Source organism: Chenopodium album, chromosome 19 (genome assembly GCF_948465745.1).
Source record: "Chenopodium album chromosome 19, dcCheAlbu1.1, whole genome shotgun sequence".
NCBI classification, from domain to species: Eukaryota; Viridiplantae; Streptophyta; class Magnoliopsida; order Caryophyllales; family Amaranthaceae; genus Chenopodium; species Chenopodium album.
In genome coordinates this window covers 39,020,614-39,092,702 of record NC_137852.1, presented here as the reverse complement: position 1 = coordinate 39,092,702, position 72,089 = coordinate 39,020,614, and the positions used below count along the sequence as shown (strand labels likewise).

The 72,089-nt window shown below is 34.9% G+C and overlaps 5 protein-coding genes and 1 pseudogene across 6 annotated transcripts; 4 read left to right on the top strand and 2 right to left on the bottom strand.

The window, feature by feature from the left end:
* Positions 1-25,064: 25,064 nt before the first annotated feature.
* LOC145593645 (glycosyltransferase-like At2g41451) lies at positions 25,065-32,816 on the bottom strand. The gene is made up of 11 exons (XM_081649938.1): positions 32,373-32,816; positions 31,427-31,576; positions 31,257-31,309; positions 30,607-30,715; positions 30,383-30,517; positions 30,227-30,271; positions 29,018-29,205; positions 28,087-28,228; positions 26,155-26,201; positions 25,952-26,039; positions 25,065-25,745 (listed from the first exon to the last, which is right to left on the bottom strand). Exons 1-11 carry the CDS (start codon positions 32,709-32,711, stop codon positions 25,461-25,463), a joined length of 1,581 nt encoding a protein of 526 aa, XP_081506064.1. The 5' UTR covers positions 32,712-32,816; the 3' UTR covers positions 25,065-25,460.
* Positions 32,817-34,110: 1,294 nt separating this feature from the next.
* Positions 34,111-37,337, top strand: LOC145593646 (uncharacterized). The gene is made up of 2 exons (XM_081649939.1): positions 34,111-34,468; positions 36,780-37,337. The coding sequence occupies exons 1-2, from the start codon at positions 34,193-34,195 to the stop codon at positions 36,903-36,905; spliced, it is 402 nt and encodes a 133-aa protein (XP_081506065.1). The 5' UTR covers positions 34,111-34,192; the 3' UTR covers positions 36,906-37,337.
* Positions 37,338-38,993: 1,656 nt separating this feature from the next.
* On the bottom strand, positions 38,994-42,772 carry LOC145595484 (pentatricopeptide repeat-containing protein At4g20740 pseudogene; annotated as a pseudogene). The gene is made up of 2 exons (XR_014102962.1): positions 40,443-42,772; positions 38,994-39,212 (listed from the first exon to the last, which is right to left on the bottom strand). The product of XR_014102962.1 is annotated as a pentatricopeptide repeat-containing protein At4g20740 pseudogene (transcript).
* Positions 42,773-45,024: 2,252 nt separating this feature from the next.
* LOC145595483 (uncharacterized) lies at positions 45,025-49,278 on the top strand. The gene is made up of 2 exons (XM_081651901.1): positions 45,025-45,340; positions 47,800-49,278. Exons 1-2 carry the CDS (start codon positions 45,235-45,237, stop codon positions 48,930-48,932), a joined length of 1,239 nt encoding a protein of 412 aa, XP_081508027.1. The 5' UTR covers positions 45,025-45,234; the 3' UTR covers positions 48,933-49,278.
* Positions 49,279-57,311: 8,033 nt separating this feature from the next.
* On the top strand, positions 57,312-60,870 carry LOC145595482 (protein IQ-DOMAIN 11-like). The gene is made up of 5 exons (XM_081651900.1): positions 57,312-57,507; positions 57,675-57,968; positions 58,327-58,539; positions 60,054-60,185; positions 60,270-60,870. Exons 1-5 carry the CDS (start codon positions 57,436-57,438, stop codon positions 60,777-60,779), a joined length of 1,221 nt encoding a protein of 406 aa, XP_081508026.1. The 5' UTR covers positions 57,312-57,435; the 3' UTR covers positions 60,780-60,870.
* Positions 60,871-63,744: 2,874 nt separating this feature from the next.
* LOC145594337 (uncharacterized) lies at positions 63,745-70,130 on the top strand. The gene is made up of 6 exons (XM_081650666.1): positions 63,745-63,856; positions 63,944-64,719; positions 64,946-65,839; positions 65,940-66,655; positions 67,451-69,344; positions 69,576-70,130. Exons 1-6 carry the CDS (start codon positions 63,745-63,747, stop codon positions 70,128-70,130), a joined length of 4,947 nt encoding a protein of 1,648 aa, XP_081506792.1.
* The last annotated feature ends 1,959 nt before the right edge of the window (positions 70,131-72,089 follow it).

Below are 72,089 nucleotides of genomic sequence, written 5' to 3'. Positions count from 1 at the left end.
GTGAAAGGGGTGAGATCTTTCTTGGGACATGCCGGTTTCTATCGGCGTTTCATCAAGGACTTCTCTAAAATAGCCAAACCTCTTACTACACTTCTTCAAAAGGAGTGTGATTTTGTATTTGAAGATGCTTGTCTAGATGCATTTTGTAGGTTGAAGAATGCATTGATCTCGGCACCAATAGTGCAAGCTCCGGACTGGAGCCTCCCCTTTGAACTAATGTGTGATGCAAGTGACACGGCGGTTGGTGCCACGTGATCCACTATGCAAGCAAGACATTGAATGATGCACAAAAGAACTACACCACGACCGAAAAGGAGCTTCTTGCGGTAATCTATGCTTTTGACAAGTTCCGTTCCTACCTTTTGGGTTCAAAAACCATTGTCTACACCGACCATTCGGCAATCAAATATCTAATGTCCAAGAAGCATTCAAAGCCTAGGTTGATGAGATGGGTGCTTGCTTTGCAAGATTTTGATATAGAGGTGAAAGACAAAAAGGGGACGGAAAATTCGGTAGCGGATCATTTGTCAAGGTTGGAAATCCGAGATGAAGATGTTGATCAACTTCCAATCAATGATGAGCTCAAAGATGATGTTTTGTATGCTATCCAAGCAAAGTCATTGCCTTGGTATGCCGATATAGTGAACTACTTGTCTTGTGAGGCGATTCCACCGGAGTTCACCCCTCAACAAAGAAGGAAATTGAAGCATGAGTCGAAAAGGTACATATGGGATGATCCTATTTTGTACAAGATAGGGGTGGATGATCTTTTGAGAAGATGTGTTCCCGACGATGAAATTCAAAGTGTGCTTCATATGTGCCACTCATCGCAATGTGGTGGTCATATGGGAGCAAACAAAACGGCGGCAAAAGTGTTGCAATGTTTGTTATTTTGGCCTACTCTATTCAAGGATGCATGGGTCTTTGTGAAGACTTGTGACAAATGCCAAAGAACCGGGAACATATCAAAAAGAAATGAGATGCCTCAAAATCCGATCTTGGAATTGGAGGTATTTGATGTTTGGGGGATCGACTTCATGGGTCCCTTTCCTTCATCTTACGGTAATCTCTACATTCTAGTAGCGGTGGATTATGTGTCCAAATGGGTGGAAGCTCTTGCATCACCAAAGAATGACTCCAAGGTGGTGATGAAGATGTTTAGAAAGATCATATTCCCAAGATTTGGCGTTCCACGGGCTGTGATAAGTGATGGAGGGTCTCATTTTGCTCATCGAACATTCAAAGCTTTATTGGCTAAGTACGGAGTACACCATAAGGTGGGTTTGTCCTATCATCCTCAGACAAGCGGCCAAACGGAGGTTTCAAATAGAGAAATCAAGCTCATTTTGGAGAAGACCGTGGCCAGAAGTAAGAAGGATTGGGCGGCAAAGCTTGATGATGCCTTATGAGCATACCGTACGGCTTTTAAGACACCCATAGGGACCACTCCTTACAAGTTGGTCTATTGGAAGTCTTGCCATTTGCCCGTGGAATTGGAGCACAAGGCTCAATGGGCAATTAAAGCCTTGAATTTTGACCTCAAAAGTGCCGGAGAGAAAAGAATGCTAGACTTGCATGAGCTGGAGGAATTGAGAATGAATGCATACGATAATGCAAGCTCTTACAAGGCAAAGTCTAAGGAGTTTCATGACAAGTACATTATCAAGAGGGACTTCAAGGAAGGTGATAAGGTTCTTCTCTACAACTCAAGGTTAAAGCTTTTTCCCGGAAAGCTTAAATCAAGGTGGAGTGGTCCTTTTCAAGTTGTAAAGGTATTTCCCTATGGCTCAATTGAAGTTTGGAGTGAGAGCACCGGAGCATTCAAAGTGAATGGTCAACGCCTCAAGATTTATTATGAGGGTGACAAGAAAGGTGTGGTTCACTCCATCAAGGTCAAAGAATTCAATGTCTCCGGTTAATGTGATCGGAAGGGCGTCAAGCTAGTGACGTTAAAGAAGCGCTCCCGGGAGGCAACCCGAGTATTTTTGCTTTTACTATAAAAAAAAAAAAAACGAGAGAGAGAGATGAAAGAGCTTAAACTAACACTTAACATTTTGAATGCTTTGTTTAGTGTTTTGTTTTGATATAGGTAATTTGCTTGGAGAAAAGAAAAAGAGGCAGATTCGGAAACTCCAGATAGGAGCGGGCGCTCCTACCCGAGTGCACGCCCGCTCCTACTAGCAGCAAACAGGCAGGAACTCCAGCAAATTGAGGAGCGGGCGCTCCTGAAGGAGTGCACGCCCGCTCCTCTATATCAAAAACTGGGCAGAAACTTTAGAAAATGTGGGAGCGGGCGCTCCTTACCACCTGCACGCCCGCTCCTATATTCAGCTCTAAAAAAAAAAAAAAAAAAAAAAAAAAAAAAAAAATTGAGTTTTGGAAAAACTGGCAGAAACTCCAGAAATTGTAGGAGCGGGCGCTCCTAACACCCTGCATGCCCGCTCCTACTGACGAAAAGGAAGCAGAAGGTTCTTCCAAAGGCAGGAGCGGGCGCTCCTCTTCTTAGGAGCGGGCGCTCCACCCCTGCCGTGTAAAAAAAGGGATTTCCCTCTTATCCCTTTTTACCCACTTTCATCTCCCACCTCTCATTCACCACATTCATATTCTCTCTCCTCTTTACCCACCTCTTTCTCACTCTAAAAACCCCATCTTCTCTACCTTCTCTCATCAAAATCATCATCAATCCTTCATTTTTTTCACTCAAAATTCACAAATTCTTATTCTCCTTCCAATTCTCTTTCTAAAAATCACAAAAATTCACAAATTTGGTCAAAAATTCGAAAACCCACAAAATCTCCATTGAAGAACAAGAGCAAGAAGGTGAAAGCTTGAAGAAGGAGGAGCAAATTTGGGTAGTCTTGGAGGATTTTAGAGTATTTTCATACTCTATTTGGTATAATCCACTTCTCTACTCAACTTTCTTTTTCAAATTTTCATAATTATTGTTTATTTCATACAAATTGTGTAGTTAATTGCATGATTGGTTAGAATTGAACAATTATTATTGTTTATGGAGAATTGTTAGAAAAAATTGTGAATGATTTTTAGAATAGTTGAAATTGTGATTGAAAATTACATAAACATTGTGATTTTGTGAATGTGGTTTGTGTGAAATTAGTGAAGTGCATTGTTGTTGGAATTTTTGTGTTGGAATATATTGTTGGTTGTGTTGTGGAACAGGTACTTTTGGATTTTTAAAGGGGGTTTGAAGTTAAGGGTGTGTGTGGAGTTGTTTGTTGTTGAGTGTTTTTCCTAATTACCCCTTTTCCAAACTAAAAGAAAAAGAAAAAAAAAATGAAGAAATTCATTGGAGGGATTAACAAAAGAAAAACAAGTGAGCCTCAAACATCCTCATCCCCTTCACAACGAGAAAACCCTAACCCACCACCAACTTTAAAAATCGATAAACGATTTAAAAAGCCTTTCGATGACCTTTCCAAACGAAAAATTATTCCAACCCGATTCTATCATCAACATTCAATGCGACTTCTAGGGGTCGATGAGGGAATTAGAAGAGTAGCCGAAAACTTCGGTTGGCTAGACTTCTTGGACCTTGCGGAAGAAACCTTTTCTTCCCTAACTCTTGAATTCCTTTCATCGGTTTCTATGAAACGCATAAACCTTGAGGATGAGCCATTGGAATGCGAAATAAAATTTAGAATGTTCAATGTCGAAAAAACCTTAACTTTGACGAGATTGAACGAAATTTTTGAATGGCCCACCCTCAACCAAGTCTATGACCCCAATGGTACTTACTTCTCAAGTTATGAGGAGCAAGTGTGGTGGAATACCATTGCGGGGTATCCCAATTTCACAACCCGGTCTAGCCATGCTAGCCACATTATCCACCCCGTCCTTCGAATCTTCATGCGAATCATGAGCTATGCTTGTTTTTCTAAACAAGACTTAGGGAAGCTAACTAAAGAGGAGATCAAATGCCTCTTTCTAGCTTCAAGATTCGAAGGAAATGTGGAAGGGAATGTGAACATGGGATACTTGTTCATCAAGAGATGTATTGAAATAAGAGAAAGTGGAGAGATGAACGGAGAGATTAGATGCGGGGGAATGATTTCAATTATTGCGAGGAAGTTAGGGTTTGGGTCTTTTCTAGACCAAATGACCCCGGTCCAAAGTTCTAACATGCTTGATCTTAAGGCACTTAGTGATATGAAGTTCCTTAGTGAAATTCCGGGCCGAAATCTTCGCTATAGTTGGAAGGTCAATGGGGTGCATTATTGCACTCTCCCAAATCCGGCGGTTAATAACTCGGTGGGGGACACATGGCAAGTGCCAAGAGATCAACTCCCACGAGGTATGGCCGGTGGTGGCGAGAATGTACCCGTACCCCGTCGTATGAGTACATCCTCCATTCCCCAATCTAGGGTAGATGGTTCCTCTTCCTCATCTTCTCTCTTTGATGTGGAAATTGCTTTCAACCAATTAAATCTAACTAATCAAAGACTCCTTGAACAAAATGAGTACCAAAGTTTTGTAGCGGAGAGAAGCTACCAACATCAAGTTGAGAGGGGAGACTTTCTCCCTTACCTCAACTATCCCAACCGTCCCGTTCAAGAAGGGCCGGTAGCGGGTTGGAACAATGGCCAACCCACCTACCCCTTTTGGCAAGGCCCGCGTAGTTCAATTGAGGAGCTTCGCTCCTTTCCCCCTTATGACTACACACAACCCGGGGGAAGTGATTATAGGGGCGACCCTAGCTATTACTATGTCCCCGAGGTTAGTGGAGATAGTTCATCTTCGGAGGTGCTCGATCCCCCCCTAAGGGGGCATTACGGGTTTCCACCCGGCTATGATGGTGGTTGGGGTGAGCAAGGTGTGCCGGACTTTGGCCATTACCGCACTTGCCCCAACTATGATCTACCTCCTTATGTAGACGCCCCGGCCACTTCTAGTGATGTAGATATTAACTACAATTATCACTATTCGCCGGGACGCCGACATAATTAGATGGTCTAGGCATTCTAGTCACCGTTTCATTGCCCCTTTTCACTTCTTGGGACACCGAGGACGGTGCCAATCCCAAGCTTGGGGGAGGTTACTTCATTGCCTATTTTGTTTCATTGAAACGGTGACTAAATGTCTAGCTTGGGGGAGTATTTAGGCCTTGCATAGAGTTGGGATTTGATGTTGCTAGTTTTGTGCTTAATTTGATTATGCTCCGTTTGTCTTGATTGGTTAGTTAATGGTTGAATGTTTGCATTTTGATGAGCTTGGTTTGGTTTATGTGCTTCATTTTTGATGATGATATTTGTTGATGAGCCTCCTCTCCTTCCCAAAAATCCAAAACCCAAAAATCCAAAGCCCTTAATCCAAATTCTTTAGTTAGTTTCTCCTTCATTCCTTTTCTCCTTCCCTCTCCTAATCTTCTTTAGCTAGTTCCTCCTCCCTTAATCCAAATTCTTTAGCTAGTACCTCTTTCCCCTCCTCTAAAAAAAAAAAAAAAAAAAAAAAAAAAAAAAAAAAATTAAAAAAAAAAACATTTTTTTTGCTTTTAGAATAGTCCTCAATGATGATATTGGATTGCATGTGATGGATATTTGCTTTCTTTTGGTAATAAAATTTCGAGTATGGTTTAGATGTCCTTGGTTGAACATAGAATTGGCCAGTTTAAGCTAGTGTGAGAATAACCTTACCGAATGTACGAAACCAAAAGTCTAGGATTGTGGTAAGAAGGTGTCGCCCATATCGAAGGAATTTGAACCCCGAAAGGTAGTATTTGATCCTACATTGTTCCCAAAAGTGAGGTTGTAATATTTTTCAAGCCTACTACATTTTGAATGAGTGGCAAGGATCCTCTTTGATTTAGTACCTAGATCGAGAACTTGAGTCTTAACTCCCAAGATCGCGGCCTAAACTACTCTTAGTGATTATGAAGGTTGTTATGTACTGTTCATTCGCACAAAGTTAAGGCATGTCATTCTTGTTTCATTAGTTCAATCTTTAAGTTGTTATAAATAATAGTTTGTGATGTAAATGCCAAGTTTGAAAAAAAAAAAAAAAAAAAAAAAAAAAAAAAAGGAGAAAAAAAAAATAGAGAAAGAAAGAAAGAAAAAGAAGTGATGAATAGCTACCACCCTAGCAATTAAACAAGCTTGGGGGTGCATTTTTGTTTCAAGTTTATTCATAGTTTGTAACGGGTCAAAGTCAGAAACCTCTTTAGGTTTGCTCTTAGTGTTATATATCTTAGCTTGACTTTAATTGCAAAGCACTTCTAGTTTTCTCTATGCCTTAACTTTGTGCCGTAATCCTTGAGTCTTGTAATGTTAGTAGAGTAGTTGAAGCCATAGTCGGTGGAGGGAGTTGGTTCACAAGCATATGGAGAGGGTACTTATCATTGAGATGTCGAGTATTCTAAGCCTTCTTTTGTTTATCTTTCTTCCGGCTCCTTCGAGGAGTCATGAGACACTACCATTAGGGGGAATTTGAACTTTGTGTTGGGGACGCGGTAAGATTGGTTGAATGGACCAAAGTTGAGTACATTCGGGAAGGTTAGCTAGGCCTTGGCTAGTCATGACCGTGGTTGATCTTAGGCATATACCTCATACTCGAGTTTTTATTGCTTAAGGATTCTTTTATCTTTGCATGTGCTTTTCTTTGAGCGGACTAATCTATTGGTTTCTTTTGCGCCAAGTGAATTGCTTAGGGACAAGCAATTGGCTAGCTTGGGGGAATTTGATAAGTGTTTTATTTGTCCACTTATCATGGCTTTTTAAAACACAATTTTGTACTCTTTCCCCTACTTTAATCCCTTTTTCTAACTCCTCTTGTGCTAATTTGCATCTTTTGGCTTCCCCGTTTCTTTTTATGTGTGTGCTCGTGCTTGTAGGTACGATGAAAATGGGCTAATAGCATAAGCATGAAGAAATACTCTTTGGAAGCAAAGGAAAGCAGGAGCGGGCGTGCAGCCTTTTAGGAGCGGGCGCTCCTGCCTGAACTGCCACATTCTGCCTCCCCTGCACTTTTAGGAGCGGGCGTGCACCTATTTAGGAGCGGGCGCTCCTCCCTGTTTTCCTACAAACTGCCTCAAACTGGTGCAAGAGGAGAGGGCGTGCAGAGAGCCCAGGAGCGGGCGCTCCACACCCAGGAGCGGGCGCTCCACACCCAGGAGCGGGCGCTCCTCCTTATAGGAGCGGGCGCTCCTTCTGTTCTGAAGCTCGATTTTGACGGATTTTACGATGTAACTTTTGGGCATATAAATACGACCCTTGGCTTCAGTTTTCGGATCTTCTTCTTCCTTCTTAACTCCCCTTAGACTTCTTAGGCCCTTAGTTTCTCTAAACCCTCTTTAATTAGATTAGTTTTCCTCAAAACTCAATCATTGTAAGAATTATTTGAAGTTTGTTCTATCAATTTCAACAACAATTATTCTCAATCTTGAAGCATCAATTAGTAATCTCTTTCTCTCTCCTTTGCTATTTAATTTTCTGATTTTATCTTTTATTAATCTTAGTTCTTGCTTAATCTTTGTTAATTGTTCTTGCATGTCCAACCATCCTTGTTTAATCTCTCTCCTAGTTTAATTGAATTCATGTTAACCCTAGATTTAATTGTTAGATTGTTTCCCACCATGATTAGTGAGTAGTTAATTAGCTAGGGGTTGGGTGAAGACCCAACCAAGCCATGGGTTATTGTTAATTGTGCTTGCATGTTCATTTTGGGTTGATGATTGATTGTTAAAGAATTGGTTAATTGCATGTGTAATTGGATGGCCACTTATTGCTCATGTATTCACTTCTATGCTTGCATTGAGAGATGGAGTCTAGTTGTGAGCCTATTCTTATATGATTATGCTAAATTCCTCTTGATTATGGTTCCTTGTTTGAATGATGTAGTAGTCTTAGTTGCAACAATTAGGTGAGAAATCCCAATTGTTTGTGCCTTAATGCTTTCTTGGACCGATTGAAAGACAAACCCGAGTTAGTAGTCTACTTCCCATTGTTAAGACTTGGTTAGCCTATCTTGTTAGTTGAGTTTGGCTTAGGATTGCTTAGTGTTATGGCTTCGAAAGAAGGCAATGTTGAGTGCCCTCTTTATCACCCAATTTGTGTTCGTGCTTGCCTATTGATTTGATCCGTTGGTTTGGTTGGAGTCGATCCCTATTTCCCCCTAGTGTTTGTCTCCATAGTAGTTATCTAATCAAAACCCCCAATTTGTGACCGAACTAGATTGCAACTGTTTCATACTCTCGGTGTACTTACCCATTCCCTGTGGATACGATCCTCTACTTACCCTAGACTTGTCTTAGGTTGGTTTAGGTAGAAATATTGTTTGGTTTTAGGGTGATCGTCCAACGACCGATTATTATTCACCTACCAGAAGTTTCCTTAAAGGATGAAAAAGATGTAATCTGCAAAAGTTTTTCACAAAATATGCATGTATATTTTTTCCATCTACTAAATGTGCAAAATTGATTTTTGGACTACTAAAAAATTTGAATTTTCTGCGGAAAAAAAAAATTAAATTGTGCACATCATGTTCAAAATATATAAAATTAGAGTCAATTTTTTTTTAGCATCTCAGTTCAAAAAATATGCACATTTAGGCCCCGTATTATTCACCTTATTTTTGCTGAACTGAAATTATTTTTACTGAACTTAAATTAATTTTACTGAACTTAAATTTTTTTTGCTTAACTAAAATTATTTTTACTGATTTTCATTATAATTCTTCTTTAAGAAAACTGAATTTTACTGAACTGAACTTACTTTACTGAAATGAAATATATTTTTACTAAACTGAACTTAATTTTACTTAATTGAAATTATATTTACTTAATATTATTTTTTTAAAGGTGAAGAGATTAGGGCCTTAGTATAAATATTATGATATAGAGTCCTTCTCATCTTTCTCATTTTCAAAAACATTTCTAGTTTTATTTAGGTTTGCCTTCTCGCTCTTTGAATATATTAAAAGGATTTCAATTCACATACTCACCTTTGACCATCTATTTTGATTTAAAAATAAGAAAAAACATACTTACTGAGTTAACTTCTTAAAGTAGAAGTACATAGCTAGCTTTCTTTCAAAAAAAAAAAAAAAAAAAAAAAAAAAAAAAAAAAAAAAAAAAAACTCAATGGAGTCCTAAGATAAGTAGAACTAACAAAAACGGATAGCAATCATACAAACCTGAAGATGATGCGAGGAGAAAGAGGAGTACTCCTAAAACAAAGGGCATTCCCCCACGCCATTTTCATGCTCGTCAACACTGTACGTTCTGATTATGTAATTTGGTTTTGGTTGGTTTTACATACACATGACATCTTCGTTATTTATACACAACTGAATATTAAGCTCCCCAATAATCTTTAAATTAACAAAGACTTTAAAAGATTAAGAATAATTAAGATTAAGCTCCCCAATAATTTAGCTCAGAATCTTCCTTCACATAATTATGTAATCGTGCAATGTAATACGGCGTAGGATGTGCAATGTGATCATCCTTTGATCAATTTATGAATCAAAAGTGGACTTTTTTTTTGTTTTATATTAATGGCTACGTTTTTCGTCATATTTAAAATCCACCATCTCAATATAAATTAAATTAAGTTTAAGGATTTATTCTAATCACTTTATCTTACTTATTTCTGTAAAATTAAATTCAAATAAATTACTACATACTTTGTAGGTTGTTTAAGTAAGTAAGTTCATAAATAAGGGCTATCTTAGCTTAGTAGAATTTATAATTTTCTTTAATAGAAAAACACGCTTTCTAAGTAGTTTAAAAATCCAAGCCACCATAGTAAAACTTAGAGGCTGCCATCGATTTTTATCGACTGTAAGCCCCAAATTCTTTTTTAAATTTAATGTTTTTAGCTATTAAAGACCACTAACATTATGGTGATTATAGTCAATCGTTTTATGTATGGTTTAGTCAGTTTCTTATGGTGGGATGTCTAGTATTATTTGTTTTTTTTTTTTTTTTTTTCCGTGTGTGCATGGATACAAATTTAGAAGATTCGTCTTTGTAGACTTGCGAGTCTATTTGTGGACTTGCAAGTCTGTTGGTATAGGGGAATATATTTAGAAAATTCGGCTTGCAAATTTGGATCTTCATAATCAATCAAGTTTTATCACTTTTGCGACTGTACATCAATGGAGCTCCGTTAAGAATGATGCAAAGAAATCTAAATTTATCCGGGAGTGGTTCAAATGCCATTAGTTTAGGGTGTTTAATTCTTGTATTCAGAATTTAGATCTCTTAAGGAATGATTGTAATTGCCGAATGACTATTATTAATAACTAGATTAGGTCCCGTGCCATGCACGGTAACTTACAATAACTATTAACTTTTCTTTAAATAACATTATATTTAATCATAAAAAATTAAATCTGGCTAAAAGTGAGTATTAATTTGTAAAATGAATTTATTATGAAAGTCTATTATTAGCAAAATAGATATTTTAAAATGCATATCTATATATATTTTTATATATTTTACCAATTAATTTATATCGTTTTCTTCTTGTTAACCAAATGAAAATCTAAACAATATGTATTTAAACCGTAAATAGATTTTCTTTTTGCACGCTATTATTCATCCTCTCTTATGTATGTTGCATTATTGTTTTTCTTAATAATCAACTCACTTATGGTATTTTTTTTTTCATATCTTTCTTGGCAAGCATTTCATACATGATCAAATAACAAAAAAAATAAATTAATAAAAATTAAAAAAAAATCCTTGTGTTTATTAATGGTAAAGTAATACGTAACTCTACATATGTCATAAATTATGTTAAGAAGTTTATGGTATCAACATATATTTGGAAGGATACATTAAATCTTTTCTAATTTATTTTTGAAGGAAAATCTTTTGTAATCTTTTATTCATGTATAATATTTATTTCCTACATAGATATTAAATAAAAAAAAAAAAAAAAAACTAAGGGACACACCAGAAGATGACATGTGTCATTGCTGGTGTGTCTTTTAGTATATAGTTATTGATGAAATCTCCCCTCCCTATTCCATTCAAACAAAAATTAAGAAAGAAATTTTCAATCTCGATCCTAAGGTAAAGAAATCAGAGCTTTGTACTCCGTACTATAATTAGTTGAATTAGTGTATAGCCCGGGCGTTGCACCAGGTTGCTGCTTTAATTATCCCTTGTGATTATTTATATTTGATATTTATAATGTCTTTTTTTTTAATTAGACCTTGTGATTATCAATTATATACATTTATTTTCATGTTTATTTCATAATTGATCATTTGCTTATATGTTTAAATAATTATCCTTCTTATAAGAGGTTTAGTGTTCGAGTCCCCTTATCATCATTTTTTTTTTTATGAGAAACACAACCTAAATGTTACGGAGTACTCCAAGATCTGGCTTTGTGGGTCTGCTTTATAACTCAACTTTTTATAATTTTCTCATGTTAATTCCATCACCAATAAATTTAATTTACTAATTTGATAGCACAAGCTATTATTTTCTCTATTGGTAATGACAAATCTCCAAGTTTGGATGGGTATACGGCAGCCTTCTTTAAGACCCATTGATCAGTGGTTGGTGCCTCGGTGATGGAATCCATTCACTTCTTTTTTGCCCATGGTTATCTACTTAAGGAATAGAACCGTACCTTTTTTATTTTAATTACTACCTAAGGTGGACCACCCAGAGAAGCCTTCTCAATTTCGTCCTATTGGTCTCTGCAATGTCCTTTATAAATGTATTACTAAATGTTCACTACTAGAAAACAGGCTAATACCGACGGAAAATTTCCGTCAGAAACACCCTAAATTCCGTCGCAAATCGCGTTTCCGACGGAATTCCGTCGGAAATGGTTGTCGGAATATGGCTCGTCGGAAAAACGACTTTTTCCGACGAAAATTCCGTCGGAAACACTATTCCGACGGAATTTTCTGTCGAAACATATTTTTAGGCTCCACAATAATCCGTCGGAAAATTCCGACGGATTCAAATCCGTCGGAATTTTCCGACGACAATTCCGTCGGAAACTGCGTACATGAAATTAAAAAAAAACGCCGCGCCACCACCGGCACGGCGTATCACCACCTCCAACCACCAAAATATCCCTAACCTCAACATCAAACTATCGTCCGTTCGCCACTACCACCAGCCCCTAACTAAACCCTCACCACCAGAACCACACACCACCAGCCCCACACCAGCCTACCTAACCCGTACCACTACCCACACCACCCAATTACCGAAACCTCCACCAGATCTACAACCCTTACAAACACCACCACCATACTCACACTCACCTTCAAACACCACCACCACCACAATCACACCAGCCCCTTCCCACCATCAAACACCACCACCGACACCAATAAATCCCCCCAAACCAGAAAACTTAGTAAAAAAAACGAAAATTAACCCCAATAATCGAAAATTAACACAAAATACGAAAATTAAGAAAATAAAATTGAAAAAAACCACTAGAACTACATATTTTACAAGAATTTCATAAAGAAAATTGAAAAAAACGATGATTACACAACAAAAATTAAACGAATTATATAATTACACGATTATCTAATAAAATTTACAAAATAAAACAATTACATAAACAATTAACTAGATCTACAATCTAACCTTAATTTAAACTAGATCTACAATTGATGGTTGTGGGCGTTGCCGGTGTTGTTGTGGTCGTCGTTGTTGTTGCATGGTGGTTGTGGTCGTCGTTGTTGTGGTCACCGTTGTTGCGGTGGTGGTGGTGTTGTTGGTGGTGGGGATGGCAGAGATGTTATTGGTGGTGATAGAAGAAAGAGGGGGTGAAAATGAAGAGGAGAGAAGAAAGAGAAGAAGAAAAGAGAAGAAGAAAAGAGGAGGAGGAGGAGGAGGAGAGAGAGAGGAGAGAGATTCGCTGAGCAGAAGAAAGAAAGAAGGAGGAGGAGGAGGAGAGAGATTCGCTGAGCAGAAGAAAGAAAGAAGGAGGAGGAGGAGAGAGAGAGGAGAGAGAGAGAGGGAAAAAAAAGGGGGCGGAAGAGAGAGGGAATTAGGGTTAGGAAGTTTATAAAAAAAATTTCTTTTTTTTATAGTTAAATGTTCCGACGGAATTTTCCGTCGGAAAAGACCTTTTTCGACGGATTATTCCGTCGGAACGTCCAATTATTTCGACGGAATTATTTTCCGTCGGAAATTTCCGACGGAATGCTATATTTCGTCGGAAATATCCGACGGAAAATAAATCCGTCGGAAATTTCGATTTTTCCGACGGATTTTCGGGTCCGTCGGAACCGTTCCGTCGGTATTTGACCTGATTCTTGTAGTGGTTTAACGAATGGCCTTCGAAGATTTTTGCCTACTTTGATTTTAGGATTTCAGAGTGCCTTCGTACTCGGTAGGTTAATGTCGGACAGCAGTCTACATGCTCATGAGCTTTTTTCCTATATGAATTCCTCGACTTCTAAACTTTGCTCAGCAGTCCTTAAATTGGACATGAATAAGGCTTATGATATGGTTAATTGGGAATTCTTATGACAAGTTTTAAGGGCTTTTGGTTTCCCTCCATATTGTGTTCATATAATTTAGCACTGTATTACAACGGTTTCATAACAGGTCTTGGTTAATGGTTTTCCGTCCAAGACTATACATCCTCGCTACAGTCTCAGCCAGGAAAATCGTCTTTCCCCGTATCTTTTTGTCCTTTGTATGGAGGTTTTTTGTTTAATGATTAGGCATGATGAGCCTTTTGGGTTAGTTCGAGGACTTCAGATTTCCCGTAAGGCCTCGCCCGTCTCCCATCTCTTCTTTGCTGATGATGCCTTGCTTTTCTTTCGAGTTTCACCTTCTGCTTGCGAAAACTTGATGACTGTCAATAATAAATTCTGTTGTGCCTTGGGCCAAATGATTAATCTCAAAAAATCATTTGTGAAGTTCAGTTTTAATACTCCATAATACTCCATCGGATTATAGGGATTATTTAGCTTCTGCGTTGCATATGGATTATTGGAACTCTTTAGGTACTTATTTGGGTATTCCAGTTGATATGGGCAGGGGGAAGTGTCCGGTTTTCCAGCCTATGGTTGATAAACTTGTTCAACGCCTTTCATCTTTGGCTTCTTTGAGCCTTTCAACGGCTGCAAAGTTAGCTATTATCAATTCTATATGTGTCACTTCCTTTAACCATATCCTCTCGATGTTTAAAGTGCCTTCTACGGTTTGTAATAGGCTTGATAATCTCCCAGCTAGTTTTTGGTGGCGTTCTTCTCCTTCCTCTAGAGGACTAGCGTTATCTCCTTCATCTACTCTTAATTTACCTCGAGGGCTGGGAGGCTTGGGTATTCAAAAATTTAGTTGCTTTAATGCTCCTCTCCTTGCTAAGCAGTCTTGGCGGCTTATGCATAATGCTCAGCTTCTTGTTTCTAGGGTGCATCGAGTAAAGTATCCGTCTTTGCCATCTTCTCATGGTACTGCCAAGACGGTCAGGCCGTCTTAGGGTTGTCGTAGTGTATTACAGGGTTTTCAGACCCTTCTTCATGGTTTGATGTGGACGGTGGGATATGGTACCAACATTAGTATTCTTGATGATAGTTGGGTGCTTGGGATTCGGGTTAAGTTTAAGGATTTCGTGAACAGGATGGGTGCCCCATTCTTTGTTTCTGATCAAATAAATGTGCATTCGAACGCATGGAATACAGGGTTGGGATGTTCTCTACGAAGACTGCTTATGTGTGTTCCTTGTGTTATGAGAATGGTGATCAGCGATCACCTTTAATTTGGTTCTTTACTAAGTTAGTGGATGCATTTCTGGGCTTCGCCTTTACTTCCGAAGTGGAAAATGTTTGCTTGGATGATTATCCATAATGCGTTGCATTTTGCTTCGTTGCTTGCTAGGAAGGGTTTGCCTGTGGAATCCAAATGTGGGTTCTGTCATCAGGAGGTGGAGACTCTTTCTCATCTTTTCCGAGATTGTCCTGTTACTTGGAGTTTATGGGAGGACCGATCTTGTGCATCGGCCTTGAATATGTCCTAAGATCAGTCCTTTGAAGAGTGGTTTCATGAGGTTCTTTCTATGTTTCTTCATGATAAGGATTGGTTGATGCTAGATCGTTTTTTAAGTTTGTTATGAACCCTCTGGCTTACTCGAAACTCCACGAGATTTTGTTCTGCGGTTTATTCTCCTGATTCGATTTTGGATTTAGCTTCTAGTTGGGTGAATAGGTGTTCCGAGGTTAGGTCGTTTAGATATGATATTACTCCTGGGTTTCTTCCTAGGTTTTCTTGTACTATGTCTTATGCATTTTTTCGAGAGAATGCTTCGGATGCTTGTTTAGTCAATCTTAATTTTGATGGGGCCTGGAGTTCTGGTAGTCATAATGCGTACTGGATGGGTATTCTTGGATTTGGCTTCTGATGTTCATCTTGGGGGTGGGGCGCAAGCTTGTAGCTCTAATTCTGCATTCCAGTCTGAACTGATGGCTTGTTTATTTGCTTTACGCCATGCCAGGCAACGAGGGTATTCTTCTTTACAGATACTTATTAACTGTTCTCCGGTGGTGGATCTACTTCGATCTCAGTTTCCCAAGGATAATACTGTGAGTTGGATTCAACAGGAGATACTGGAAGTTATTGGGACTTTAGTTGTGTGTCATATTCAGAAAGTTCCAAGGTTTACGATTGCTCAGGCTCACTGTTTAGTAGGGATGGCGCGTCGGCGTGATTTACTTTGTTTCCGGATTTTAGTTTGTTTGTTGTTTGTAAGTTCTTTTGTCAAAAAAAAAAAAAAAAAAAAAAAAAAAAAAAAAAAAAAAAAAACTAGTATGAAAACTAATTTATTTTTTTTTTAAAAAAGCTAGCCTATAAATTTTCATCATAATTTTAGGTTCATAATTATGAGTACATCAACAATAATTAAATATTGTAATTGACTTATAATGGAATCCAAAAGCTTTGTCCTGCAATAATCTCAATGATTGAATTAATCGGACCAAAAACTTAGCTAAAAACAAAAAGAAAGCAGTAAAAATAGATCCATTCAAAGAATTAGAGTATCACAAGGTGCCTACGCTACGTCTATGTATATCTAAGTAGTGAAACAATCGCCTCTCATCATATCGACCACCACTTTTTGTACATAATACACGACCTCGATTTCTAGACTCAGGCACAGGGCCGATATTAAAATTGAACAGAACTGATTGGAGTTGAATTGAACTAAACTGATTGGAGCTGATCTGATTTGAATTGAAATGAAATTTAGTTGAAGTGAACATGCCCTAAGTAACGCATATGATGGCTGATCACACAGTGTTATCAGCCACATATAAGAATTTTTGCTAGTAAAAAGGTTGTTACATATTATCACAGAAGAAGTCATTTTTGAATTGTTTCTTAAGATTGCATTAATTTTCACTTGTTTCTTTGATTTGTGGTGACGTGATGGTGGCCGGCGGCTTTGAGGTGAGGTAGTGGACAGGTGAATGAGTTGACAATAAAGCGGCGGTGCATAAAACATGTAAGTGGTATGCATATCATTTTGAGGCAAATAATAACATTTAGAACAAACAGATAAAAGGAATATAATTATAGTTGATCAACAAACAATTAAAGATGAAAATGTTGCAATAACATAAAATCCACAACCAAAATCAATATTTGGTTATATTCAAGTTACCAATAAAAACAAGTCAATAGCGTCTTCCCAGATAGACATTATAGACTAAAACCAGATGCAAGCATCCGGATATCCCGCATCTTCTGGCAATGATGGATCACAACACGTTCCCATATTGGCTACGTTATGATTCCGGCAAACTAGCTCTCCGCAACACCACTCATCAGAATAAGAGCCTCCGCCGGGGCATTGCCAACCTTGTTCCAAGCACTCTGGCCATGGCGGCAATTCGAAGCCCATTCGTCTTGCCAGCGCTCCATCCGCTGGCAACGACGTCCTCGCCATTGCAAATTCTGTAATCATCAACACTTACGTAATCAATATAGGGATGAAGAAAATAGTTTAAATTAGTACAATATCTCTACAATTTGGGGTAATTAATTAATAGACTTGTCTACATTGTAAATGGTGTTATTGCCATAATAGTTTTAGAGATCTAACTACTTGTGCAAGTCTTTTAATGAGGTATATGCATGTACGATACTTTCTAGGTTCTACTTTAATTGCAACATTAAAAATTTAAACTATTCATATTGAGATTAGGGATTTCAGTGGGGCACGTCAAGTAAGTGACCCGCCTCATCTTTGATCCAATAATTAGGCGGGTCTCAGTTTGGCGGGTGGTGGGACGGAGATGAAAATAAAAACCAAAACCGCCATGGGAGTGGGGGGTGAATTTTAAATTGTACGTGCCCCATCTGTGTATCCCCACCACATACCCACATCTATTTGTCTTTAAAAGAAAAATTATATGCTTTTACACTATTTTATAAAAAAGTTACGTGAAATTAAATATTAATTATAATACTTTTTACTACACTTATATTATATAAAAAAAAAGTGTGTAATACTAAGAAATTTTTTTTTAATAGTAATCCGTATTAATTATGTAGGATTGTATATTTGAGAGGCGGAGATTAGATGGATCTCGGGTGGGGATTAGGCGAGTCTTTGGTGGAGATTAGGTTAGGGTGGATATCCAAGAAGGGGTGGGGCGGGGATGGGATGAATTTTGAACTTTCTGCGAGGATAGGGATGAGAATGGGGATGAAAATGTTAGGTGGGGATGGAGATTGGAAGGTCAACATCAGCCCCGCCCCGCCCCATTGACATTCCTAATTGAGACTATGCATACATACATAACTCTGCAAAGTGTGTCATGTCCTTGCCACGTAATCAGATTTATTTGTTACGACTTGCATAAGAGTGTTTTTATACAAAAGTTGGTTAGAATATATATAAGGTTGAGATCTAATGAGAAGTTTCCTTAAAATGAGAAGGATGAAAAAGATGTAATCTGCAAAAGTATTTCACTAAATATGCATGCATGTTTCTAACATCTACTAAATGCGTAAAATTGATTTTTGGACTAATAAAAAAATTTGAATTTTCTGGGAAAAAAAATGAAATTGTGCACATCATGTTCAATATATATAAAATTAGAGTCAATTTTTTTTTTTGGGCACATTAGTTCAAAAAATATACACATTTAGGCCCCGTTCTATTCACCTCATTTTTGCTGAACATAAATTTTTTTTATTGAAACAAAATTATATTGGCTGAACTTTTATTATTTTCACTGAACTGAAATATTTTTACTGATTTTCAGTTATAATTCTTCTTTAAGAAAACTGAATTTTACTAAACTGAACTGAAAGTATTTTTACTAACTTAATTTTACTGAACTGCACTTATTTTTACTGAACTGAAATTATTTTTACTTAATATTATTTTTTTTAAGGTGAAGAGAATAGGGCCTTAGTAAATATTATGCATATAATGTCCTTCTCATCTTTCTCATTTTAAGAAACATTTCTAGTTTTATTTAGGTTTTCCTTCTCGCCCTTTGAATACATTAAGAGGATTTCAATTCACATACTCACCTTTGACCATCTATTTTTATTTATAAATAAGAAAAAACATACTTACAGAGTTAACTTCTTAAAGTGGAAGTACATAGCTAGCTTTTTTTAAAAAAATAAAATAAATAAAAATAAAATAAAAATAAAAACTCAACGAATCCCTAAGATCAATTATTGGTTCCTACAGGCACCTGTACGGTACATCGTATAGCCGTTTCGTAGGAAAGAACATAAAATAGAAAAGTAATGAACATAAAGATTTAGTGAAAAAACATACTAATATAATATAATGAACATATACCTGGAGTGAAAATAACATACTATCAAACTATAATGAACATATACTTAGAGTGAAAAGAACATATCTGCACAAAAAAAAAGTGAAAAGAACATATATCTATGTTATGTGATTGTCAGTGCAATCTACTAATATTTGTGACAAAATGTTCATTGTTTCATTGAATTTTGTCTTCAAATTATGGTGGTTATATATAGATAATAATGTTTATTACATAATATTATCATGTTCTTTATAAATATTACAGATTTTCTTTTGACCTAAAAAATGTATATATAACTATATGTTCTTTACAAAACAAAGGCATGTTCTTTACAAAACAAAGGCATGTTCTTTACAAAATAACTACATGTTCTTTTAGCGTTTTTTGGCTGTACCAAGCAAGATACAATCGCTTGCACCTTAAAATTCTCATCCTTAGATAAGTAGAACTAACAAAAATGGGATAGCAATCATACAAACCTGAAGATGATGCGAGGAGAAAGAGGAGTACTCCTAAAACAAAGGGCTTCCCCCACGCCATTTTCATGCTCGTTAACACCGTACGCTCTGATTAAGTAGTTTGGTTTTGGTTGGTTTTACATACACATGACATCTTCGTTATTTATACACAACTGAAAATTAAGCTCCCCAATTTTCTTTAAATTAACAAAGACTTAAAAAGATAAAGAATAATTTATAGAAGGTAGCTCAGAACTTCTTTCACATAATTATGTAATCGAGCAATGTTATACGGCGTAAGACGTGCAATGTGATCACCCTCACATCAATTTATGAAGAATCAAAAGTGGACTTTTTTTTTTTTTTATATATATATATTAATGGCTACGTTTTTCTTCATATTTAAAATCCACCATCTCAATATACAAATAAGTTTAAGGAATTATTCTAATCACTATATCTTACTTCTTATTTCTGTAAAATTAAATTCAATAAATTACTACATACTTTGTAGGTTGTTTAAATAAGTAAGTTCATAAATAAGGGCTATTTAAGTTGAATTTATAATTTAGTTTAATAGAAAAACATGCTTTCTAAGTAGTTTAAAAAGCCAATCTCTAAAAAAAAACCTAAATTTTCTCTGTTCTTTCTCTTCAATTCAAACCTAGCCACCATAGTTAAACTTAGGGTCTGCAAATATCCTGCAATAGATTTTTATCGATAAGCCTCAAATTCTTCCTTAGTTTAATGTTTTTAGCTATTAAAGATCACTAACATTATGGTGATTATAGCCAATCCTTTTATGTATGGTTTAGTGAGTTCTCTAATCGTGGGATGTTTAGTATTATTTATTTGTTTGTTTTCCGTGTGTACAGGGATACAAATTTAGAAGATTTATCTTGCAAATTTGTGGACTTGAGAGTCTGTGTGGACTTGCGAGTCTATTTGTGGACTTGCAAGTCTTTTGGTATGGGGATACAAATTTAGAAGATTCGGCTTGCAAATTTTGATCTTATTGATCAATCAAGTTTTATCATTTTTGCGACTATACATCAATGGAGCTCCATCAAGAACGTTGCAAAGACACCTAAATTTATCCAGGAGTAGTTCAAATGCCATTAGTTTAGAGGTGTTTAATTCTTGTATTGAGAATTTAGATTTCTTAAGAAATGATTGTGATTGTCAAATGACTATTACTATTTAATGAAATCACCACTTCCTATTCCATTCAAAAAAAAATGAAGAAAGAAGTGTTAAATAAATTTTCAATCTCGATCCTAAGATAAAGAAATCAGAGCTTTGTACTTCGTATTATAATTACTTAAACTAGTGTGTAGCCCGGTCGTTGCACCGGGTTGCGTGCTACTTTAATTATTCCTTGTGATTATTTGTATTTGATATTTATAATGTCTTTTTTTTTTTTTTTATAACTTGACCTTGTGATTATCAATTATGTACATTTATTTTCATGTTTATATAACATAAATTATAATTGCTTAGATGTTTAAATAATTATTATTCTTATAAGAGGTTTGGTGTTCAGAGTACTCCAAGATCTGGCTTTGTGGGTATTATTCTGCTTTATAACTCAACTCTTTATAATCTTCTAATGTTAATTCCATCACCTATAAATTTAGTTTACTAATTTGATAGCACAAGGTATTATTCTCTAGCGTATAAATTTTCATCATAATTTTAGGTTCATAATTAAGAGTACATCGACAATAATTAAATATTGTAATTGACTTATAATGGAATCCAAAAGCTTTGTCCTGCAATAATCTCAATGATTGAATTAATCGGACCAAAAACTTAGCTAAAAAATAAAGAAAGCAGTAAAAATAGATCCATTCAAAGAATTAGAGTATCACAAGGTGCCTACGCTACGTCTATGTATATCTAAGTAGTGAAACAATCGCCTGTCATCATAATTTTAAATGTTTCTTAAGATTGCATTAGTTTTCACTTGTTTCTTTTATTTGTGGTGACGTGGTGGTGGCCGGCGGCTTTGAGGTGAGGTAGTGGACAGGTGAATGAGGTGACAATAAAGCCACGGTGCATAAAACATTTAAGTGGTATGCATATCATTTTGAGGCAAATAATAACATTTAGAACAAACAGATAAGGAATACAATTATAGCTGATCAACAACATGTAACACAAACAATTAAAGATGAAAATATTGGAATAACATAAAATCCACAACCAAAATCAATAAATGGTTATATTCAAGTTACCAATAATAAAACGGCTATTTCACCAAATGCCACTAAGAAATTTAAAAATTCACCAAATACCATCGTACTTTTCATAATTCACCAAATGCCACTCAGTTCTTAAATAATTCAGCGAGTGCCATTAATGACTAACGGTCGTTCACTCCGTTAGTCATTGGAGCTTAATTTTGACACATGTCATGATATGATTGGTCTATTTATTTTAATTCATAAAAAATAATAAAAAATATATATATATATAAAACAAAATAAAAACCCCAATATTTTCCCAGCCACCTTCCCACCACTGCCAAACCTAGACCCTCCCCTTATCTCGCCAGAAAACGGCTGGCCACCCCCTTAATTACCTAAAAACGGCCGATCGCCACTTTAGCATCCCACCTGACCCATCGCCGACCCCCAAAACCGCCCACTCAACCTTCCCTGACCCCAAATACCACCAACATGAGCTTTGATTTAAACACCGGCGTTTTCTAACCACCGCGCAAAACCCCTCTTCCTATCCTCCACCCTTGAAACGACGAAATCGGCAATAGAAATCGACCATTCTAGATTTCCATGGTCGATTTCGGCCGTTTGAGGGTGAAAGGTTTCAATAGTCGGGTTCTATTATGGGTTTCCATGGTCGGTTTCGATGGCTATGGTGATGCATCGTGTTGGTGCGTGAGGTGGTTGCAGGGGCTGGGGTGGGGATCAGCGCAGGGGTCATCGGTTAAACGGAGTTTTATGGGTCAGCATGTGGGTGCTGGAGTCGAGTAGGCAGAGTTTTGGGTACTGCGTGAAACAATGCGGTGGTTGGGGTGGTTTTTCGGGAGGAGGAAACGGAAATTAAGTGGAGTCGACGGTTTTAATAGGGACAAGGGGTTCCAGCGGGAGGTGAGGGGGTTCCGGTGGGTTCCGACGGAAGGTTAGGGGGTTCCAGCAGGTGGTCAAGGAGTTCCGGCGGTTGGCTAGCTTTGGGCTGATGATTGGATTTGGCAGGTGGTTACGGTGGTGGGAATGGGTTGGGTTAGGATTTAGAGTTTTTTAATTTTATTTTTATTTATATTTTTTAAACCAATAACCGACTGACACGTGTCCACATGTGTCATGATTATGCCCTAATGACTAACGGAGTTAACGGCCGTTAGTCATAAATGGCACTCGGTGAATTACTTAAGAACTGAGTGGCATTTGGTGAATTATGAAAAGTACGATGGCATTTCGTGAATTTTTAAATTTCTCAGTGGCATTTGGTGAAATAGCCGATAATAAAAACAAGTCAATAGCGTCTTCTCAGATAGACATTATAGACTACAACCAGAGGCAAGCATTAGGATATCCCGCATCATCTGGCAATGATGGGTCACAACATGTTCCGGTATAGTGAGTATGATGATTCCGACAAAGTAGCTCTCCGCAACACCAGTCATCAGAATCAGGGTCTTCGCCGACGCATGGCCAACCTTTTTCTATGCACAATTCCCCCTCCCACGGCCATTCGAAGGCCATTCGTCTTGCTAGCGCTCCATCCGCTGGCAACGACGTCGACGTCCACATCCTTGCCATTGCAAATTCTGTAATCATCAACACTTACGTAATCAATATAGGGATAAAGAAAATAGTTTAAATGAGTACAATAACTCTACGATTTGGGGTAATAATTAATAGACTTGTCTACATTGTAAATGGTGTTATTGCCATAATAGTTTCAGAGATCTAACTACTTGTGCAAGTCTTTTAATGAGGTATATGCATGTACGAGACTTTCTAGGTTCGTTCTACTTTAATTGCAACATTAAAAATTTACAACTATTCATATTGAGACTAGGGATATCAGTGGGGTAGGTCAAGTAAGTGACCCGCCTCATCTTTGCCCTAATTAGGCGGGTCTCGGTTTGGCGGGTGGTGGGACGGAATGAGAATAAAAACCATACCCATCATGGGTGATGGAGTGGGGGTGAATTTTAAATTGTACCTGCCCCACCTGTGTATCCCAACCACGTACCCACATCTATATGTCTTTAAAAGCAAAATTATATGCTTTTACACTATTTTATAAAAAAGTTATGTGAAATAAAATATTAATTATATTACTTTTTACAACACTTATATTAAAAAAAAAAAAAAAAAAAAAAAAAAAAAAAAAAAAACAAAACGTGTGTAATACTAAGAAAGAACATAAAATAGAAAAGTAATTAACATATAGATTTAGTGAAAAGAACATACTAATATAATATAATGAACATATACCTGGAATGAAAATAACATACTATCAAACTATAATGAACATATACTTAGAGTGAAAAGAACATATCTGTACCAAAAAAAGTGAAAAGAACATATATCTATGTTATGTGATTGTCAGTGCAATCTACTTTTATTTGTGACATAATGTTCATTGTTTCATTGAATTTTGTCTTCAAATTATGGTGGTTATATATAGATAATAATGTTTATTACATAATATTATCATGTTCTTTATAAATATTACAGATTTTCTTTTGACCAAATAAATGTATATATAACTATATGTTCTTTACAAAACAAAGGCATGTTCTTTACAAAATAACTACATGTTCTTTTTGCGTTTTTTGGCTGTACCTAACAAGATACAACCGCTTGCACCTTAAAATTCTCATCCTTAGATAAGTAGAACTAACAAAAACGGATAGCAATCATACAAACCTGAAGATGATGCGAGGAGAAAGAGGAGTACTCCTAAAACAAAGGGCTTTCCCCACGCCATTTTCATGCTCGTCAACACTGTACGTTCTGATTATGTAATTTGGTTTTGGTTGGTTTTACATACACATGACATCTTCGTTATTTATACACAACTGAATATTAAGCTCCCCAATAATCTTTTAATTAACAAAGACTTGAAAAGATTAAGAAAATTTATAGAAGGTAGCTCAGAATCTTCCTTCACATAATTATGTAATCGTGCATTGTAAATACGGCGTAAGATGTGCAATGTGATCATCCTCAGATCAGTTTATGAAGAATCAAAAGTGGACTCAACTTTTATATTAATGGCTACGTTTTTCGTCATATTTAAAATCCACCATCTCAATATACAATTAAGTTTAAGGAATTATTCTAATCAGAGCTTTGTACTTCGTATTATAATTATTTAAACTAGTGTGTAGCCCGGACGTTGCACCAGGTTGCTACTTTAATTATTCCTTGTGATTATTTGTATTTGATATTTATAATGTCTTTTTTTTTTAATTAGTTCTTGTGATTATCAATTATATACATTTATTTTCATGTTTATATAACATAAATTATAATTGCTTAGATGTTTAAATAATTATTATTCTTATAAGAGGTTTGGTGTTCAGAGTACTCCAAGATCTGGCTTTGTGGGTATTATTCTGCTTTATAACTCAACTCTTTATAATCTTCTCATGTTAATTCCATCACCTATAAGTTTAGTTTACTAATATGATAGCACAAGGTATTATTCTCTAGCCTATATATTTTCATCATAATTTTAGGTTCATAATTAAGAGTACATCAACAATAATTAAATATTGTAATTGACTTATAATGGAATCCAAAAGCTTTGTCCTGCAATAATCTCAATGATTGAATTAATCGGACCAAAAACTTAGCTAAAAACAAAAAGAAAGCAGTAAAAATAGATCCATTCAAAGAATTAGAGTATCACAAGGTGCCTACACTACGTCTATGTATATCTAAGTAGTGAAACAATCGCCTCTCATCATATCGACCACCCGTTTCTGTACATAATACGCGACCCCAATTTCTAGACTCAGGCACAGGGCTGGTACTAGAAATGAACGGGCCAAAAAATGTTCCGCTACCACCCTCTCCCTCTCTCTTTCTCTCTCTCTATATGTGTACAAAGCGCTTGGGCAATGATCGGGAAGAAACCATATAGGTAAAACCTCTTCCCTCCTACTTCACCCCATTCTTTATACCAAACCATCTAATTATCGTGCAATCATGTGGTAACTTAATGGGCATAAGAATAGGAAGCTGTAAAATGAATAAATCAGATCAATCATGATTCCTGCACATCATCGTCATCTACACCTGGCGATGGCGATGGCAATGGAGGAACAGCAGCTTCATGAATATCCGCATCTGTAAACTGCAGAACCTTCCTCACAGTTACCTGAGACTCTTTGACTTTACTCCTCTTCCTTGAGGAAGTGACCAAATCATTAGGTCTTGTTGAATTAGAACTCACGATTGAAGATAAGAAACTATCCTTTGAAAGAGATGTTGAAGCAGATTCAATAATAGAAGTGAAGACACCAGATTCTCTCAAACCCTGAACAATCACCTGTTAAGTAGACGAAAGCACACAAGAATGAGGGATAAAGGAAACAACTAAAAGTGAGAACAATAGCATAAAACAACAAAATAGAGTTCTCTCTCCTACAGAGTACTGAATAGACCATATTTTAGCCCAGCAGTATCACACATAAATGTCTTTGTTATAAGACTCGTAAGAATTGATGATGTTTGGAAGGGGATAACAACACTTACCATGGGAGCATATATGCGAGTTAAAATGCCCTTCCTCAAAAGTTTCAGGTTTAGTGCTTTGTCTCCCCATACAACATGCTCTTGATACCTAAAATCAGAGATGCCACAACAAAAACAGTAATAATGAATCATATCCATTGAAGTAACGTCTTTCCGTACCAACCAATAAACAGACAAGAGACTTCTTAGGCTGAAAAACTTACCACTTCCTCATTTCTTCCTCAGTTGCAGTTGAAGCAATTATGAATGCCTGCCATCGGTAACATGTATTTAATCAACAATGAGAAATATATCCATAAGAAGGTAAAATAGAATAATCAACAATATCGTTCATATCTTTAGAACTTGTTTGGTTGACAACAAGATAAATGGGAAGTGGAAGCATTCAGAAAATGGAACAGAGCAAAACCAAAGGAAGATGCACTTCCTAGTTCTTAAGAAGTTAAAATTAGGAAGTGGAACTTCCTATAGTAAACCAAACAAGTTCATGAACTTCCTAGAAAACTAGACTATGAAAAAATAACTTCCTATCAAATAGTACTTTCTAAATTTAACCAAACAAACAAAATATTGGCTTCCATGACAGCACAAGCCGAAAGCACAATCAGATGTTGAATCCGAAATTTAATCAAATGCAAAATAGGTGGATAGACAGCTATTATATGACAGGGAAGACATTGATACTTGTACTATCACTGTTAATGGTTCCTGAATCCCGAGCTTAAATGATTTTTAGTTGCAGGCTGTATGTTCAGCAAGTTGTGGGCCGGATCAAATTTATGAAAAACTATACCTTTTCTGTTGCTAAAATGTACAAGTAGCTGCAAGAAAATTTTGAGAAAGTGGCATGGAGAAGTGTTATGTGCAAAGCAAGGCTAGTCCAAAGAGTATCTTATGTTTATAAATTATAACTTGGCTAGCTATTTCAAGATAGGCTGTACACAGCAGATAGGTTGGCCAAGCGGAGCAATAAATGTTCTGCTACCTGCATTCTGAACAGTCTGACAATGTGCAGCACCCCTTTTTCAAATGTTCATTTCTGATGGGGTGTAGGGAAGTATTATGTTGATCTTGGGGCACAACAGAATTTGTGCTGGGTTCAATGCAGAGCCAGAGAGAGCAGTGAAAATGAGTGGGAAGACTCAAAGACTAGGGTACAGTCAAAGCTGAAAATTGTGTGTTCTATAGAAACCAATTATAATCTTTGACTAATAGGAATTACTTTGTATAATTTTTCAGAAGGGGTTTGAAATCTACAGATGCCGTACATAATAAAATTTTTGTTCAAAATTTCTAGTAAATGTTCTGAAGAGCTGAAAGGATTGCTTTTGGTGTAAGTAGTGTTGCTTCTTGGCAGGTCAGTCTGCAAGCTATTGTCCCCTATCATTCTGGCAATTTGATTCTACAAATTTGGTAATGATAAATTCTACAAATTTGGGCACATGCTTAGTTACAATCATATGGAACCTTGACCCATGCATGTCCTATCTCATCTAAGATGCATTATCTGTAGTATTTTCTGAACAAAGAAGAGGATTCTTGTTCTTAATCATTAAACATTAATGACGGTATGCACCCAAAGCCGATCTTATTTCAGATTTTCCTACATGTTAAATGTCTTAACCGGCTAAAAGGGAAATTAGGTACTGACACTTAAGAAGATTATCTAGTGCATGCTTGATTTGACTAGACAGGCATAAAGCTTGCTTCCATCGACAAGGACGACAACAAACTCATAATCCAAGCACAGACAAGACTGTCATGCATCTTAGGAAAACCAACCCCATATAAACATCAAGCCCACTAAATAGCATAGATTATTTTAAGGAAATCAGACTCTAGCAACAAATTCCCATTCTGATACTAACATCTGTAACATGATTCAGATCATACCATGGGACTTCAAGTTCGGACTCTGACTATTAAGAACTAACACATAATTACAAGCCCAGGTTGAGCATTAGACGAAGCCAAGATGAATTGTATTCTAAAACAACTGTTTTCAGGCATAACAACAGCTTAATCACGTGTCATACAAAAGAACAGAAAATATCCTTACTATCCAAAACACTTCACATCACAGAGAAAAGAAGAGGGAAAGAATGGATATAAATGTGGTTAAAACTAAAACTTACTGCTCTATCAAATTCCAGCATAAAGCATCTTTTAACATCCTCTTTTGTTGGCTTGCATCCACATCGATCACGTCTAGAAGTCAAGTCCGAAAATTTTGAATATGTATAATGTAGAACAGCGGCTTCTTCGAATTTGATCTCACTGCAAATAAAAGTGGCAAATGACATAAATCACTAAAATCATAAAGGAAATGATATGCTCCATAAATAAATTTTGCATAAATAATGACAAGGGAGCTGGAAAAATTAGAAATGGGCAACACTGAATCCTGGCCTCTTGCTTTAGAAAAAGTTGACTATCTGAACATCTAACCCCCCCCCCCCCCTCACCATCTTTTTCCCTTCCGTAATTCACGTTGCCCCTCTCCTTCCATTAAGCCATTGATGACATTGCTCATCCTAAGCCAGGATGTCCAAGAACATTGAGGGCAATCATCAAATGCCTTGGTTTGATCCCTTCAAATAGCTTAAGCAAACCCTTCCTACCCCACATCTATGCCCTATAATACTCTGGAAACTTCATAAGAATTGTATCCCCTCTCCAGTCTCCACTCATATCGTCTCACCAAACCTTTTAGTCCTTAATGACATTACATGATTTACATGTCAACCTTTATGCTCAAAGAACATTTTCCTTGTGCTTATTCAGTTAAAACTAATAAATGGCTAAGCCATCTTTCTAAACTGATTTTTACAGGTTCAACTTTCAAGGTTGATCTAAAGCGGAGACGCTGATCCTTAAGTAACACCTATACAAATTGGTAACACTCTTTCACTGTCTTTTAACAAACTTCTTTTTTATCCTTTATGATGACCCCCTATGGCTACCTAATAATACCTATAAACTCCAAAGGGAAGTTACATAAAATAAAAACTTATTACATATTTCTTCAAAACTAATGTGCTTACAAGACAGAAAAAGTTGTCATACTTAGGAGTCTTCATATAGTTGTGCCACCGGTGGGCACCATTAGGACGCAGATGATCCTGTACTCGAGCAATCGATTTCCCATTACCATAGGTCAAGAAGTAATTGGGATTTCCACGAGTAGCTTCCTTGTACATGCCAAAGTACGTATCCTTCGGGAGATGATCATAATTCTTTTTAAACATAGATACCTATTGCATGAAAGCAACACACATCAGTGGATGAGCTATAGGGTATGAGAAGAAAATGATGGGCAAACTACTATGTCCCTAATTATTTGACACTAATGAAGTAGGGACCGTAGAATTATGCAATATGTGCAAAAAAAAAATATATGAATAAATAAATAATAACAATAACAATCATAATAACGATAACCATTGTTTATGTATCCTATTTGCATAAACTATGGTAAGATATTGACAGAAGGGACAACATGCTACCGCCATGTGTCACCGTTCCTTCCATATAATTTGGCACCACATGAGCAGTGTCACCTTATGTGTCATCACTCATCACCATAAAACTCTTCATATGCACAACATTCATATTTGATTTTCCTATAGAATGTAACTCCTAAGTAATTGCACAATAATTTACAATTTAATTTGTAAGACATTAATCACATGTTAATGGTCGTTGATTCCCTGGATGCTAATTTTCTTGATTAAATACCAATGAATCAATTATACAAAGTACTTCATAATATGTACATAAGTTACTATTTTATTATGTAAGGTAAAATGAATAAAAACTAGCACCCATTAATTTTAAATTTATTATTATATTTTTTATTCACTTATAAATATTGTTGAATACTAACCTTCTAAATTTAATTTTGATCAAACAAATTCATAGTGATATGGGGCATTGTCCGGGCCAATAACTAGTTTTGGTATTAAAAAGCCTAACAATAAACAAGATTATAACACTCCCATCTGTTCTTTAAAATTGGTTTTAACCTTTACGTTGCTAATTTGCCAGTAATAAAGGGCTGTGATATATGTTGAAATCTGAATGATTTGATTGATTTCAAGAATCAAGACAAATAACCTCTAAGGTATACAGCTTATAATTATATTGACTGGAAAAGTAAATGTTCTACAAAGTGTCTTAAGCTAGAAAGATTTTCAAAATTATACTAATCGTCAAATAAAACACAAGTCACTTTTGAGGAAAATTTTATCAAAGATCTCCTTTCAAAGAGCCTACCTCACTGAAAGGATCTTGGATATCATCACGTTCCACACTGCTTTCCTGAACAAGAAATGATTTTAAATTAGCACCAGAACAATGTGTATAAGAAGAAACATCTACACAAGAACAGATAACATAAAGTGGTTATTATGTTAGTGCCTTTTTACTTACATAGTTGGGAAAAACAACCATATCCACATTCGCAGGAACATCAAGCAGCAGTTGCCGCAATGAGTACTCCCGAGTACCAGCCGGGTGTATTAGCTCATCAGTATCAAGATGAAGAATCCATTCTGCACCATCATCCTAAAGGTAGCAAGAACCATACAAAAATCAGCCCATAAAAACTGTAATAAATCTATCAAGTGCTCAAAAAATAACTGGTATATTCTTACCCTAGCCATAACAATTGCCATCTCCATGTTAAGTGACTGCTTCACAAATAACTCATAATTGCACGGCTTGTAAAAGAAACTTGCCAGCCAAGTTTCATTCCAAATTCGGCTAAAGGAAAAAAAAAAAAAAAAAAAAGGAACAACAGTCATTCGATTGAACATACAATTTTCAAAAAAAAAGCCCTCAAATCAGTCCATCCAATGGATCTAAATTTTCAAAAATGATGCGTAAGCCACTGGTACACATAGACAGCAGCAAAACACGATCAGAGTAGCTAAAGATAATGTAGAAGAAACATGGGTAGCCACAAGACACGGTGCTAAGCAATTATACAGCTTATATCCCAATAAAAAGAATCAATCATGGAACCGAACAAGCCTAAACCAGATAAGAGGAAGGTAAAAAAATAAGAAATAAATATAAAAAAATTCTAAAGATATAACTAGCTTTTTAACAGGTTCAAATTACCCTACCCCCAAACTCTCTAATGTTTGGGAAGTGTCCGGCAGAGTTAAAAAAAGATCTAGGAAATGACAAAGAGAGCTCAAAAATGAACAAATAATTTCCCTAATCAATGCTGCAATTAAAAATACTTGTTGGACACTGCCAGCTTAACATTTTAAGTTATCAAAATGCAGGATTAACACACCTTCTAGCCTGTTGATCTTCTAACTCTTTTGTTCTATAGATAACTTTAACACCCTGCAAATAGAACAGATGTCAGCAATTCAGATGATCTTACCAGAAAAAGAAACTACTGCAACTAAAGTAACCTAAATGTGGCAAAAGAGAAACTCGAAGGACCGCAGTTAAACTCACAGGAATAGATTCCAAAACCCTTGTAACTTTTGGTGTTGCAGCCTTCCCTTCCACAAAAAGGTAAAATGTAGTGACCCCGATAACCTTGTGGAAGAACATCCATGGAAGAATCTGTTCCAAACTTGCTGAGGTACTCGTCGTGATTGCAATCTAATTACAACAAAATTAGGTCTTTAGTTTAGATAAAGACACATCAAATTGATACAGAATATACTCGTTGTGATTGCAATCTAATCACAACAAAATTAGGTCTTTAGTTCAGATAAAGACACATCAAATTGATACAGAAGGTACTCGTTGTGATTGCAATCTAATCACAACAAAATTAGGTCTTTAGTTCAGATAAAGACACATCAAATTGATACAGAAGGTACCCGTTGTGATTGCAATCTAATCACAACAAAATTAGGTCTTTAGTTCAGTTAAAGACCCATCAAACTGATTCGGAGTATTTAGCTCCCTGCATGCTAACATCTCAGCACAGTTCTCAATTTTTGATTTTGAATCGATTCAAGATGTTAGATCTTAACTAAAATACTAATTAAAAAGTTCAGAACATATCAATCAAAACCTTCGCAGCTTATTAGCAATTGAAATGCAAACATACAAGAAATGACATTGAATCAGCAAAATGCCAATTAAACTCAATTAATCAATTGCATCCCACAATTCAAATTTAAAAAACTGATCCATTTACAATCAAATCAGCATCCAATTAAAAAATTACAACTAATTCACATAAACAACAAAAAAATCATGCAATCAAATCAAATCAAAATCCAAACTTAATCATTAATTCAATAACAGGTCAAAACAAAAACCCCATCAATAATCAACCAAATCAAGCAATACCCATTTCGATTCAAATCAAAACAAGCAAAACCCAGAATCAGATCAACCAAAAAAACTCAAAACCCCAAATCAATCAAACACAAGAACAAATTACCTTAGGCTTAAGATCGGTTTGATAATGAAACTTCCAATCACGATTATAAGGAAATGAAGGCGATAAATGGCTTAAAAGGGGTCCACAATCAGAGCGCATAACCTTGGAAGTTGTAGTTGTAGTAGGAGGAGAACTATCCATTCCAGGAAACTTGTGTTCTTCGGCAGAGTAACGTGTAGAAGGGTCTGTAACACCACCACGCCATTGAAGAACAAAGGCAAAAGCAGCGAGGGTAAAAGGGAGAAGAGTAAGAAGAAGGAGGATTCTATAAGTGAAAGAATTGTTTGATGAAGAAGATGAAGATGGTGGTCTTAGAGAAGAGTGAAGTCCACCCGCCATTGTTGATGGAGGAGAGAAAATTGTGGAGTTTTGAGTCTTGAAGGAGAATTCTATGTTTTAATGGTGAAGGTGGGAAATGTGTGAAAAAATTAAAAATGGGAAAAAAGGGATGGTTTTGATAATTGAAAAAGTTGTAAAAATTTTGTGTTAATAAAAAAATGGGTGAATGATTGAATGTAAGATTTGAATCTTCACTTGATTAGGAAGCAATCACTTGATATGGAATTATAATATTTGGTGGTGGTATGATGATGATCTCTATACTCGGTGAATTCTTACAGCATTGAATAACCAAATTACGTATAGAGTGTTTTAAATTTGGCTATGTTCAATTCACTTATAATTTTTCAAATTAAATGTTAATAAATTTGAATTGAATAACCAAATCACTATATGTACTGTTTAGAATTTGGCTATGTTCAATTCACTTATAATTTACCAAATTTGATCTTAATAATTTTGATTTGAATAAATAATGACCTTATTTGTACATGAGATGTTAGTTTCATAGCTAGTTTTCAAATAGAATTTTTTATAATTTTATTTCAAAATCATCTATATCTAGCAACAAGCAAATGCAAAATAAACATGGTTTGATATGATCTGATCTAGTACACGTTTAATGCTTTTTTACATAAATTAAGTTATGGGACAAATGTGAACTAAGTTTTACGTAGTATAATTTTTCACTTTGGTGATTGGTATGTTTATGCATCTTTTGGGAAACTGGTGTGAGGGTGTGACATTTTCAAGTTTATTTAAATAAATAAATTCAATTGAAAACTTAAGCCCTTGAAAAAAAGAAGTCATCATTACAATGTTAATCAAGAATGCCAACTCAACCTCTCCTCCCCTCTCATTGGTCATACCGGTGAGCGACTACCTTTACGACTCTAAAATTGGCTGGCCGACTGAACAAAAGATACCCTAACCGTAAGTATGTAAAGTTGGGCACATACTAACCCCTGATCAAATGGCATTTCTCGTGCGGGTGGTGCAACGGTCGGCTGGTGGTGCTACTGGTCATGCGACGTTCAGCTGTTGATGCTAGTGGTCATGCGGTAATTAGGTGCTAGTGGTTGTGTAGTGGTGCGACATATAGTACTAGTGGTTGTGCAATGGTGCAGCGGGTAGTACTAGTTGTTGTGTAGTGGTGATAGAGGAGAGAGAAAGGAGGTGTGGCTACTAAATTTACAAAATAACCCTTGAAATAAACAAGTTATTTATATAATGTATTCATACAAACTAGAGGTATCAATTAGTTTCTGAATCGGATTTGATAAAGTTAGGTAAAATCAAATTTAATTTCAAACTTGAGTCATATTAAATTATTAAGTCCATGTGAGTCGAAACCTCCCATTTTACCCTCTATTCCATTTTTTTTTTAACACACCCCTCCTTTACACCATTTTGAAAGCGCTACTATCCTGCTATATCCTGTACACAAAAGACACCATATCTAATTATCTATCCACTCAAAAATGGCAGCTTTCAATACTATTTCCTCTAAAACTCTCTCTTCATCACATCATCAACCACTTCACGTAGCTTTCCCGACATCTCTCCGACCGTCGTCGGTTCGATTTCCCGGAGAATTGGATCGCCGGCGAATGAGAGGCGTCAGTGTTGTTACTCGAGCTGGCCCAACTACCAGTCAGTTCATCTTTGCTTTCCTCTTCCCATTCTCTCTTCTCGCCATTACTGTCTTCACTGCTTTTCGAATTGGTGATAGACTTGACCAGAAATTCCTTGAGGAGGTACATAATTTACATTTACAACTATATGTTTATGTTTGTACAATTGCATGATAATTGATAAATTTGCTGAATTCTTGCTTCCTATGTGTTTTTAGTAGTGTTAATTGGTTTCTAGGAAATGGGTTTATTGTGAAATTAAATGGGTTTTTTTTGGGTTGTGTTTGATAGAGATATTTAGGTATATAATTTTCATTTATATGTTTATGTTTGTACAACTTTGATAAATTTGCTGAATTCTTGCTTCTAATGCATTTTTAGTAGTGTTAAACTGTTAATTGAATAATTGATTTCTAGGAAATGGGTTTGTGGTAAAATTAAGTGGGGTGTTTTGGGTTGTGTTTGATGATAAATTTTAGGTGATGTTTTATATGAAACTGAACTTTGGAGTGGTTGGTGTGATTGTGTGATGTAGACGAGATTTAATCGTAGGACTTTGGTACCAAATCCCGAAACTTTAATCGACTAGACTAGTTAACAAATTCTTAATTTCCATGTTGTCCAAACAATTTTGTACATCATTACATCAGGGTACTCAGTTGCTGACTTGCTGTATTGATGGGTCTGATTAAATCCTCGGCGGCTTTGTTTAATTAGTGAGAGGGTTTGCCATGCTAAGGTTTTCAAGAAAAAGCCTTTAAAAATTTAATTTTAGTGCAAAAATTAAGGGGGAAAGATTGCTATCTTTGATCTCTGTACGGAGTATTCACTGTGTAGATAGTATCGATACAGTAGTTGTAGAGAGGTTCTAATAGAGAAAGAAGAACGAATCAAGGCGAGGAGAAATGTGTTTTTGAAGTTGGTCTTGCTTGCATAATACAAGTATAAAAAATCTTCATTGAGGTGATAGTGCATAGTTTGTTCTGCTTTGTAATTGACAATGTCTATTACTTGGTCCATAAAAGTCTCTTGCTAGTTTCTGATCAATTTCATAAGAGTACCATTACAGATTAAACTTCTTCCCAAATCCCAATATAATAAATAACCTAGTAAAGGTTTCGTTGTGGCTATCAGAATGAGGGGTTGGAAGTGTATATTCATGGCAGTGTTTGTTGAACTTTGAAGTAGTGGTTGACCTGGTTGTTTGATAGCCATTTGATAGATTAGCATGTATACAGGGCAGAATATGATGAACTTTGAAGTAGTGGTTGACCTGGTTGTTTGATAGCCATTTGATAGATTAGCATGTATAACCTGTTGAGGAAGTAATACTATTCTAGCTACTGAAAATGTAGGTGTGGGTTTACATGTTGGGTTATAAGTGTAATTATATGGATTTCTGCCTTAAATGGCTCCAAGATTCTTACCATCCCATACCAGTTATCTTGAAACAAAATGGTTGTTTATCCTGTTGCTGAAGTATTGAAGAAATTGCTGTGTTTTAACAAAATTAATTGGGACAAGTGGATGCTGGGAGCCTAATGTCTTCTCTTGATTGCATATAGAGCTACAATGGGATGCTTTAGGAATGTGGGGGGATATTTAGAATTAAGTTGAGGATAAGTAGGGTCACTTTCATTGTATAGATGTAGACCATCCTATGGTCGGAGTCAGTTGGACTTCATGATATGTATCTTTACTTACTAGGTAGAGCTGACAAAAAAAAAACAGAAAACGGAGTTGTGTTTAAGCTGTTGTGTTACAAGAACTTGGGATGAAAACATGGGAATTTGATGATTGGCAGTTGATATGATTGGGTTTTTGCTGCGTAAAAAAGATGTGTTGCTAGAACTGCTCAACTAAGACCTTTATTGTTTGCATTAATTTATAGTGTTGGAAAGATGACTGACTCTGGCTTACTTTGCACAATGATGCTGAACGTTGTTCAGTTCTTGATGTCAAAGACAGCACAGTTGCAAGTTGAGATAATATAAAGAAATCTGCTTGCATCAGTTGATTGTGATTGTGAGATGGAATACAACATTTTCTTTTGTGATTTTGTCTTGATTAGCTCAGAGTCCATGGATATCACCCCTTCTTTATCATACAAAGTTGCCATTTTATAATTTTATGCATTGTATGCTCTAAACTCTAGTGTTCCTACAGGAGGTAGTTTTCCTGATTGCCATTTTATGCATACTATGAAGCATGTTGGATATTTAGTGGCTTCTGATTTCCATTCTTATCAAAATAATAGAAGTAAATGTAAGACATTGGAATCAAGTACAAATATCGTGAAACTGTATGGATAGTTGATGTATATCCAATAATTTGATTCATGTAGTTTCGATTATGATATTGTGATTTTGGTGAGATAAGCATTTGATCCTGTTATAAGCCTTTAATTTTGTTCCTAATTGTACCTGTGTGACAGCTTGCCATGAATGAAGCAATTAGAGAAGCAGAGGAAGAGTTCGATGATGCCACTGAAGTAGTGATCCCGAAGAAAGAGGAACCTGCACTTTCTCGAACTCGCAATAGGCCAAAGCGTGAAGTTTGAATTCCTATATTTTACATGAGACTGCTATTACATATCTTTAGGGTAGATCTTATTTAGGCATCTTCACCAATCACCATTGTAATTGCTCCAGTCTTTCATGAGATGAACTGAATGCACCTTAGTTTGTATAGCTATATCGGTATAGTGGGGACTATAATGATGAATGCGATAGTTACCGTAGAAGGGGTGGAATCTGAAAGAGGAGTTACCTTTGTTTCTAAAGAAAAAGTTGCCAAATGAAGCTTCCTTTTTCATCCAAAAAACTAAGGGATGATGAAAGTCCAAACCTGCTAGCTGAGCACACATACTACAACTACCTGTTTTCATTCAGGCAATGTACTCTGATATCTGTGTAATTGTGTATACTATTACCGAAATTTTGTTGTAATCTTCATCTATACAATATCTTTTATCTAGCCTTAATTTTCCAAATTTTTTTGAATCTTCATTTTTAAAACATCTTTTATCCTCTTTTTTTTGGGAACCTTAATGAATATTGGTAAAGATGTAAAAGGATAGTCATCTATCTATTACTTCCTCCGTTTTCTTTTACTTGCAACACTTTCCTAAAAAGGAAATGTCATAATACTTGCAACACACTATAAAAAGGAAAGTTACTTTAAGGAAAAATTATACTATATCCCTTATTTAAAGCACATGGCCCACTAAATTACACTCCTAACAAGCACTCATCCTATTTTAAAGTTTATTATATCATGTAAATCCCACCTTTCTTAATTACCGCGCTAAAGGGTGTGTTGTATCTAAAAGAAAACGGAGGAAGTACATATTACTAAAGGCGAACCTAAAATGACACTTGGCAGCATTGTATTGAGTATTTTCCCTCCAAAAATATTTACTTCAATAAAAATATTATAAAAAAAAAATAAAAAAACTTACCATAATAAAGGATCATTGTATCTAAATAATGAGATTTGCTTTACATAAAATCTAAACTAAACTTTCTAAAATATTAAATTATTAATTATAACTATTGTATGTGGTTATTTTTATTAATATACTCACTTTCTAATAAGGTGTCAAGTCCTTATTTTTATGTCGTTTTATAATTTTGTTGTATTATAATTACTCCGTATTAAACAATTGTGCATCTATTGCACGGGATTAATGTTGTACTTCACTATATAATCTAGCATAATCCGTGCATTGCACGAGAATTAAACTAGTGATACAATATGAAGAATTACCAAGAAAAAAAGTAAAAAATAAATAAAAAGGGCAGTGAAGGTCACAGTAATTGAATTTGTCAAACTTCACCCCTCATAATCAACTATTTCGGAGCTTGGAAAATTAAGGTAGGATGGTAAGCCTCATTGAATTACCCTTGTTTTACAGGTATATGCAGCAATATGATTCCATAATTCTAACCAACAGTTAAATCCTCCGACAGAAGAGTTGTATTATTATTGTAATAGCACAAGTAATTGCCCAACACTCCAGCAGTATACAAATCTAGATTATTCAGTGTCATCAGCAACAGCTAAAAAATAATTCAATGTTCCCAGTTGGAACATCTGAATCCTTCTCTCTAATCTACAATTTAGCTACATGACTATTAATTAACTTCAACAGTAATGCTCTCATAAGACCAGTACACAATAGTGACTGCAAGAGATACCACGGAACTAAATCAAGGCTGGATACTCTTTAACGTGTGTAACTGAGCAGCTATGGCACTCAGCCCCATTAAGATAATTTGCAGTGAAAGAATGCAGAAGATTTTCCATTCTGAAGCGTGCATACTTCGAACCTTCTAAGAAAGCTTTGACTGAGCAACAATCAACAGATCAGCTTAACCTTTAGCACCCAAGATTTAGGTCACATTACATTGGAGCATGACCTAAGCAAGCAGAATTCAATAGTGAGTTCACTTGACTATAAAGTCGTTTTTGACCTAAGTATTGTATTGGTAAAGCACATATAACAAAAACAAGACTCGGAGGCGTTCATACAGCGAATCTTTAAAGAAAGCTTTGACTGAGCAACTATCAACAGATCAGCTTTAACCTTTGGCACCCAAGTTTTAGGTCACGTTACATTGGAGCATGACCTAAGCAAGCAGCATTCAATAGTGAGTTCACTTGACTATAAAGTCGTTAAGAGCTAAAGTAATGTATTCGTAAAGCACATATAACAAAAATAAGACTCGGATCACCTATCAGTTGGCAGCAGTACAAATTTTCAGCTTCCACCTGATCATTTTGGTACCTTGTTTCCTGATGTATAACCTGAATATAGTATCACTTCCAGCTCTGCACCTCCTCTGAGGCCATCTTTGAGTGTTTCCTGCAACATCCTATAGTTTCTTAATTTACTTGTTTATATTAGGCTATAGAAAAAGAACATACAATGATAATGAAGTCCAATGTACTTTTGGATTCAGAATTATAGTTCCTTCTGAGTCGGATTTTGTTATATTAATTCCCAACACAAAATATTTGACTTTGCACTTACACTTGACACCACAGAATTTATAATGTCAGGAACCAAGAGTGAGGAATTTATGCTGGTCAGTAATATTATGTTATTGACAAAGACACCACAGAAATTTTCATTGTAAGAACATTCAAAGGTAGATGCCACTAAAAAAGGAAAACCAGTTCAATTAATATGCTCTGAATCACAGACACACAGTTTGGCATGCTTCATGGTGTTTGAACAGCTTTTGACTTAAAATTGCAAGTCTTGGTGTGTCAGGAAATTGACACACAACATTCCATTTCACTGGCATACAAAATGAGCATATCAAGAACCTGGTGTAATAACATAAATCCCATTTATTTCATACTTCTAGCTAGTCCTTTTCTAAGCCACAAACATATACAGCATATTATCAACAGGGCCACAAAAGCACATCGACCATTTGGGAAAAAAAAAGAGGCCATGGATATATTGGAAGATCATAGCTGCAAAAGACAGAACACTCTTCTTTCATACATAAAAAGTGAAGTGCTTGTCAGAGCGTCAAGCATGCAACAGCTTACAAAAGCTTCAAAACAAATAATCTGAAGTCTTGAAGAGACAACGCTCTGTTGCTGAACATTTGGAAATGGCACAATAGCATAACATGATTAACATCTCTGCTCTTTCAATTCTCAACCTATCTCCAAGTGCCAAATTACCTAAAATAGTTCTACTTAGTGGTACACGGATCACAAATTTCCTGATTCTTAACAATCCAATATCCCAATGATTCAACGGTCACACATCTTGTTGCAGAATTCCAAGAAATTTTGCAGAGCATGTTAGCCGTTACAAAATAAATTAACACGGCAATTTTGTTTCACAAAACTTTCATTCTCATTCCTTTAGTATAAAAACCATATTTATGTCCTATAGAAAACATCCAGACTTCTCCCATTTTCTCCCCATTACATATAAAATAACAGTAATGCCCCATTGATTCCATCAGGTAAACTACAAAGAAAATTCTATATTCAGAAGTAAATACTATTGAGTTCTACAATTCAAAAAGGAAAAAACTATAACTGTTAACCATTAGATGGAATTGATTACCTCTGTTCACTCTTAGCTTGGCAGCAAAGTAGAACCTTTTGATTTCAATTTGGACTCTAGTCCAAAGAACTTCAATCCTGACAGGACCAAGTCTGCTGTTTTCTTCTTCATGTGTTCCATAAGCATGTCATCATAAAAAATCACTTTGGCTTCGGATATATATTTTTGTTCCTTCATAATGGAGAAAACCTTCCTAGCCTCCTCCAATGTCCCATGCTTGTACATGCCAGAGATAACAGCAAAATATATAATTTCACTAGGTATGCCTCCCTGGTGTAACATTTCATCTACTACTTCAATGACTTTGTCAGCATCATTCGCTTTGCAAGCATGGATAATGCTTAGAGTGTATTTGAACTCCATAGGTCCACTGCTGACATTACCTAAGCAGTCTTGGACTAGAAATCGCTGCATCAATCTCTCCTATTTTGCAAAGCCCATTTGCCAGAGAGCAATAGGCTGCAATGGAAGGAATGGAATCCATCTCCTTTATTTTATTATACCAAAGACAAGCCTCTCTCACATCCTCAAGATCAACAAGACACATGATCACATGACTATAAGTTGTAGAGTCAGGTGCAAAGTTTGAATCCTTCATTTCCTCAAAGAGGGACAATGCTTCCTTTGGTTGTCTAACCTTGTACAGAGCTCCCAAAAGAATATTGAATATCGACACACTACAATAACCTCTAATTTTCAAATCTTTGAAAACCTCTAAAGTGCAAGGCAATCTCTCGTCTATTTCAACCATCAGAGAGAAGAATCCAGAAAGTCCATCGATAACCGGTGATCCTAATTTTTGCATCTGGACAAGCAATTTGCAGTAATCATCCATTTTTCTTGATTCTGCATAAGATATCAACATCGGATTCACAGTTGCAAAGTCTGGTTGGAGATCCTCGTTAACTGTTACTTGGAAAAGCTTATAAGCCTTGTCAAGTTGTTTCAAATTACATAATCCTTGTATTAATGAATTATAGATTGACAAATCTGCCCTATATCCAGAATCCATCATATCTTTTAACAGGTCAAGGGCTGAACCAACCTTGCCATCAGCCACAAAACCGTCCACCAATGCACCATATATAGCTCTATCAATCAACTCTTGCCTATTCTTCATACCCTTAAATAATTCATAGGCTTTATCCACACGATTCCCTTTACACAAAGCTGAAATCAAAGTCGTATAAGCCATTGCCTCAGGCAAAACCTTATCTTTCTCCATTTCATCCCAAACCTTCAAGCACCCATCCACATTCCCCTCCCCGACTAAAATCCGAGTCATAGCCGTGTATGCAAAAACATCCGGTTTTAACAAACTCCTCATTCGTCCCAAAAGCTCCAACATCTCATCAATCCTCCCACCCTTGCACAAACCCTTGATCAAAATCATATATGTTACTGTCTCCTCCTCCAACCCATCCTTCTTAAAATCATTATAAACCAACATTGCCAAGTCTAAATGACCAGTCTTAACTAAAGCATCCATGATCCTATTATACAAAAAAACCCGAGGTTTGACCTCGAATTTCTTCATCTTCTCATACACATAAAACACCCTAAGACCCCTATTATTATCAGCATGCATTCTAATCAAAATCTCAAACTGCTTCTCACTAGGTGGTCTACCCTGCATATGCATTAACTCAGGTATTTGATCAGCAGCTCTAAACTTATTCAATCTATTCAAACAATAAGCAAATGCATTATAAGAAAGATAAGTATGTTGATAACCCTTTTGTTTACCAGCCCAATGGAAGAACTTGGAGCAAATGTTGGGGTCATCCTGCACCTTCAGGACCTCTGCAACCATATCCGGGTTAACCCGGCGAAGCTTCGAGAGATCAGCAATCACCTCTGGGCCCCACCTCTGGTGTTTCCTGAAAGAATCACAGATGAAACGAGCAATTGGGGATAATTTCTGACCAATATTGAAGAAATTCTCAGATGGGGTTTTAGGTTGAGAGGGTTTTGACCCAATTTGGGAATCTGGGTCCCAATTTTGGAGGTTAAAATTTGTGGGTTTTTGAGATTGATTGAAATTAGGGTTTATGGAATTGAGGGAATTAGGGTTTATGGTTTGGCGATTGGAGAAGAGACCACCATAGACAGTGGGTCTGTTCTGAGATGGCTTTCTTTTGCCATAGAAGAAGTAGAATTTGGTTGGTTTAGCAGGTGGTGGCATTTTGATTTTGGGTTAGATTTCATGTAACAATGGATATCACACTGTATTTGAATTCATCAGTTAACAATTTCATTCAGATTTCCCACTCTAAAATCTGAATTGTCCTGCATTTGCCACCACTTTGTATTCGAATGGAGGGGGAGGATTCGAAGAGGAAGCTTCAATTTATCAAGTGTCATTTATGTAAATAAATCGGTTAACATGACATTTTTGTAAATAAATCAATATAAGTGGTCTCACAAATAAAATGTTATTAATTTAATTACAAAATGGAGAAACTTGAATTTACCCTTAAAAAAATTGTTGTACTAATAAGCAATAAAAATAGAAATTACTTATATCTTGATGTGTGAACCAAACTGACAGTAGTCTTGTCGTGGAAAACCACTGACCTAAAAGACGATTACCTCCCGATGCAGTAGACTAGAAGTGGTCGGCCTCTAGTATAAACACTGCGCCGGAGTTTATGTGCACTCACAAACCTGACTAGAATTCAGAATACTTTCTTAGAAAAACAAGAACAGTGTTTAGTATTTTAGAGAAGAGAGAGAGGTACGAATTGTTGTGTATATTGGCTGAAAAACATCCAAACATATATAGGCAACACAGGGAAACAGTTAGCAGAAAAGAAGGAAACTGCGCAATAATCAAGGAGAGTAACGGCCAACGATAATCAAGGAAATAATCGCTGAACAAACAAATTCCCAACAGTCAAAAAATCTCAACAGTCAGAAAAGAATATTCTGTCAATAAGGAAAGGAAATAAATTTTCTCCAAAAAGTAAGAGGGACCCACGCCCGCGCATCACATTTCCCAAGGTCACGAGTCCCAACGAGTCCACGCACACGCCTGTCTGCGTGGTATAACACCCACCTCCCACTCACTCAACTATAAGGCTTTGTTTGGTTGCATCAATATCTTATAGACACTCAAAATTCCTAGGAAGTACATTGATAGAGTGTTGTTTGGTTAACCAAAAATTTGCAAAATGTAGGAAATAGAAATTCCTATGAATTCCAATTTCCCACAAAATGTAGGAATTTATTTATCTACCTCCCCCTAGGTCATTCAAATTTCCTAGGAATTGTGATTTCCCTAATGCTAACCAAACAAACTAAAGCAACTTCCTAAGAATTTGAGGAGGGATATAATTTCCCATGAATTGGTAATTACCATGGGAAGTTAATTCCCATTGCAACCAAACGAGTCTTAAGTAGTGTTCAAGCATTACGAGTACAATATAAAATAAGGCAAAACCTCCCTCCCAACCAATGTGGGACTTTTTCCTTTTCATTTGTTTTTCTCTCTCTTATTTTTCCCAACTCTCTTAATTTATATCAAGAACTTCCAACAAAAATGTCTAGATAGTGACCAAGTTAGGCTACAACCTTATCTATTTCACATTTAGATATTATCATGATTGTGTTAAACTCGATTGACTTGCCAGAATAAAAAAAATGTAGATTTATTAATTTATTATTATTTCTTTTTTGAATAGCATGTAGATTTAGTTAGTGCAACAATTGATACACCTTTAATGACGGTAAGGCCGACCATGGTGGTTCGTCCCCAATTTTCCGACCAATATGATCCCTGAGATTAACCTGCTAGTTGGGGTGGTTTGGTTATTATTTACTACTCGGTATTAAAGAGGGCCAGTTACCTATGTAAGTCACTTTTTTCTAGGTTTCGCTGGACGATATGAAATTCTCGTTACTCTGTATGCTATAAGTTGGTCTTACATTGTTGACATGCTCTGTTTAGTGTCTTCCCAAACTTGCTTTATTTTTTTTTTAAATGGTAAGGTATAAAAAAAAAAAAGGGTTAGGATAGTCTTATCTCTTCGACTTGTTTTATAGCTTGATAGAAGTAAGGGGAGCCGAAGTGGCTCCCTAGTTCAAATTCCAACTCCACACCACCTTTATTTCATTACTAAGTACAACTTCATACTACTTTGCGAACCAATTTCCCTTAAATCTTCCAAAAAAGTATTGCAATTCAGATTAGTTTTAGTTTTTTCCAAATAACTTTCACCCTTAAAACCCAGTTATGATTGAATTAAAAGAGAAAAATCATGAATACAGAGTACTCCCTGCGTCCCTAAATTACATTCCTGTTTCTTGCATTTATTCCTCACATAATAAAGAGAAAGAGAAATGTAATTGAAGGATGGAGGGAGTATATTTCATATCTAACATATTCAATTGGCCTCATTCAAAAAAAAAAAAAAATGTCAAAAAATAACCCGATTTTGAAAAGTGAGGCACTTACAATAAGTAAGAGAGCCCATCCTTGTCGGAAGCATAGAAGAAGAAGAATGAAAAAGAATTTAAACCCTTTTTTTTGGTCAGTGAACTAAACGGCAAAAGTTGCATCTACTCAACTTCCAACTCAAACAAAATCTCTTCTCTTTTTTCTTTTTAGTACTTTCCCTTCAAAAAAAAACATAAATTGCTTCTTCAGTATATTCAAACACGTCATTTTTCTTCTTCTTTTCTCTCTCCTCTTCATAATTAAACGCTAATAAAAACCTAAATTAATTCGTTAAACCTAAATTGAAAGAGGGATTTTTGTTTAATTTTATGATTTTAGAAATTATTTGGTGAAATGGGTAAATGGGATCGACGCTATTATGCTCGACCAAGGCGCCGTTATTATCAAGATTATCAATGGTCTCCTCCTAGAGATGAACCTTGCCCTGACCCTGAAACCGGTATCTTTTTCTCTTTCCTTTTTTTTTAATTTTTATTTTTATTGAAAGATTTCTTGAATTTCTCTTGAGATTTACGACCAATTTTGAACTGGGTTTATTGGGTTTTTTGAATTTTTGAATTTGGTTTGAAATTTCTTATCTTTATGCTATTAATTGATTTTATGGGGGGAAATATAATGAAGAAATAATATGGGACATTTGGAAAGAGAAAAATGGGGCAAATAATTTGAGACGGATGGAGTGTGGCGATTACGGGTAAAGGATGTAATGTGACATCATATTGGTAGGGGTATGAAGAATGCTATTGGATTGGATGATTGTTATATTTTAAATTGATTCAAATGAGCTGTGATTGGATGTGAACTTTAGAAATTTGCCAACATTGTGTAATTAATTTGAGATTGATTGAAAAAAAATATAAATGTAGGGCAATTATCATTGGGTAATTATAACTTCAAAATTTTCTTGGAATGGGTAAAATTGTGTACTTGTTATAGTGTTGTGACATACCCTTAAATCAGCGTCCTATAGTGTTTAAGTAGGTTGATTTGTTATTGGTGATTTCAAAATTGGCTCTATGAGAAAGTGTAGAAAAGAAAAGATTGTGTTTGCTCGTTTTTTAGTTTTTCTTGGATATCGATTTTCTATGTTTTTTCGTTGGTTGAATGATGGCATTCGTTTTACTAGCTAACTTGTCCTAATAGATAATCGGTCGGTATGTTTCTTTTCACTTTCTGCTCACATTCAAAGCTCTAGTTGTTGAGCAGCTGCATTCTTGTGATAGAAGAAAAAGAGAGTAATGAGAGTTAAAGCCGGGGGGATGAGTTTTTTCATTTTGATGTTGAGCATAGACAAGATTTTCAAAAACTATAAATTTGTGGATCCAATGTATACAATATTGAATTTTTTTAATATTGGTAGAACGGGGAAAGAGATTAATTAGTTTTATGGTCCAACAACATTAGAGAAATCGTGGAGTTGATACTCCCAGATATGATAGTGCCAAAGTCAGATCAGCCTTTAAATATTAACCGACTTAGCAGATGATAAAAACCTAAATAGTACATCTTGTTCAATTCAGATTTTTGCCTTTGGTAGTTAGTTCATTTATCATAGTGCTTGTGCATCATGTTGATTAGTTGTATACTTTTATATTGCTGTTGCGATCAGGTTTCCATATCAATAGTATAGTGCAACCATCTTGCTTGTGCTTTGTAGATATATTTTAGCCTTGATTTTAATGTGTAATCAATTTATTAAGTACGCCTCTAAACAAACATCATATTAATTAGTTTATATATCGCATAAATATGAATTAAGGTATTTATTTATCTGAAAGCATATCAGATGAGATCATCCTGTCAGTGTATTTTCTGTTTCCTAACCTCTGACTTGCTAATATTTTTTAAAGGCTAATGTACTGGATTAGAAAATTAATCACCCAAAAAAAAAAAAGGGTGTTATACTTCCATATTTTGACTTGCTTTTATCTAAATTTTGCGTTTCCTTAACCTCAGTTGCTGCTTATATGGGTGCCGGTCTTGAACTTATATTAACATTGCTTATGTCTGTTGAGGCCTTAAATTTAGAATAAATTAAGGTTGTTTTGTTATGTATTGGCCGTTCTATTATGTGTAATTTATTTTTTGTGACATGAGTTATGGACTGTTGTTTTACCAAATTATTCATTATAAGCTTATACTACGTAATTCAGTTTTAAAATTGCTCTGCAATGACACATTTAACTTTTGTACTAAGATAAACCCATATATAAATCACTATAGATGTCTAACACCCTTTATTTCTACACAATATATCAAGATAATGTTTCAAAAATTACAATTTTTTTAGGCTAAAATTATAAAGAATATTCCGGAACTCTTGAATTACAATGTGAATGTGAACCCTTTGATCTTTCAATTCATGCTGTGGTGGCCGTAAACTGCATGATAACACCTGCAAGATGCTTTTTTCTTTTCTTGACACCACAACCGTCACAGTGATTTAGATTGTAAATTTTTTTTTTTAAGTGATCAAGATTGATTGTGTCAAAGACTTTACGGACTTAAGGAGGGAATTAGGACATTGAGATAAGATATTTCCCATTAGGTTACCTTATGTATGTATGTGCATGTTTCCATTGTTGTTTCTGTGTAGATTTTACTTACTCCTTCCAGTGTATATTTGTCCCATCTGGAATCTTCCATTTGAATAGAAAAACATCTCCAATAAATATAAGAAAAATATATTCCTTTTATAACTTTTAATTTTACATAATTAAGGATATATATTGAAAATTGTGAAAAAAAAATTCAAGTGGGACGAACGTTAAAGAACAGGGCAAAGGTTGGGGGGAGTGAGAGGGTGGACGTAGTTATTACTTTTATTATATGCGTTAAATTTATTCAAATTATTTTGGATATTGCATGTGTATGTTGCTTAACCTTTCTATATATCAGAGGTTTGGCAGGATAATGTGCCGATGTGGGAAAAAAAGTTTTGCTATATGGTGGGACGGATGCCATGGAAGAAAGTATTGAGTACGAAGAACTTTATGAATCTCCTTAGTAATAATAATGTGCTTAGCTGGGATGATTCTGCTGGCGAGGAGGCTTTTAATACTGCCAAAAAACGCTTTTGGGAAGAGATGAATGGCCTTTCATGTGAAACTGAACTCCCTAATCCAGATATGTACATTGATGAAATAGATTGGAACCCCTATATAGAACCAGATTTAATTAGGGAGGCAGATAAAGCATACTTCAATCCAGATGATAAATATTACTTACCTTCTGCTACTAGGTCAAAAGAACATAGTGGATGGCCTGTTGATGTCGATGATCATTGTGAACATGCTTATGTACAGAGTTGCACAGAGAATAATAAAGGATCAGGCTGGGGCCAGTGGGATAATTCTGGTAATGGTGCTAGCACGTCAAATAAAGATGATGATCCTTGGGTGAGCCGTCACATACATGATAATGGAGCTGTCAAGGATAAAGCTACTGGTTGGAATCAGCGGGATAACTCTGTTAGTCACACAAGCAAGTTGAATATTGATAATGATCCTTGGGAAAGCCATTGCACTCGGGGGAATGAAGTTGTTAAGGATAATACTTGGGGAGGTGAATGGAATAAACCCCCGGGTTTCCAACCAAATAAACATCCTGACGTGTCTAACAATTGGGGTGCCAATGGTAATTCATGGAGAAAAGAAAGCTCTGGATGGCAAGATCAGGGAACAAGTTCAAGGAGCTGGAATCAAGAGACAGGAAAGGTAGCCTATTCCAGTTATTGGAGTGATAGAAATAGAAATAAACCTCAAGAATACAGCTCTTATCGGGGTAATAGAATGCAAAATGGTAGGAGCAACCAGTGGGGGCAGAAACCCAGGGACAAGTATAACTGGGGGCCGAAAGATTCCATAAATATCCATCGAGGCCAAGGACAGTTAAATGCAGGTTGCCGTAAAAGAGAAGGTCCTGATTACTATGTTGCAAACAACAAGGGCCCAAAGTTACAGGGGGATGGCCATCCATCTTATCACTGGAATGGAAGTAACAATAGGAGGGGCAGTTTTGGAGGCTACTGATCTTAATTGGGCTTGTTTTAATTTTGGGTGCATCTCTAGTTCATTTTTGTAACTAGCTCATTATATAATAGTAGGGCGATAGTATATATCTGGTGCTGGTGAATTAGTCGTTGTATCCATGGATGGAGCGATGATGGGGCTTTAACTGAGATTGTGACACCCTTTTTAAATGTGGTGTTATGTGATCTTGTATGCCATCCACATATTTTAGCTTTTAGTTTAGAAGTAATGTGGAGTATGTAGTTTTAGATGAGGTGTCTAGCATCACTGTGAATTTTTCTATATGAAGCCATGGAGGGCATCGTCATTGCAACCAAACTGTACAAATTATCAGGAGATTTGAAAATTTTTTGGGCTATTGCTTTTCATCTCTTCACTAATCTCAGATCAGTAGTCAATTGCGCTTTAATTTTAGATTTGTGTAAAGTCATTTCTTTAGAATGTGCAGAGTATGTAGCCAATGTAATCCGACTAATCACTGTAAAGTTGGAAGCATTGCATACACATACGTGTAGGTAAACGTGGTAACTGGTAGCATGGTGCATTGTGTTGTCTACATAAGTCTTCTCTGGTGAATGACCATGACCATGACCATTACCATTACTTTCGCTTTGTTGCTTTCGATTTGCAATGCTTGTTATGCCTCTGGAGTTTGTATTTTTTTCCTATGGAGCATAGTAGCACTTATTTAGGTTATTTGTAAAATATCTTTGGCAGTTTTTATGCTATTATTACCTTATTGTTGCACACATTTATGGCAGGGTTTCATATCAGGCTGCAGGTTCAGACCATGAAGTGCAGTATACTCTTACTACATAATTGGTTGGCTCAGCTAAATGGCGGTGTGATCTGGTTTTGCCATTATAATTGTTGACACATCTGAGGGGATGATTAACACCTTCCAAGCCCCTTGTATTTGGGGCATAATTAGGAAGTCTCCAAGCGCTTTGCTAAGAATTTAGAAGCTTGGCCAATTGTCTCATACTCGATAAAATGCACAATTTTTTTTAATTGATGCAGGTTGCAATGTGTTACTCGTAGATAACAATGCTTAGTAGCAAATTAAAAAAGGGTGATCGATCATAAAGGATTACACATTATTCTTCCTAATTAGAGGTGTTAATTTGGATGATAGGATCGAGTCTAATAAGATAGGGTTGGGTCAGGTCAAATTTAAAGTTGAGTCATGCTAAATTATTATGTCCACGTAAATTTAAAACTGAATCGGATATTTTTCGGGTCGGTTTTGAATCGGGTTGGGTATGGTTTGACACCTCTATTCCTACTTGTGCACTCAAAGGAAACGATTTAAACACAACTAAAGCGGTATAGTGGAAAATCCTAGAAATACGGACATTAGTTTTTGGATTGTACGTCATCTCCTTCCTAATTTAGCACTCAAAGGAAACATTCTAAACATAACATGGTGTACTGAAGAATCCTAAACGTGGAATTTTGAAAGCATTGGAAGAGAGTATGATTTATGCTGCTTCTGTATCGAAAACCAAACTATTTATATTGAGTTGATAAACTAAATGATAAACTAAATGATCAACATTACCAATTAAGTCCGTTGTTTGATTGGCTCCCTGTAGATATGGTGAACACTCTAAGTTTTGAACTAATTAGGAAGGGTGCAAAAGTCATGTGATCAATTTGCTACGAAACTAATGAGGCGCGTTTAATTGAGTTGATGACTAAGAGATTATAACCTTAATTATGAAAGTCTTTATCTTGTGCTCGAGTGCTAGAAAATCGCATTTGTTGTGGCTTATGCCGTCAAAACCTTGGTAGTGCTAAGATAAAAGGTGCATGCTTTATGTAGTAGTCCATTGCTACCTTTGATAATGATTTATGCTACTTCCGTATTAAGAAGTATATGAGAACCAAATTATTAATATTGAGTTGGTAGAAATTGGCATGATGATGTTTGATGAAGAATGAGGAGGTGGAGGGATCTCATAAATTAAATAAAGTACCAAATATCAATGAATTGTAGCCCAACATATAAAGGGATAGCATTTATCCACGACATGGAGAGATTATAATTAGATTTTATTGGTTTATATTTCCCATTTTCCATTTCAATTAAAGAAATAACTAATGAGAGCATTTTTTATTTCTATACTAATAACAAATTTCATTTTTAATCCCTCTTTTTCAATATTAAAGACATGTGGAGCAAATCAGCAAATTTCCCTAGCGAAATGATAAAATTGACAAAATAAGAGTTTTACGTAGTTATGAATCATTTTACCTAATTGCATTGTAAGCCCTAGTTTATAAATAGTAAATAAATCGATAATTTTGTCCAATCAGCATCGAATTTTTGTTATTAAATAGACAACTTTGACATATGACGCACATATTTTGTTTATCAAGTTTTAAACTTGTACTCTGTATTTTCTCTTTATCCTACCACATATATGTATTTAAAACAATCCTTTCAGCTAGCTCTCACAAGTCATAATCAAGGAAGTCATGTTCATATTTGGGCAGCAATACCTCCTTAAGTCCACCTCAGTAGCATAATTTGAGACATTCAACAATAACATTAAATATGGAATTCCAAATTACTGACTCATTTGTCTGCACAACACAAGGATTGTTCACAAGTCACGACCATTGCAAGGTTTTTTAAAAAAAAAAAAAAAATCACAATCACCAAAAAGTACAAACATTAAATAAAAGAAAGTGTAATCTCATTCACATGAAGATGAAAATACATGTTGATCACTAGATAAGTCCTGGATCACAAAATTAAAGAAAGAGTACTCTAATGCATTCACATGTTTAGAATAGAATCCAATACATCCAAATGAAAGAGAAACATTACGAGAAGTATTTAATGAATCTTCGTAATCAATTAAGGCCCTTCCTCTTTTCATCTTATGTTTACTTATTTTAGGAAAAATTATTTCACATAAGTTTTGATTAGGGTTGATGAGCTCTAAATAGTTCAAAAAAATAAGCTTCAACAATTTCTAATGAGAGTTACTAAGAATATATAAGTTCTAATTACAATAAGGTCTAATAGTTTTTCATAAATTGCATGCATCAATTTTTTTTTTTTTTTATTTAATAAATTCAAATAGTAACAAGTAGTTATAATATGTTTTTTTATAAATTGCATCAATTTTTTATAATATGATAAGATAAGTTTAAATAAGTAAAATTTAAGTTTTTCTTTGTTAGACTCCGAAAAACTTCTCAAATTGAAGTGTGTACCATTAATCAATATTTATAGAGTTTACAATGCTAGTCATAATCATGTTAGGAAACCTAGTACAATAAGGATACAAAAATACACCAAATATATCTTAATATCTATCGGTTTCAATAACATACCATGCAAATAGTAGACATTGGTGACACTCAACTTTGACTACAGAAATACAAAATGAGCTGTTTTTTTTACCTCCAACTAGTATGTGGCCCGGGCGATGCTCCGGGTTGCTAGTTTGTACATGTTGGTTTCGAGTTTAAGTCTTACTATAAACATTTTTTAGCTCTCAAACTCAATCATTACATAATAGAAACAAATAGTATAATAAAATACCAATTAACTTATCTAAGTTAACTATAATTTTGTTGGATAAAAAAACACAATTAATAAATGGCTAAGATAGTAAGACTTGTAACTTAAGACTTGTTGGTCTTGAGTTCGAGTCTTGTTATAAGCATTTTTTAGATGCAAACCATGTTGTGAAGGTGACATGTCATATTTATAGTGACATGTGGCACATATTGCTGACATGTCGAACTTAAAATAGGTGACACGTGGAACATATTCTGTTTTAGGAACGCTTTTTAATATATAAGTATAGATGGTGATACCCAACCCACTCAATTTAGCAACTCATGTAAAGTCTAATTTCCCAATGGTGAGAATTTCTAAAGTATACTAATGTCACTTTTAATTTATGGCCCACCAAATCATATTACGAGTTTTTTTTAGAAAAAAAATAAAATTAAAACTTAAATAAATTACAAAACATATTATAGTATTGATAAAGGCCTACACTTTTGGTCAAATGAGACTCAAAGTTGAGTATCTAAACTTAGCAACTTTCTTTTGGAATTGCTAAGTTTAGATACCAGCTTATTGTATCTTTTGTAAAAAATACTCGCTCTCTTCTAAAAAAACTTACTCAAGTCTCAATTCAATTAGATAGGATCTTAGTGCTAATTGCCTAATTGTAATCATAAAGGACTAGCCACATCACATGCATCGCTTACATCGAAATCCCTAATAATAAAAAAATAATACGAGACACACCAATGGAGGAGAAAAACAATATAGAATAGAGAGTACATACATATTTTATCAGCAGGAAAACAATATGAAACGGAGGGAGTACATATGTCAATGGTATTGCATGAGATTTGAGAGTAACAACTAGTAGTGGTAAGTCTTGAACGGGGTCCCTTAAACACCTGTCTTCCATCTTGACATAAAGAAAATTATAGAGAGTAACTTGTTTTCTTCTGATCTCCAACATTCTCTCACACCTTGCATGTTCATAGTTCCCCACTTCCCACTCAATAATACATCCATCTGGTTTCTGATCACAATATAAAGCTGCCTTTCTTGGATTGTTTTTACCTTAAGGGCCATCAACATGATATATTGAGTGTCCATTACTAAAAATACTGCACACAACTTTTCTTTCTTTGAAAAATGTAGTTACGATATAACTATCTTTTAGTTGCAACACTTGAATTTTGTATCTTTGCTATTTATATATAGCGGAGTATTAACTTTTATGGTGTACATATTATAATAGCCGATAAAACACAATTTGGACTTTGACATTATAATTTATAGATTAGTAGATTCAATGCAATAAATTAATATGTTAATTCCATTCTGTTTCCATATTATGCAAAAATTGCTACTCCATAAAATTTTACTCTATAAAGATACCTTTGTCCATTCCATTTTACTTACAACGGTTTGATTTTGTCGTTTTGTCGATGCATATATACAACTATTAAATGTATCATTAATTATTAAGATTAAGTAAGAATTATAAAAAAAAAATTAAAACAATAAGGCAGTGTTATAAAAATAGACATCAAGACAAATCTGACAACATGCCATTAGAGTGCTTTACGTATCAATCACTAAAGATGGTCAAATAAAAATATGTGAATAATATATATGGCTAATGTCAAACCACTACAAATAATAATTAAACATGTCCTGTGTGTCACATTGACATCTGTGGCTATTGTATGTTGATGCTAAAGGATTTTCAAAGCATAGTCTTATCGCGAATTGAACCAAAAAATGTTTAGTCATATCGATCAAGAATTCAAGAGGCCATATCATCCTTTCATTTTCTATCAAATTGTACCCTAACAATAACTTAAGGCTACCTTTGATTCCTAGATTATGCCCACCTAATATGGCTTCAAAATTCAAGCTTCTAACCAACAAAGTCTAGGAGAAGAACGTTAGTTATAATTGAATGCATGAGAGTTTAGTACAAACGTAGCATGTGAGATCTAATAAATAAGTGATTAATGAATGTGTTGCGACAAAATTAGAAAGTGATAGTTGCAGACTTTGTAACAAAGAAGGGCTAGATTTATTCATATTTTATACACATTTTTATAAGGGTTAATCAATATTGGATGATGGTATTATAGAGTTTGGCATGTGACCCACTTTGAAGATTACTATTATTATTGATAGTGTTGTAAGATTGCATCTCTATGATTCCAACCAATTAAACAAGACAACAAGATATTCCGTAATTAGAGAACTTAATAAATTATTATTATTATAATTATTATTATTATAATAATTATTATTATTATTATATATTATTATTATTATTATTATTATTATTATTATTATTGAGGGGATATTAAATTATTAATTAGTAAATGAGTTTAACCTTAATTACAAAGTTAAAGGTTGCGTTAACGTAATATAAATATAAATATATATTAAAAAAAGCAACATTTAAATTTGACTTATTACTAGTTTACTAGGATATTAAAAAACAATAAAATAAGTATAATGGATAGAGGAGACATAAGGGAAAGAAGCCCATAATCAAAGTCTAAAGTGAGGTTTCACTCTAAGGCCAATTGGTTATAACTTTTAAAAGGTGTAGTCCACTTGAGTTCGTTAGAAATGTTTTCTCTTTAATTAATCTTTCAATGTTAGACACTGTAGTCACATAATACTTACACTGCACTTAACAATTCCCTTAACAATCTCTCCCAACTCCTCAGTGTAGGTTCATATGCTCCCCAAAGAACAAATACAGGTAAACAACACATCTAGACTCTATAGAACTAAGCTCTAAGGCGACATCAATAGATGGGTTATTAGCACAACCTCTAACATAAAAGACTTCTAATGGATGGTTTGAACAACTCAATCAAATCTAGTTTTGATACCTCTTGTTGGGTCGTAATTTAATAAAATAAAATAAAATTCAAAATAATCTCACAAATAATATCTCAAAATTGCACATAATATTTAACGGAGGTAGTACTTTTCTTGGGGTTATTCTTAGCTATATATATAATTTCCAAAAGAGGTGAGAGTAATTGAATCAATATTCCAACTTAAATGTTTACATTTAAACATGATTAACAATGAAGTCAACTTAATTATGGTCACTATACAATTAGACTTTTTATTTTGATTCAATAATTAGTTTAGTGAGTCTAATATGAGGTTCTACTCTAACGCTATGTTTATTTCACCTTATTTAACTGTTTTATTTATTTAATTTTTATTTTTTAGACCAATTTGGAAAAAAGGTTCTAATTAGATATTATAAATGAATTCAACTCAGACCTTATTGTTTTATTTGCGATTCACTGTCATTGTAATACTTACAATAAGGGCCTGTTCACTTCAACTTAATTTCAGTTCAGTTCAGCTTCAATCAGTCCAGTCTAGTTCAGTTCCTGATTTCATTCTCTCATAAAATATTCATTTCAGCTCAGTTCAATTCAGTTCAGTTCAGCTTCAATCAGTTCAGTTCAGCTCAGCAAATGTGAAAAGTCCTAATTTTGTAATAAAAAAAATTACAAATATTATATATTTGGAAAATTCACATTTGATGTATATGAATTACTGTACATGGTCAAATTTTAGTCATATAAGACAATAAAATTAGATTAGCTCAGATAAAACAAGTTTAAATCAAATTTGCTTAGCTGAAAAAAAAAGGTGAACTAAGGGTCTGTTCATATTTACTTAATTACAGTTCAGTTCAGTTCATTTCAGCTCCAATCAGTTCAGTTCAGTTCAGCTCCAATTAGTTCAGTTCAGTTCAATTCAGTTCAGCTCCTAATTTCCTTCTCTCATAAAATATTCATTTCAGCTCAATTTAGTTCAGTTCAGTTCAGTTTAGCTCCAATTAGTTCAGTTCAACTCCAATCAGTTCAGTTCAGCTCAGTTCAGTAAATATAAACAGGCCCTAAACGTAAGTAACTCCCTATCTCTTAAAATTTCCCTAATTTCAATTTTAATTTGTCCCTTGTAGTATGCCCATATCTATCTTTTGATAAAATTGATCCTTACAATCTCTTTATTCTTTATTTCCTACCCTACACATGTTGAAAGACAAACTACTCACCAACTCAATGCAACCCTTAAATGTCATACTCTCCTAACCTACTTAACCAACTATTTAACTCCATGGTTTGGGGAAGATGCTGTATAAGTATTTTGTTTTCTGTATCTTATTAAACAAAAAAATAAAATAAAATAATTGTTAATGTAACTATACCTTGAGAGGAAAGTGACATAATTACCATTGCTATCCCATTGCCATCGGTTCTGACACTCTTGTTCATATGGGGCATGTTGATACTGATAGTGGAATAGTGCTAATTTTTATCATTACTTTCTGTTTTATTCACCTTTCTATTCATGGTATATTTTGACTTTTTGCATTATTCATGACTCGTATCAATTTTAATTAAGTGCTTGTTCACATTTACTTAATTTCAATTCAGTTCAATACCAATCAGTTCAGTTCAGTTCAGCTCAGTTCCAATTAGTTCAGTTTAGTTCAGTTCATCTCCTAATTTCCCTCTCTCATAAAATATTCATTTCAGCTCAATTCAGTTCAATTCAGCTCCAATCAGTTCAGTTCAGTTCAGCTCAGTTCAGTAAATGTGAACAGGCCCTAAGTATGACAAATATGATTGTGTTAATTTACTTAAAAGTAGAGAGAATGAAAGATAACCTATAGCTAGAGTCCACCTTTAAGTATTATCCCAGTAACATAAAGTCTTAAACCAACTAAAATAGATGACATCCAAATTACTGATACGTTGTATCTACAACGATATAAAAATTATCGCGCTAATAATAAAAAATGGTCTTAGTTAATATTTAAGTATCTGTCTTAGAGACAGGTGGGACTACATGTGTTGATATATCCGAGTGATTGAATTAGTATAGATCACGTAAAATTTCTCATCAAAATCGTAACTCACACAAATTCATTTCTCATACAATACAATGTCTAAGAAGAGAAGTTGGTTGGGTTTGATTAAAAGGCTTTTATTCCCTGAAACACAACATCAACAAAAGGTAATGAAATCTACATTCTTTTATTTTATATAATTATTAATTATTTTTCAAAATAAATCCCTCCAAATTTGATGTCTATTTTTAGTAATTTTCATAAATTTCTGTATTGATGAATTTTAATTTTAATTTTTATTTATTGTTTGGATTTATTAAAAAAATGAACAAAGATCAAGAGAAGAAAATGGTTATTTGGAAGATTAAAAAGGACAAAAACATTGCCATCAGTATCAACTCCAACACAATCAAAATCTATACAAATAACAGAGCATCAAACAGAGGAAAAACAGAGTAAATTTGAAGATGAAGTTAGCAAAGACGGTTTCGAAGGCGAAAACGAGTTGCAAAAATGCTCTGAGATTATCACAAATGATGAACAAATCACTCAGTTGAATTCTGAGAAAGAAACTCATCTTCAAACTCTAGCTGCAATCAAGATTCAAACTGTTTATCGCGGTTACTTGGTAACTACCCTAAACTCTCTTTTTTCAATTCTTACTAGCATTCGACAGAAGAAATCTAGTTTTTGTTATAAACCCGGATCCTCCAAAGTTTACGGTGTTCTAATCTGAAGACGAGACTGGAAAATCTAGTGTTTTTATAAACCTGGATCCTCCAGAGTTTATGGTGATCTAATCTGAAGACGAGACTGAAAAATTTTATGGTATATTTTTACTAGCATTGGATAGAAGAAATCTAGTGTTTGTTATAAACCGGATCCTCTAGAGTTTAAGGTGTTCTAATCTGAAGACGGAAAATTTTTATGGTATGTTTTGACCATTTGGTTTATGTTCTCATTTGATGTATGACTAATTGGTATAGGCAAGGAAAGCATTGAGGGCAATGAAGGGGTTTGTGAGGCTACAAGCGATAATTCGAGGGCGAGCCGTGAGACGGCAAGCAATGACTACGTTGAAGTGCTTACAATCTATTGCAAAGATCCAATCTGAAGTTTGTGCTAAAAGATGTCAATTGATTCGGGTTAAGGACGACGAAGATGTGCATTTGCAAGATCTTAGTCTTGAGAACCCAAAGGTAAAATTTCTAGTTTTCTACGATTTCACTTAGGGTCTGTTCTCTTACGTTGAAATTCAGCTCAATTCAGTTCAGCTCAGCTCAACTCCTAATTTCTTTCTCTTATAAAATATTCATTTCAGTTCAGCTGTATTCAGTTCAGTTCAGCTGAGTTCAGTCAATGAGAATAGACCCTTAGTTAAATTGATATTCTAATCTACTTGTAGATGGTTGTGATTAGTGTAAGGTTGTTATTTCATTCTTTGCTTGCATAGATGCGTGTATCTTGGGAGCACATGGGCGAAAACGCGAAATAGCCTTAGTTGTACCTTGTAAGATATAGTACTAACGATTGTGGTATGTACCATGGTTAAAAGACGTGTAACGAGTTTAAAAAGAATAACTTACTTAATAACTAATCAATTAATGATGTACTTGCATAATTATAGTAGGCAATCTACCTATTAGTTTAGGTAGATTGAAGTTTAATTGTACATTCCTAACAAGCTAACATGACTAACACAACCAATAATTGTAGAGCCATACTTCATGGTAGTAGTACCAAATGCCTATTGCCACTACTGCCGTTATCATCCCAAGATGGGGTTAGTGTGAGTGAGCATTTCGCGGTAGTATGATGGATTATGGTGGTGCACTTGTGGGTGGTGTTCATGGTGGTCATGATAGTAATAGCCTACTAGGAATAGATGGCGGTGTCTTTTATTCATCCAATAACACCTTAATTTTAAACTAAGATGTTCAAATTATAATTAAGTAGGAAAAAAAAAAAAAATTTGAATTTATGATCATGCCAAAGTCAAACCGAGAGAAATTTGGGGACCAAAAGGGTAGTAGTCATGAAAAATAGGATATGCAACAACGTTATTTTGAAGTGATAATATTAATATTTCAAGTATACTTGGGACCAAAGGAATTGCATACTCCGTATTTGATAAGTTTCAAATTGGCATTGTTTTTATTCAATTTCTTTCTATCCAAATTAGTAGTTCATTAATTTTGTTTTGTTACACAACAAAAGTTGTCAAAAATGACTTGTAAACAAATGAGATAAGTTTGAAGTGTCAGATGATAATGTTTGTCTGTTTGATTTTATGTTTGTCATTTGTCTCTTGATTGCGATATGTAAATTTGAATTAGTCATTTACAACTGAGAACTAAATCAGGAATGAATATGCTTAATTCGGTCCCAAAATTAATGCTATCCTCACTAATCCGGTTTCCTAGTGTTGGATGATTAGTGAGATCAATTGGTATAATGATAGACGTTACTTTAAAGGAACCTAATGGCACACGAAATTGCCATTCTAAATCGTCGTTTCCTGGCTATCACACAGTCATAGTCCTTAAGCTCCTCTTTGTTCTAAATGAAAGCATTTCGAAAGAGGAGATTGTGTAGGATTAATTGGTATTTTGACGTTTTTCTATGATCTCTCTTTACTGATATTGGCTTCGAATATGTACATGTTTTAACTAGCTTGTAATATGACTAATAAATGGTGTGACGAACAATGCAGATACAATTATGTAGGCTGAGAAGGTTGGATGATGAACTTATGACAAAAGAAGAGGAAATTGACATCATACTTAGAAAAAAAGAGGCCATTTTGAGAAGCAAGAAGATCAAAGCACATTCATTTAATCACAGGGTATTAATCATGTTAAACTTCGAATTTTTGTTTAAATTATTACTGTATTTAAGTTTTTTTCCTGAAGAAAGTTGTTTTCTGCAGCATTCTGCAGATGCTGTACTAGATGGAAATTCTCAAGGCCGGCTTAGGTACTGGCTAGAGCAGTATGTCGGAGATGAAATATCGAAGAGAGAAGAAAAAATCAGAGGTAAGTTGAGGAACATAGATGACCTGAACAACTTGGACATTACATCCACCCCTCGAAAATCATTCCCTAAGCACAAGAAGCAGAATTCATATGGTGAAGACATCATACATGCTAGTTCTCCTATTAATCTTCCAACTTACATGGCTGCAACGGAATCTGCCAAGGCAAGAACGCGATCAACAAGCTCCCCGAGGCTAAGGCCTTTACATTTTGAGGCTTATTCGGACAGTGATTCACCTTACAAGCATAAATTATTCTCACCAATGTCGTCGATAAATAGTGAGGCAACTAGTAGTGGGTTTAGCAAGGTTAGTAACAGGTGTAATTATTCTTCTTCTCATCAGAAATCTCCGAGCTTTAAAGGGGTCTCTGGTCCTGTAAGATCAAACAAGAACATGAAGTAAATATGTTAATTAGTTTAGATTCACAAGGATTGTTGATAATAAGGATTAATTTGGCTTATTTGATATTTTGGGTGACTTTCTTTTGAACAAATGGTACATATTATTTTGTGTTCATTTTGTGTATAGGATCATTAGTCTTGCTATAAACCTTGATTTGAGAAGAAAGCTTATAAGTTGATCAAGTGGTTAACTTTATTTGACCTGAATAGGTTGTAACTCCCCGACCACCAAAGATAGCTATCAAATGCACATCTAGTGACAAAATAACACGGTAAATTTTTTTTTTTTTTTTTTTTTTTTTTTTTTTTTTTTTTTTTTACTATTTTAAGCCAAACACGCTTAATTGTGGAGTACCTTAGTATGTGAGCTACCTAAAAGATCTACATAGTATGTAACTTGTTAGTATGATAACAAGGATTATCACATATGTACGTCGTATCACAAATCATGTGTCACTCAAGCTATAATAAGCCACTAAGAATTTGTCAAAGTTTGTTCATTCAAGAAAATCTGCTATTTAAAATTATTCACAGCAAGATTGAAGCTTTAGATTTGGATTTTACGATAATGTGATATTGGAAATGCGTTTTGTATGTAAAAGTATTAATTTTCAACATCTATCATTTGCAAAATTGTTAAACTAATAATTTGTAAGCCTTAGTTATTGTAAATGTTGTATGATTTTCAATTAAATAGAATTTTAAGGCGGGTTGAATCACAACTTATTTTCACTGTAATAACAAATTTGTTTCAAAAGTATTGGTGCAATTTTGATTAATGAGGTTGTTACGAAAAGTATGTTTAAATTTTAATTGGTATCACCACTCGTGGCTCATTTGCACCAAAAAAAAAAAAGTTAAAAAGGTTTACATGTCTGAACACTCTCGTATAAAGATTTGATCAATTAGGTAATTGGAAATGGCAAACCAAACCAAACCATACGACTATGTGAGAGTAATTGGAAATGGCAAACCAAACCAAGTTCAATTTATGTTCCAAAAATATCAGAGTTGGGCCTATGTTGAACAAAGCCCACATGAGCTTTGTTGAAAATTGAGCACCAAATATATTCAATAGCTTTGTTGAAAACTAATCCCCGAATCCGAATTAGCCTATGTTGAAAATTGTGTACCAAAAAATATAGATGAAGTATTCATTATATTACTTCAATTCACTAATGGCAATCTCAATTCTATAAATATTATTCTGAGTATTGTTGTATATACATATCTATATTATCAACTTTTTCAAATTGTTCCTATACTCGACTCATAATTTGTTGTTTTAAAATAATTTGACTTTCTTTTTAGAAAGGAGTGTTCAAACCAGGCCACTAAGCTAATAAAAGGAACTATGTATGTGAAATTAATAGTTGAAGGCCTGATATACCTATATACAATGTATAACTTTATAGCAAAACAAACAATAGAAATAGTAGACATGTTGATTGGTGGTTTAAAAATATCTACCAAAACACTCATCCCTTAGTTTTGTAAAAAAAGATATGGTAAGAAGTTTTATTAATTAGATGTGACATGAATGTGAATTGAAAAAAAAAATGATGATTATGAATATGTAAAATAGTTTACATTCATGAATCCTTAGAAATGGTCATAATCATTTTAAAATGTATAGCATTTTTAATGGTCATAATCATTTTACATGTATAGTTTCGATCAAAGTCTCAATTTTGTACTGTATAATTTTTTTTTATCATGCATGATAGAAGAAATTGATTGAAGCTCAAAATATGAGCATTAAGAGTTGCTAAGGAACAAAGGATTTATTAGCTAGGGTGACAAGATATAAGTAATTCTAAAAAATTATTTCGTCTTCATATGTTTCATATATGGATAGGCCAAGTCTAATCAAGTAATGCATAAGGTTGGAATATACTCTTAGGGCCTGTTCTCATTGAATGAACTGAACTGAACTGAACTGAACTCAGCTGAACGCTGAACTGAACTGAACTGAACTGAACTAAACTGAAATGAATATTTCATAAGAGAAGGAAATTAGGAGCTGAACTGAACTGAACTGAACTGAACTGAACTGAACTGAGCTGAATTGAGCTGAACTGAACTGAACTGAACTGAATTTCAATGTAAAAGAACAGGGCCTTAAGCGTGTGTTAGGGACCAAAATAGGAGTCTTCATTAGAAGTAAATTATTGTGTGCCAGTGCGTAGTTAAACTAATTATTGAGATATATTTTAGGAAACAAGATAATTGTGAATATTATAAAATATATCCTAGAATATTTTGACCTATCTTAGGATACTTGGCCTTGCCCTCCAAGTATACCTATATAAATTTATCACTAATGATTATAAAATTTAGTAATCGTTATTAATAGAGTATAAAAATCTGACATAGATTTTAACCATTAATTTAACCTTTTAAAGAATGCTTTTAAAAACCAACAGACTGACAAGAAGGTCATGAACTTAGTAATTACATTTACATTTCCATTTATACTCCACATTACAATTCAAAAGCTCTCGTATAAAGGTGAGTCAAGTAATTAAGGTCAAAGAAACAAGAAAAGATGGTGGTCACCACTCAAAGACTAGTAGAAGAAGCAACTTTGGACACTAAAACAATTTTTGTCCACCACTATATTGTCTACATAAACATACATCTTATATTCTTTGAAGCTATGATGGTGCTCTCGACCTTGATACGTTGTCATTGGATATTAACCTAACCATTTCTCATGCTAATGGATTCATATAAGCGTTACAAGCATCTTTTTAAGTCAACCAATTAAAATAATCCATGATCATCATTAAGTTAACATCAAATTAATGTGTATGTATTAAATTATATATAGTACAAAGTGTCTTCAACAATTCAACATGTTCTATTTAACCTTATTGACTATATAAGTCTTTCTCTCTCTAAAACTTTTCTCTCAAAGGAAAAGATAAGAAAGTGGTATTTATTGTGCCTTACTCTGGTTTATTATGGTGGATGTTTCTAATCCACCAGAACCTCCTCCACTCTCAGACCATGAAATGGTTGAATCTGAGCAGCAAGAGGCTAGACCTGTTGCTAGTTTTCGTGAGGTAGTAGCTAGTTCTTCTCAATGATTTGAGGAGGCAAGAAAGATTGTTGCAACTTCGACAGAATGGTCTCAAGATGAGGATTTTGGTCCTGATTCAGGTTTATCAGTTAGATTTGATAAAGATACGCTTGATCGACTACGAAAGCCTTGGAGTTTTACTCTAATGGGCAAATGCCTGGGTACATCTATTAGGCCTGCTTTTATGCTTAATCGTGCTCGAATTATGTGGAAAATTAAAGGGGGTCTAGAAACTATTGATCTTGGTCACAATGTTTTCTTATTTCGATTTACTATGGAGGATGATTACGAAAGGGCTCTGTTTGGGGGTCCTTGGTTTGTCTTCGACCATTATTTGATGATGGCAAAATGGAAGCCAAATTTCAGACCTTCAGAAAATCCTTTTGATAAAATGACAGTGTGGATTAGATTTACTGAGTTACCAGTGGAATATTTTGATAAATCGGCTCTGTTTCAGATTGCAAAGGTGGCGGGGACTCCTATTCGAGTTGATTATGCAACTGATAGATTGACTAGAGGAAGATATGCTCGTGTATGCATAGAGATTGATTTGAGCAAACCTCTGGTGACAAAGGTTTGGATCGGTGGCGTGTGGCAACAAATTGCTTATGAAAATATCACCACTCTCTGTTTCTTGTGTGGCAAAGTGGGGCATACCCAAGCCAATTGCATGTTGAATAAAAAACATGAGGTGTCTTCACTATCAACAGGTGTCGAAAAGCATGCATCACCAGTTGAGAAATCAAATTTGGTTCCTTCCTCTGTTAAACAGAATGCTATCTCTCAAAGTAGTATTGTAGAAGGTTCGCAGCCCACTAGTGTAGTTGGGCTTCCTTCTAAGCCCAATTCATTTCAGGTCTTGGCTAATTCGGAATCACATGGTGAATTTGGTCCATGGACTTTAGTAACAAATAAAAAAAAAGGTTTCTAAATCTGTTGATAATAACAACGGAAGAAATAATAATAAAAATTTAAATAGGGTTGACAATAACAACCAAAAGTCTGTTAAAACACATATTGTTGATAATAACAACAATAAAAAGACTTTTAATTATGTCAAAAATAATTATGTGTATAAAAAGAAAGAATCAGGGGTGATTAATTCTTCTAATCAACAACCTGTGAAGATTAGTCATATTATGGGCTCAATTTCAGTTGATTTGGGCCTTACCAATAAGGACTCTAATAAAGCCAATTTGGAGGAAGGAAAGGATTCTGATGTTCCTAATTCTAATTATAAAGAAATTAGTAAGGTAAATGAAGAATCAGAAGGAATGATGGTGGAAATTAATTCCAATCAGATTTTGAAGGAAACAAGTGTTAATATTGCTCAGCTGTCAAAAACAAATGGACACTTGGAGGAAATGCAATTAGATGAGCCTCCTAACCCTTTGATTTTAAAACCACAGCTTTCTTATAGTGAGGTTGTCACACACAATCCCATCCCTCGCAGTAGTTTATTAGCACCTGCTATTTCCAATCCCAGTGTAGTAAACCCTTCAATTTCCAGCCATGCAAAATCAAAATCCCCCTCCATTTTCACAAGCTCTTCCCATGATAACTTATCAAAGACGCAAAGTCCCGGATCAAGAGATGAGTTCGAATTCTCGAGGAAAGGAACCGATTCTTCAGGGGATTCCTGTTCACGAGTTGCAGCAGGGATCGGGGTTGAAATCGAACACTCTTCAGTTGTTCCCGACTTCACCAATGATAAAAACTTTGCTGATCAAGAGACGGCCAGGATCTCCGACGGAGATTACCGGGGCAGTGAGGCAGCTGGATGCATTGAAAAGGAAGCAGGAGGCTCTGTCAATTCTACGAGCGGAGGAAAGGGATCGAACATTTCCGTTTCAAATTCCAAGAAGAATTCCGGTTTTTCACTTGCAATTAGAAACCAGAGGACAAAATATGGAAAATCGCCTTATCGCAACGTTCATCTCACAGAATGCAGTGGTGGGGATGCAAATGCAAATCAGGTACTATCGATTTCTGCAGGGTCCGAGGGAAATTGTTGCCCAAATGACCCCATTGTCGTTAGAGGATGTACTGCCAATAGGGATGGATGCGTTTTGGAAGGATTGGGAGGAGTACTACCTTCCTCTGAATCCTAGTCCTACGGATCGTCCATCTATTACTTTACAGAGGCCTTTGCCTAATTTGAAGATGAAATTTATTTTGTGGAATGTGCGAGGAGCTTGTAGGGATGAGTTTATCCCACATGCACGTCATTTGGTTAACATTCATCGTCCTGCTGTTTTCGTGTTTCTTGAGACAAAATCAGATGATTTAAGGGCTAGACAGGTGATGTTACAACTTGGATTTCATGATTTCAAAGCTATCAAAGCTAATGACAGAAGGGGTGGTATTTGGTTATTTTGGAAGAATGTGGTGGATGTAGCTGATTTCAAAGAGGATTTCTCCTTCTTTCATGCTCTGTTCCATTTTAAAAATATCAATAAGGAAGCATTGGTTACTGGTATGCATGCTCCTTCCACGCCAAAGGAACGTCATGCAATGTGGAGGGAGATGCAAGCTGATCTGCCCCCTCCAGATTCTCCATGGCTCTTGTTTGGAGATTTAAATGAAGTTACCTCGCAATCTGAGAAATCGGGAGGTCGGGGTTTTAGGCATGCACAATGTAGGGATATGACTAATTTCACTAATGCGGCTGACATGTTTGATATGGGCTATAATGGGAATCCTTTCACTTGGAGTAATGCGAGGGAGGGGACTACTCTTATCATCGTGCTCTTGGGAATGCAGCGTGGGTGGAGGAATTTCCTCATACTAAGGTTTTTCATCTCCCTTTTACTTATTCTGATCATTCCCCCATCTTAATTGATTGTACTAATCCTAGAGTTAATGGCCCTTTTCCTCTCCGTTGTAAAGAAATTTGGCTTTCTCATCCTGATTTTAATAATTTTTTTGTTAGTAATTGGATGGAACCTAATGATAATTATGTTTTGGGTTTGTCGAATTTTCACAGTAAGATAAAAAATTGGAATCATAATATTTTTGGAAATCTAAAATATAAAAAAGATAGACTTTTGGCTAGAATAGGTGGTATACAAAGATTTTTAGCCACTAAAAATTCGATCTTTTTGATGAATTTGGAGAAGGATTTATTAAAGGATTTAAAAGATTTGTATGATAAGGAGAGAATAATATGGGCTCAAAAAGCAGGAATTGATTGGAGGAAGCATGGTGATTTAAATACTAAATATTTTCATATTTTGGCAAAAATAAAAAAAAAGTAGAGGAAAGATTTTATGTCTCAAGGACTCGAATGATAATTGGGTCACTGATGATTCTATTTTAAAAGATATGGCTACTGAATTTTATAGGAATATTTTCCAATCTAAAATTAGGAATAGAGGTGGTTCTGGTTATTTTAATCCCTCTCTTCGTTTGTTTGATCAAGATAATAGGTTCCTAGCTAATTATATTCCAAGTGTAACTGAGGTTAAAAATTGTTTATTTAGTATGGAACCAATGAAATGTCCGGGTCCTGATGGTATTCAACCACGTTTTTTCCAAGCAAATTGGGATTCTTTGAGTCATGTTCTTCATAATTTATGTGTTGACAGTTTCTCAAAAGCCTCTTTTAATCCGGAAATCAATAAATCTTACATTTCCTTAATCCCTAAGATTGATAATCCGGTTAATTTGACTCAATTTAGACCAATAGGATTGTGTAATACGGTTTATAAATTGATTACTAAGTTAATTTCTTCTAAGCTTAGATCCTTTTTGGATAATTTGATTAGTCCTTTACAGTCTAGCTTTATTCAAGGGAGAGGCATTGAGGATAATGTAATCATAATCAAAGAAGTGTCTCATATTTTTCATAAGGCTAAAATTGGGAAAAATATTATGGCTCTTAAGCTTGACTTAACAAAAGCTTATGATAGCTTGGAATGGAACTTCATTGAAGAAACCCTCCTTGGTTTTAATTTTCCAATTAATTTTGTTAACTTGATTATGTATTGTATCACTTCTCCTCAAATCTCTGTACTTTGGAATGGAGAAATTACTAGTGAGTTTGCTCCTTCTCGTGGTATAAGACAAGGTGATCCCATGTCTTCTTATATTTTTGTTTTGTGTCTTGAAAGGCTTTCTTTGATGATAGAAAGCAAAGTTAATCAGAAACTTTGGAAGCCTTTAAAGGTGACAAAATCGATTTCTTTGTCTCATATTTTTTATGCAGATGATGTCTTCTTATTTGGACAGGCCTCAAAATGTAATATTCAATTGATTATGCAAGTTTTGCAGGAATTTGGAGATATTTCTGGTTTAAGGGTTAATCAAGCTAAATCAACTGTTATTTTTCCAAGAAAAATGAATCACAACATAAGAAAGGATTTGATCACTGAATTTAATTTCACTTCTACTACTTCTTTTGGTAAATATTTAGGAGTTGAAATTCATCCTAACAAATTAAAAAAAAGTGATTACTTTGGTTTGCTTGATAAAACTTTTAATCAAATTAAAGGATGGCAATCCAGATTATTGAATATGGCAGGAAGATGTACCTTGGTCAAATCTGTTCTCTCTTCTTTTCCTGTTTATTTAATGCAAACTAGTATTCTCCCAATAGCTGTTTGTGATGATATTGAAAGAAATTGTAGAAAATTTTTGTGGAATAAGGTTGATAAAACCAGATATTCTACAAGGATAGCTTGGAATCATATCACTAAGCCTATGGAAATAGGGGGTTTGGGAATAAGAAGACTAAAGTTGTGGAATATAGCTTTTATGGCTAAACTAGGATGGACTATTCTAACAAAGCCTGAAAAACTTTGGGTTAGGATTTTCAATGAGAAATATCTTAAAAAATCAGGTTTGTTTGAATGTCATGTTAGTTCTTCTAATTCTCAGATTTGGAAGGATATTTTGAAAGGAAGGGAGCTTCTTGCCTCGGGTTTAAGGATAGGGATTGGTAATGGGATTTCCACTTCTCTTTGGCATCATCACTGGTTAGGCAATGGTCCTTTGAAGGACATCACTCTTTGTGATATTCCTTCCAATATGATCAATTGGAAGGTTTCTAATATTATTAGGAATAAGGCTTGGTATTTAAATGATATTGAATCTCTTCTCCCACAGCATATTCTTACTATGATCAAAGCAACCCCGTTGTCAAGATTTGCAAATCTAGAGGATTTTATTACCTGGACTTTGAGCAAGGATGGTACTTTCAATATAAAATCTGCTTATCATCATCTTTTGAAAGGGAAGTGCTTAGTTTCTAGTAATTTAAATTCATGGAAAAGTTTATGGAAAATTCAAGTTCCCTTTAAGTATAGAATGTTTTTATGGAACTGTGCTCACTCGATTTTGCCTGTGGCTGAGACTTTATCTACTTATATGCCCCTTATTTCTCCTATTTGCTCAAGATGCAATATAGATTCAGAAACCCATATGCATATCTTTAGAGATTGTTTTGCATCCTCTATCTTGTGGAATGATATCTTTGCTAAAGTTTATCTTCCAAAAAATTTTGATTTTAATATTTTCAAAAATTCGACTTGGCAGACTTGGTTTAATTATAATTTGGGTTTGAACAGAAAATGGAATTTAATTTTTAGTATTGCTTTGTGGCATCTCTGGTCACATAGAAACAATACAATTTTTGAAAATAAAGAAATTGGTCCCGTTTCTCTTTTCTCCAAATTTTATTTTGATTATAAAATTTCTGTTTCCTTATTTTAGGCCAATAACAAGAGGAAAGGCTCTGGTTCAAGCTCTTCAGTCACATCTTGGGAAGCTCCTAGGGATGGATTTTTTAAAATCAACACGGATGGTGCTTGGCTCAACTCTGCTGTCTCTTCTGGAGGAGGTGTAATCAGGAGATCTGATGGGTCTTGGTACGTTGGCTTTTCTTGCAAATATGATGCTATTTCTCCCCTTCTCACTGAGCTTTATGCACTGAATGATGGACTCTCGATTGCCGAGGATTTAATGGTCAAGAGAGTAATTGTGGAAACTGATGCCAAGGTGCTTCGAGATATGCTTATGACAGCAGGACCTAACCCTCACCATGAGTTGGCTGCAGCAATATGTGATGTGGCTACTGTTTTATCAAAGTTTGAGGTGGCTGTGGTGACTCATGTTCCAAGGGAAGGAAATGAATTAGCCCATAGACTTGCAATGTTTGGAAGAGAAATGGCGGTTGGGTACAAAACACATTACTTGGTGCCTGACTGTGTTTCTGACCTTTATGAAGCAGAGAAGGAGCGCGTTGCAGCAGCAGCAGCTACTCATTAGTATTGGGGAGTCCTTTCTCTTGGTGTTGGATGTCTATAGCTTTTGGTGTAGGATAGTCTTATGTCTGTATATTGCTGATCTGTTTGTCTTCAGATGGCAGCAAGCTTTTGCGTTTTTTGCTACTGTACATATTCCTCTATATGTGAGCCTTACTTGGGATGTTTTAGGTGCCTATAGTTTAGGCCTTTTTTGCAGCAGCCACGATCTTAATTGTAATCTTAATGGGATGCTTTATGTAAATATTGAGGCTATAGCCTCTTAATCAATATATTCTCTTGCTTATGTTAAAAAAACAATTCAACATGTTCTAGAAAACGTTGTGTCAATAGATATGATTTTGAGCTAAAAATACCTATACAGAAAAGTGTTTTCAATCTGATATAATTGTATGTTTAGTGCATTAAAACAAAAAGGATAGCTATAAGCTAGGATGATTGATTTGTTTGAATTTTGTATTTATATACAAGTAGTTGATTTTGCTCATACAACGAGAATTTAAATGTTCACTTCTCTCTATAAGTAGTCATACCATAAAAATATAATTGCAAGATTAGTAAGTAAACTAAAATAAAAAAAAAAAAAAAAAGCCTTACATGTAGCAATAACTTTTTGTTTACTCAATGGAACAACTAAATCAAGTAACAAATGCTAAGCATATTCAACAACTCCTTTTGCATGCCCCCGGTTTACAATAATTTTATTGTACATCGAACATTTTTGCGAAAAATGACCCTTTTTTTTTTAGGGAAATTATCAATGATACCCTCGTCGTTTTGACTTTTATCAATGATACGCTTCATTAAACTTTCATTATCAGCGGTACCCCTATAATTTTACCTTAATTGCTACAATAATCATGACGTTAAACAAACGTTAAGTTTGGTCATTTGACAGGTTTAATGGGGTAGAGAATGTGAAAATACTTAAATGCCCCTATAATTTAATCTCCCTCCAAAAATCTCAAAAGTTTTCCCTCCGATCCTTTTATTTCTTTATTTCCCTCTTTCCTATATAACCTTCACCCCTCTTTTTGTTTTCATCCCTTTCTGATTTTTTTATTTCTATTTTAATATCTGAAAAGATTAAAAATTTAGCAAGCTAACATGATCATACGTATGTATTGAGCATAATTCAAAGCTAAATCCAATACCACTGGTAAATTGTACACAAAATCAAACAAATTCCACAAAGGTGCATACATTACCTTAAACCTAACAATTACATTACCTTAAACCAAAATTCTCAAAATTCACTAGAGAAGTAAGCACTAACCTTTAGAATTGCAAAGAACCGCTAAATCTTCAAGGATCTTGCTTCGCTCTAGCCTTAGTTAGGGTTACTTAGAAGAAGAAGAACAAGGGAGCAATTTCAAAGAAGATGAACGATCAAATTTGAAGTATTAAATGGTGTTGGTTGGGCTTGGGGGGTGTAAATGAGTGGGGGGCATTTTTGTCAATCCAAGTCAGCCCATTAAACCTATCAAATGACCAAACTTAACGTTTGTTTAACGTCATGATTACTGAAGGAATTAAGGTAAAATTATAGGGGTATCGCTGATAATGAAAGTTTAATGAAGGGTATCATTGATAAAAGTCAAAACTACGAGGGTATCATTGATAATTTCCCTTTTTTTATATAAAAGTGACCCTTTTTCTTTACAAATTAAAAGTGACCCTTTTTATTATAAAAGTGATCTATATTTTGATATTTTCACAAAAGTTACCCCCTTTTTTTTTTTTACAAAAGTGACCCTTTTTTTTCACAAAAACAGAGTATCAAAATAAAAATAATAAACACAAAATGCAAAAGTTAACCCAAAGGCTCTACTTTCATCCCATATCTTTATCTCTCCTCAAAACTAAACATTTCTACCATTAACAAACCTTCAAATTCTCTCTCCTCCATCAAAACCTCAACCCCCTTCTCCCTCTCCGTTACCAACTGCAAGTCCTCATATTT

Coding starts and splice junctions, on each gene's coding strand:
- LOC145593645 (XM_081649938.1), bottom strand. CDS start 32,711: ATGGCGGGTGGACTTCACTCTTCTCTAAGACCACCATCTTCATCTTCT. Junction 31,310..31,426: donor GGGTTTTGGAATCTATTCCT/GTGAGTTTAACT, acceptor TTCTATTTGCAG/GGTGTTAAAGTTATCTATAG. Junction 30,518..30,606: donor TGGCAATTGTTATGGCTAGG/GTAAGAATATAC, acceptor TGCTACCTTTAG/GATGATGGTGCAGAATGGAT.
- LOC145593646 (XM_081649939.1), top strand. CDS start 34,193: ATGGCAGCTTTCAATACTATTTCCTCTAAAACTCTCTCTTCATCACAT. Junction 34,469..36,779: donor ACCAGAAATTCCTTGAGGAG/GTACATAATTTA, acceptor CCTGTGTGACAG/CTTGCCATGAATGAAGCAAT.
- LOC145595483 (XM_081651901.1), top strand. CDS start 45,235: ATGGGTAAATGGGATCGACGCTATTATGCTCGACCAAGGCGCCGTTAT. Junction 45,341..47,799: donor TTGCCCTGACCCTGAAACCG/GTATCTTTTTCT, acceptor TCTATATATCAG/AGGTTTGGCAGGATAATGTG.
- LOC145595482 (XM_081651900.1), top strand. CDS start 57,436: ATGTCTAAGAAGAGAAGTTGGTTGGGTTTGATTAAAAGGCTTTTATTC. Junction 57,508..57,674: donor AAACACAACATCAACAAAAG/GTAATGAAATCT, acceptor AAATGAACAAAG/ATCAAGAGAAGAAAATGGTT. Junction 58,540..60,053: donor TTAGTCTTGAGAACCCAAAG/GTAAAATTTCTA, acceptor CGAACAATGCAG/ATACAATTATGTAGGCTGAG.
- LOC145594337 (XM_081650666.1), top strand. CDS start 63,745: ATGGTGGATGTTTCTAATCCACCAGAACCTCCTCCACTCTCAGACCAT. Junction 65,840..65,939: donor GGGATGCAAATGCAAATCAG/GTACTATCGATT, acceptor GCGTTTTGGAAG/GATTGGGAGGAGTACTACCT. Junction 69,345..69,575: donor GGAATGATATCTTTGCTAAA/GTTTATCTTCCA, acceptor TCCTTATTTTAG/GCCAATAACAAGAGGAAAGG.